The 72089-nt window shown below is 37.5% G+C and overlaps 1 protein-coding gene across 1 annotated transcript; it reads left to right on the top strand.

Annotated features, from left to right (window-relative positions):
* Positions 1 to 3203: 3203 nt before the first annotated feature.
* klf5l (Kruppel like factor 5 like) lies at positions 3204 to 53936 on the top strand. The gene is made up of 4 exons (XM_030155064.1): positions 3204 to 3427; positions 28873 to 29821; positions 32257 to 32316; positions 53084 to 53936. The coding sequence occupies exons 1-4, from the start codon at positions 3314 to 3316 to the stop codon at positions 53260 to 53262; spliced, it is 1302 nt and encodes a 433-aa protein (XP_030010924.1). The 5' UTR covers positions 3204 to 3313; the 3' UTR covers positions 53263 to 53936.
* Positions 53937 to 72089: the final 18153 nt, after the last annotated feature.

Below are 72089 nucleotides of genomic sequence, written 5' to 3' on the forward strand. Positions count from 1 at the left end.
TGGATGGCATATACAGGATTTACTTAAATAATTCCAGTTCTCACAGATACTTTCAAATAGAAAGTTAAAATTGTGACAGTTAACCTAGTAAATATTACTACATCACAAAATCATTTTTTTCAGTGTACAATTTCACAAAAAATCTGAATAATCTGAACAAATATGAACAACCTGAAATGTCTTAAGTGCAATTTTAATAATATTCCACCTGTTACTAAATGTTTTGTGTATTTGTAGATCCACTGTGATCTGTAAGTTATAATGTACATGTGGAAATGATAAACTAAAGCACAAGAGTGTCAAAATTACAATTTTTTTTTCAGTTTGTTCATGTTATCCATATTGATTGAAAGGATAGTTTGTAGATGTTAACATTTTCATAACGTAATTTTACTTTTTTCACTGTAAAACAGAGAAAAGTTTGGAGTTGACAATATTTATATATTATTATTTTCCTGGTCCAGCCCACTGCAGATCAAATTTAGCTGAATGTTGCCCATGAATTAAAATGAGTTTGACAGCCCTGCTTTAGATATTCCTTAATCCATTTAATTTTAAATGTGTTGTTTAAATCAATAAAATCCAAGAACTCAAATCCTCCCTCTTTTCTAGATCTTGAAAGTATGTCTTTTTTGTAGAGATGCTTTTTTTTTTTCATGCAAAATTGATAAATAACTTATTTATTTCTTTAAGGGTTGAATCTTGAACAAATAGTGACAACGCAGGATAAACGAGCCTTGAGATACTTTCAGCTTTGGTTCAAAGTACTCTACCCAGAATAGAAAGATCTGGTTGAAGCCACATATTCATAATGCTTTGAGCTTTTTGGATTCTGGGGGTCAAGTTAAATTGTTGTCTAACTGACAAGTCTTTTGTTATATCAATGCCTAAATATTTGATTGTGTTTTTTACAGGAATGGAGTCTATGCTTTTATCTTCTGTATTATATAATGTTAAAATTTCACATTTATCTATCTGTCTGTATACCTGTGGTGATTTTATTCCTGTTACAGCAGGTGAGATCCGCCTTCCTCCTCGCACCTGATTGGACGGATAGACCCACCGTGGGCTGTGATTGGCTGTTCGCTGCGCAGGCCGTGTCCGTCAGGTAGCAGGTCCATACATGAGCTCAGGTGAAAGCTACCTGTAAGTCAGAACACAGGGAGGACTGAGGGGTGAACATACAGGCGAAGAGTCCACCAACAACAGGTGGAACCTCTTATTCATAAATGTTAGTATTGTGGATCTAAAACAATCCCAGCTGACACAAAAACACTAAATGTGTCAGTGGACGGATGTGACATGGTTGTTCCATCATACTGATGCTCTGCAGCCATGTCAGCGTTTACACTAATGATCCCTGTGCAAAAACTAGGAGCACTATTATTTATTAGATAGTTTATCATCAGACTAAAGAGGAAAGAACAATATAGAATTGTTATTTCTTTATAAAAATTCTTATTTTTAGAAAACTGTTGATTTAAACAGTGCTGTGTGCAACATAAGTAGGATGGATCAGCACCATACTCCAGATTGAACCTGTACAAATAAAACATGTGATATGGAGGAGAGAATCTGGGAAGAAAAACTGGGGAATCGAAAAGAATAGAATATTTGTTTTTCAGGTAAATTCAGTTCAAATAGAACTTGGCCATTTGTGACATGAAAATATAACATTAATTGTGCTGAAATTGGACATTTTTGAGCTGAAAACATAGTTCATATGAGCATCAACATGTTGAACGGAACTGAAATCCTGTACATTTGCAGAACTTGCATTTACCAACACAAAGATTCAAAAAACTCTTAAAACTGGATTTCATAGAACACCCAAGCACTACTTTCACCTGATCTGTTTTCCTTGATTCAATTACCATTTTTCTTCGTCAGATAACTTATTAGTTTCATTCTGAATTTCGTTTCATAGTTTTGTCAATTCTTATTTATTTCTATGTGCATTGCTTACGATGTATTTAGTTTCTTTGTTATACTTGTTTTTGACTTATTTCCTTCATTTAGTTTTTTTTTTTTTTTTTTACTTATGATTGTATATTATTATCATACACTGCAAATACTTTTTTTATTTCAAGTCTTTGGGGAGGCCCATGATAAACCACTTTGGTTTTTGGCTTCCCCAGCATGTCTTTAACTGTTATTATTATTATTATTATGTGTTATTGTCTTGTATACATGCGAATGAACAATAAACAATAAAAAGTTCCTTTGGGGATTCACTTATATTGATTTCTTATGCACAAAGACACAAATAAGACCTCTAAGCAAATTTTAGCCGAATTACATTTTGGGATGTTATAGTTATCTTTTCATTACTTTTAGATATATTTTTCAATTTTGGACCAGAAATTAGAAGAGTGTTCACATAAACGTCTGTATTTTTTTTTTTTTTTTTTTTTTTTTGGTTTTTTGCTCATACTTTATTTACATAATACCATATACATAGACCAGAACATAGCATGGAGAAAAACATACTGCTCGAGGTGAGGCAGGAAGAAATTAAATACAATTACATAAATAGGTAAGTAAATCAAATTAAAAAAGTAAAGGAATAAACAAGAAGAGAAAATAAATAAATAAATAAAAATAAATATATAAATTACAACTTAAATTCATCACATAAGGCTTTAGTCTTCACAGCTTTAGGGTTAGTGCAAAAGTAAAGTGTGTCTACGTAGGATTTTAAATACGATTTAAAGACCACAAAGCTGGGTTTCTGATTGGCAAATTTGCTTGTATGTATATGAAATTTGGCGAATAAGGAAATGAGATTAAGAATAATTTCCGAACAGGCAAATCATTAATAAAGAAACCAAATAAAATATGTTCAATTTTGAAGTTAAAAGAAATATCTAGCTTTCTATTTAAAAAAGATTGATATCACACCAAAAAATTTGACAAAGGGCACATTCCCAAAACAAATGAGTTAATGTTTCGTCCGAATTATGACAAAATGAGCAAAAAGGGTCGACATTGATCTTATACTTAATCCAAAACAGTCTGTCTGCCTGTGGGGATTTTATTCCTGCTGCGACAGGTGAGGTCCGCCTTCCTCCTCGCACCTGATTGGACGGATAGACCCACCGTGGGCTGTGATTGGCTGTTCGCTGCGCAGGCCGTGTCCGTCAGGTAGCAGGTCCATACATGAGCTCAGGTGAAAGCTACCTGTGAGTCAGAACACAGGGAGGACTGAGGGGTGAACACACAGGAGAGTCCACCAACACAAAGCCAGTGTATGATAGTGTGAGTCTACTTCCAGCAGGTTCTTTAGTTTAGCCCCTCTGCAGCAGTTGTTTCCATGGCAGCAGGAGTTGGACTGGCCATGACCACCACAGAGGAAAGGGCGGTGTTCACCCAGCTGAGGCCGGTGAGGATGGCGGAGGAGGCCGTGTTCGAGGACGTCAAACCCGCGGTGAGAATCTGTGCCGGTTCACTGACACCCGGAGGACTAGCATGGAGTCCGGAACTAGCTTCTGTAGCTGCAGTTGAGTGTGTGAGCTGTTAGCAGGTGGTTTGGGTGGGTTTAGGGTCAACAAAGCCCACATTAGACAGAAGGGAGGGAGGGAGGGAGGGCTCACCTGGTCCGGTCCGGGCTAAAGTCCTCCACACACACCTGGACAAGGTTCACATCCCAGATAAAGTTCCCCTGGCAGCCGGCTTTGGAGCACTGAAAAGTCACCCGAACAAGTGTTAGCTAGCTAGCTTACAATTATGCAAATGTAGCTTATGTTTTCATTTATGGCAGGGGCGTCAAACATGCGGCCCGGGGGCCCACATCCAGCCCACCAAAGGGTCCAGTCCGGCCCGTGGGAGGAATTTTTCTTTCTTTCTTTCTTTCTTTCTTTCTTTCTTTCTTTCTTTCTTTCTTTCTTTCTTTCACAGAGACAGTGCAGTCAAACATAGTTACAAGTTTGTAGCTGATGTGATGCATATAGCGTTTATAGCTAGTGCTAATTAGGATGTAAGAAAATTTCAGTTTCGCAGTTATTTGTGATATTTAATTTCATGATACTGTATCGATATTAAAAGTATTGTATCAATGTTTTTAGGTATTTATTCAAATGCAGATATTATGGAGGTTCATTTTTGTTTTTTAGTTTTTCTGTTTTGTTCATATTTTATTTATTATTTTTTAATATTTATTATTTTTATTATTATTTAATATTATTATTATTTTAGATTATTCATTATATTATATTTATTTTATTTTAATATTTAGCACGCTTTTATTAAATAATATTAGTTCCTTTGTTCGGATTGAACTAAAATACTGTTCTGATGTTAGTTCTGAACCAATAGAATCTGAACATTTGAACAGGATCTGAAACTGTTATGTCTGTAAAACAGAATTTCAGTTTGAACACAGGAACATTTTGTGATATCGCATCAGATCCTGTTGTGATCAAATAAAAATGTGTTTAGTACTTGTGCAGATTTCTGGTGTAATTCAATTCTTCAAGGAAATAGTAATTTTACAGAAAGAAATAAACAAAATTGCCTTTTTAACAGTATCATGATATATTGTGATGTATTGTATCATGATCCTAGTATTGTGATTTGTATTGTATCACCAGATTCTTGCCAATACACAGCCCTGGTGTTAATTCTCAACTCCAGTCCCCAGTCGGGCTCTTCCACAACATTGCAGTACAAGTATAAAATATACATAATTTAAGACGGTCATACCATACAATTCAATAATCCAGTGTTGCATTTATATATGAGGCTTTCATTCACTCACTCTCCCACACAATATACACAATATTTCCAGATGAGAACAGTTGTGTTTTGTCTTTAACCAGGTTGTGGTTCTGGTGGTGAACATCTGAAACTCTGAGATGGATTTTATTTCTGATGGCACTAAAGATATTGACAATCAGTGGTGTCAAAATCAGTCAAATTCCGTTTCCACATACACACATATACAGACACATACAGCAAAACATTATAATAACCTATAATTAATGACAACTCCAAATTCTCCTCTGTGTTTTGGTGTAAAAAAGTTAAATTACATGAAAATGTGTATATTATCAAACTCTCCTTTTACAAAAAGTGTGAATAACCTGAACAAATATGAATAACCTGAGAAGTAAATGCAATTTTACCAATATTCTGTCTGTTCCTAAATGTTTTGTGTATCTGTAATTGCAATCTGAGTTGTAATGTACATGTGTAAATGATAAACTGAGGCAGACTATTGTTAAAATTTAACTTGTTTTTCTTAAGAGATTTCCAGTTGTTCATGTTGTTCAGATTTTTTAGGAAACTTTGTAGATGTAAACATCATGATCATTTTATATAATTTTTTTTCACGTGGCCCCTGAACTAAAATGAGTTGGACCCCCTGATTTGTGGTCACAGAAAAACAGTACATCTATGGGAAAGCAATAACTAGCCTATTACTGGACGTTGTTAATTGCCGTAGCCTGTTTGACAACATACATACTTTTTTTTTTTTTTTTTTTACATGAAAGCGTGGTTTAGCTCCAGTTTTGCGATTTTTGATCATCATGCACGTACAAGTATGGAACACACAGTTTCCTGCCTGTTTCCTCACATCATGATGACTGTGTTTACTTGAAGCTGCTAGCTCATGGGACTGGATCATTGATCGCATGTTGGAAAAAGCATATTGAAATTGAATTAATTTGGCAAATTGGCAACTCAATGAAAAATATATGTGGTGCTAGACATGCATCCTTTCTTCAGGAAGTGACTGTAGCAGGGTTCATCGGTTCATTCTAGGGAACACGTGAAACATTTGCTTCAGCATCATTTTGTAGTCGCCTTTGTTAAACACAAACAACAGCAGACACATGACAGCTGCATTAAAGTTAAATGGCTGTGAATTGTACGTTGGCCTTTGCGTGATCACAGCAGAAACCAGATGCCTTCAGATGCGTGCTGGGTTTTGGAGTCCTGCCAGGTGTTTGGTTAACAACCAGAGTAAAACCCCAAGATCTGCTGGGTTCCTTAAAACATCCAGGGTTCCCTTAGGTATAAAAGAAAGAAAAAACCTGGAGAAGTCCTGGAAGATTTATGTTCGAACCATGATGTGGATGTCGTTTGGATGCAACTTCATGCTGGTTAATTTTCCTCTAGCTGTGTTTGTACTTGTCTTAACATTAATTCTAGGTGAAGAACCTTTTTGAGTTGATGAAATCTGAATTGTGTATTAGTCTGAGTTTTCCCTGATGTTTGTAATGACAGTTGTATTGAGCATTTGAAGTGATGAAAGAAGCGTTAATTACAAGCTGAAAATGTTGCTTGCTTTTTTTCATAACACAATATGGACATACAAGGAATAGGGCTGTGTATTGGCAAGAATCTGGCGATACAATACAAATCACAATACGAGGATCACAATACAATATATTGTGATATATCACGATGCTGTTGACGAGGTGATTTTATTTTTTTTGTCTTTTTTTTTTGGTCTTTTTTTAAAAGATTATTTCCTGGAAAAACTTATGGTGCAGCATTTGGATAAATAAAGTTTTAAAATGCGGCTTTACCAGTACAAAAAACCAATAAATAAATAATGTTTTGCAGACATTACAGTTTAATATCCTGCTGAAATGTTTGTATTCTGTTGCGAAAAGAATACACAGTGTTCAGTCCCTGAATCATCCAACATCAGAACATTATTTTTGTGCATTCCCAATAAACATTTGTCTCTTTTAGACAGTAAAAAGTGCTTTTAGGATGCTTGAATTATCCAATATTTAACAAAACAATGTTATCAATTTCAAAAAATTACATTTATGACCTGCAATATCACAGTAGTACTATTGTAGTATGCAAACAACGGAACAAAATACCCATGTGAATATAGAAATAAAAGAGCTTGAAAAACAAAAAAACTAAAATAAACCTCAGCCATGTCTGCATTTGAATAAATACCTAAAAATATTGATACAGTACTTTTTAATATTGATACAGTATTGTGAAGTGAAATATTGCGATATAGTGCAATACCAATACTTTCTTACACCCCTGACAAGGAAGAGGTTGATAATTTTCTGTATGTAAATGCATGAAACTTTGAAAATCACACACATTCCTCAGCTTTTCCCTAGTTTTGTCAGTGCGTGTCGTTAAATGGATGTGATGTACCCGTCGTGTTCTCTCTTTTCTAATCATGTGGTGCAGTAACGTCCACACAAAGCACTGAGCTGTAGAGCCAGTGGGCCGGCCTTGTAATGGAGATGTTTTATGCAAACATGGAATGAAAGCAGTCACATGTTGGCTGTGTTTTGAAAAGACTTTATTGGCCTTTTAACCTGAAGAAGTGCAATCTATCAATGTGAAAAACATTTCAGCAGCAGTTAAAATAGTGCTTCGTAGGGCTTTACTTGCTATGTGATATAGTGTTTTGTCAAAAAAAAAAAGAAAAAAAACAAAGATGTAAAAATGACGTGATATTTTCTTTCTTTAGTTTTACATTCATATCCTGTTAATGACTAGATTTTAAATTTTGGTTGAACATACAGTACAGAAGGGGTCTCTCAAAACAATCCATAAAAGATGTTGCGTTCACCGTCGTACATTCACATTTTGTAATTACATTTTTTGATATATCCTCAAGTCCTGTTACTGGGAGTCAAACGATATGACACATGAACAAATGAAATGGGTTGATATGTTGAAGAATACTTAAAGAGTTTTCATTGTTGTGACCATTGTTGGAAACATTTAGTATAATGCAAGACTAGGGATGTAACGATATGAAAATTTCATATCACAGTTATTGTGACCAAAATTATCACGGTTATCATTATTATCACGGTATTGTAGACGTGTGCTCAAAATGTTCAAAAAGTACTAATACACAACCTGAAAGAATTTAACCAAGTTATATTTTGGGGGAAAAAAAAAAAAACACGAAATAAAATAATAGGCACAATGTACTTTCTGTTGGCAGAAACATTCAAATATCAACATGTAAACATCAAAAATACAAATGTGCATTAAAGATGGCACCTAATGGCCATTGTCCATTTTCCAGATCAAGTTTGTGTTGAAAGTGCAGTAATCAAACACGGTTATCATGATAATTAGAATTTTTAATAATAATTATAATAATAACAATTCGAAAACAGTAATATTAACCGTCAGGAGTTTTACTGCAGTTTATCGACATACCAGTAATCGTTACATCCCTATCCAAGACCAAAAGTCAACATTTATAATAGCCATTGGGATTTAAATGGAAATGTTTCCTATTCCAGTGATAACTAGGTTAAAATGGGTATTATGATGAAGAGCTGGAGGCTGAAATCACAGCCTGTTCTCATCCTTTGTCCTGTTTAAAAGTGGATGTATTTACTAACAGGCTTTTTCTAAAATATTTAATCTTTTGATACGTTATCTTGCATCTTGTGTGTCTTGAAATGAACACACTGTCCTATCTGTGTCTATCTCACTGCAGTAAAATGTAGGACACAATGACGGCCATAAAGTGTAATCCTCAGAAAAGGTCTTTTATAGCCTGAATGGATTGGTTTGTGTTCTTGTGGGATTTGGTGAATTATAATATAATATATCTGAAATATGGGGGGAAAAAAACAGCTCAACAACAGCACTGGTTTCACTGGTAATCATTTACTGGCAAATATAGACTCAAACTTATATGAGAAACATGTTACTGCGAATAAAATGACCATGATTCAGCTGCTTTTTCCTCTCTTTGTGCTCCTAACATGCCGTGCTTCGGTGTTTCGCAAACCGCAGCTTTGTCGAGAACAAAAGAAATGTCTGGTTAAGTAAAATAGTTACCCCCCAAAGGCAAGCACATACCAGCCACAAGTTGAGAGAGTTTACCTGAGGTGTTCTCGGTTCAAGGGGGATGATCAAACAGATTTTTCTTTTACTATCGCCGTCCTCTCCTGATCACTGCTTTTTTTTTTTCACTAGTAATTTGGTTTCAAACGTGGTGGGACGGACCCACAGTGGGTTCTGAAAAAAATCTGCCCTCTTTTCTTCCTCCCACATGTCTTTGTGTCATTGTGTTGGTGTTTAAAGAGCGATTAAAGCCAACTGGTGTCGTGACACCAGTATGTTGCCCGACCTGTCTGAGCAGAGCCCGCATCTGTACAGACCGCCTCGGGGCGAAAAGGCAGGACGATAAAAGCCGACTTCATGAGAAACACACGGCTCCAGCGAAAGGCTGACGAGGCCGATCACACCGAAGCCGCATGCCAGCCTTTGTTTGACTGCCGCGTGGTGCAGTTGAATGGTCCTAGATCAGGGGTTTTAACTCATTTTAGTTCAGGGGCCACACTCGACCTAAAATGATCTCAACTGGGCCAAACCCATAAAATAATAACAGTGGAAAAAAAGTAAAGTAACATTATAAAGATGTTCATCGGCTAAAATGTACTTAGGGGTTCAAATGAGTGTCCATTTGTGTCAAAAAAAAGTTGTCATAAATGCATAGAAGTGTGTGTAAATAATGCTAATCCATTTGTGCACAGACTACTGATATTCTTTGTCAGTGGAAGCTCTATTTTCATAAATATTGGCTTTGGAATAGAACGTGTATGTGAAAACTTTTGCTGGTGGACGTACGTGACATTACCCATGATGCTCTGGTCAGTCCCAGTACTTTATTAGGAATAAACTTCTAGACTTCCTATTGCTAATTGTGCTCTTCTTCATAAATGTTGGTATTGTGGCTCTAAAACAATCCCAGCTGACACAAAAACACTAAATGTGTCAGTGGACGGATGTGACATGGTTGTTGTGGATCCCATCATACTGATGCTCTGCAGCCATGTCAGCGTTTACACTAATGATCCCTGTGCAAAAACTAGGAGCACTATTATTTATTGGATAGTTTAGCATCAGACTAAAGAGGAAAGAACAATATGGAATTGTTATTTCTTTATAAAAATGCATATTATTACAAAACTGTTGATGTAAACAGTGCTGTGTGCCATTCTTCATGTATGTATTGGTGGAACAGAAGCAGGATGGATCAGCACCATACTCCAGATTGAACCTGTACAAATAAAACATGTGATATGTAGGAGAGAATCTGGGAAGAAAAACTGGGGAATCTAAAAGAATAGAAGATTTGTTTTTCAGGTAAATTCAGTTCAAATAGAACTTGGCCATTTGTGACATAAAAATATAGCATTAATTGTGATGAAATTGGACATTTTTGAGCTGAAAACATAGTTCATATGAGCATCAACATGTTGAACGGAACTGAAATTCTGTACATGTGCAGAACTTGCATTTACCAACACAAAGTTCCTTTGGGGATTCACTGAGATTGATTTCTTATGCACAACGACAGAAATAAGACCTCTAAGTGAATTTTAGCCGTTATGTCTACAAAGTTTCCTTAAAAATGGGAATAACATGAACAAGCTGACATTTTTGAACAAAAACAAGGGCAATATTAACATGGAGCTTGGAGGATTTCCATAAGATTTCCATAAGTGAAAAGTGGCCTCTTGAAGCACACACACTGTAGATCTGTAAATCCCATTTATCTGGGTCATGGAAAGAATTCAACACACTATAGAGCCTTTCAAATGACAAGATAGTTTTATGGCCAATCCCTGCAGTTCCTTCCAGCCACCTCTCCAGGTATTTGGGTATTTTACAGTAGCACAGGTAGAAAATGTCTGTCCACAGGCTATAGACAGCTGAAGCCCTGCTGTCAATTTCCAAGTTTGTTTAATTTAACCTCTGACTGATGTTTTTTGTTTTTTTTTTTTCTCAACAGTCTTTCTGCAAAAATGAAAAGTGATCCAGGACTTCACTGTCCATATTCCATCAGAAAACCACATTGCTTGTTAATAGAAGGCAAACACTTAAGACACAGCGTATTTTGCAATGTTATCTGTAATCTGTGTTGTCTAAAAAAACACTACAGTTAGTCTTGTCTGATTAAGGGCAAACCCACACATGCATTCTCCCACCACCACTCCACCGCCTTCAGTCTGTCGGGCTGATGGTGCGTAAAAAATGACTTTGCTTAGTGGATAATCCTTTATTTATATTTCTGAATGCAATTATCCAAGACTTAAAAGAAGACTGCAATGACACTTATGACATAGTATTGCGAAACATAATGCTACAAGGTAGTGTGGTATGACCAGAAATTTGTAGAAGTGGTTTTTTCCCATGACTTTGAGTTTATTGATGGGCTTTGGGACTTAATCTACTGTAATGTGATGTGATGGGAAGCCATTTTAATTCCATCACATATAATGGCATCTTTAATACAGGTTGGTTTTTTTTTTTTGCTCCACAAAATGATTTAGTATATTAATGATGTTTAACCACAACTTTAACATTTTTCCTTTTCAAATCCAAATCCAGACTGCCCGTTGCATTGGAATGTTGATTCTTTACTAAGTGTTAGGGGTGTAAGAAAATATTGGTTCTGCAATATATTGCGATATTTAATTTCATAACACTGTATTGATATTTTTAGGTATTTATTCAAATGCAGGTATTGTGGAGATTCATTTTTGTTTTTTTGTTTTTTTTTTTTATATTTTATTTATTATTATTTAACACTCTTTAATTAAATAATGTTTGTTCCTTTGTTGGAATTGGACAAAAATAATGTTCTGATGTTAGTTCTGAGCTAATAGAATATGAACATTTGAACAGGATCTTAAACCGTAATGTCTGTAAAACAGAATTTCAGTTTGAAAACAGGAACATTTTGTGATATAACATTAGATCCTGTTCTGATCGAATAAAAATGTGTTTAGTATTTGTGCAGATTTCTGGTGTAATTCAATTCTACCAGGAAATAGTCATTTAAAAAAAGAAACAAACAAAACATTGCCTCGTTAACAGTGTCATGATATATCGTGATATATTGTATCATGGACCTAGAATTATGATTTATATCATATCGCCAGATTCTTGCCAATACACAGCCCTAGTTAACAGTGTCATGATATATCGTGATCCTAGTATTGTGATTTGTATCATATCGCCAGATTCTTGCTGATAAACAGCTCTACTAAGGGTATAGAAGTGTTATTCAGGAGATGTAAATTGGTTTGTCCATCCTGTTAACTAATTTGCTGAAAGTAATATGACAATCGTGAGACAATGAAAGGGGATTTCCGGTTTCTGGTACAGACCTGATTAAATCCAGTTCAGACTAGGGCTGGGTATCATGGCCAATTTCCTTAATCGATTTGATTTTGATTCATAAGGTTCTGAATCTATTAATTGCAGTTCAATTCAGTATTAATTGATTGATTCAGATTCATTTAATGATACCAAAGTACAATTTTGAGTTGTAACTTGATTATTTGACTACTGCAGCCATGCAACACAGAATCAATATTGATATTAGAAAGGAAATAAATATGACATTTCAGCAGTAAACAGATGAATCTGCTCTCAAATAATGAACACAAACATGTCCATGTTTCTCCACTGGACCAGAACAGACTTCTGTCTCATCTTTATTCTGTTTTATACCTGCTGCTTCCAGCCTTAAAGCACATTACTGTCACCCTGGGGCACTGACACCAGTTTGCCCCCCCCCCGAAACAGAATCACGTTGGGCCCTTGGTACAAGAAACTCACTGGAGGGGGAGGGTGAGTGGGTGGAGCTTTGTGATTTCCACTTAATTATTCCTCTAACTCCACCCTCAGCCACAGGTGATCCAAGTTAATATTTCTAGAATGACGGGCTTCTGCGACCCGCCTCTGCTGGCCAGTTCCTCCGCACTGCGGGTTCCAGTTTGAGGCCGGAAGGACCTCCTGCAGAGAGGTTTTCCCCACCCTTCCTCCATGTCCCTCCTGCGCCAGAACCGTCACAAGCACGACCAAGGGGCTCAGGAGCCAGAGCCGACGGTGCTTCCACGTCGGTGGTTTCCGGGTCATTTACTCGCGATCCTGCTCTGAAAAATCAGTCTCATCCACCATTAATTGATTACGTAAAATTAAAAAGAAATCAATCCAAAATCGATCAAATGATTTTTTTTTTACCCAGTCCTAGTTCAGACCAAACCATTATTAACGTTTACAGGGAGAAGACCCAGTTTTTACAGTATTTCTGGGCTGTAGCTCATCTGTCACCATGAAGTGAAGCTGTTATCGGCCGTTGTCCTGGAGTGGCATCAACTCTTCAAAATAATAGAACCGCTCTGTCTTAGTCACTTCTGTTATTACTAGAAATGCAGCTTTCCTCATTCATATTTTAAGCACCAGATTATATCCAGCCTCAAAAATAGCTGTCTGTTAGAATGGAAGTCAACCTACGGTCTAGTCCAGTTGGATTGGTGTAAATTGTCAGGTTTTCAGAATGTCACAGACATGTGCTTTGCAAGTAGCCACATGTTTTCAGCTCATCTCGTCTGTCATCGGGTCTTCGGTCTGAGCTGGGCTTACACGTGAACGCTCAGTTGATCTGGAAAGTGGTTTTGTAATTGTTTTGATCATGTAAAGAGCAGTGGAGGGAATTCCCAAACCTGTATTTAAATAGCAGTGGGATTATTGTTATTATTAAGAGGAGGATCCCCTTAGCTGTTATCATTATCTCCTGCTTCGGTGCATGCTACTTTTCCTTGGGTTTGATGTTGCTGCATATGAGCAAACTGTTCTTTTACACATTCAAATCATCTGAGTCACACTGAAATGAGTGAGGCTTCACCTCTTGCAATGTCATATAAATTATTCCTCTGAACCAAGGTTATTATCATTAACGAAAACTAACGAAATGATGAAAACTAGAATTGAAAAAATAAATAAAAAATTATAATTAAAAGAAAAAACGATAACTAACTGAAACTGTATTGTGTGTTTACAAAACTAAAACGGATAAAAAAATTATGGATAAAATTCCCTTCGTTTTTGTCTGTCAATGTCGGATTGATACAAAAGCGATTTATTTCACTCTAGCAATTTTAGCTAGCGGCACCGTACGACACTTCACGATCCGTCACTTGTGGTCGCTTGTGATTTCCAGTCGTCTTCTGGTCCCCACTCTACCTGGAAACATGGAGACTAAAGTTGGAAGGAAGCAGCAGAGTCCTGTCTGGGATTTATTTGAATACGACGATAGAGAAGAAGAGAAAAGATAGGACAAAACCAAAATGAATACTAAAACTAAACTAAAACTAAGCATTTAGAAAAATGAGAACTAGTAAAAACTATCAAACCTGCTCTAAAAACGAATTAAAACTAACTGAATTAGAGAATAAAAGGTCAAAACTAAATAAAACTAAACTATAATGAAAAATCCAAAACTATTAGAACCTTGCTCTGAACCATGAGAAAAATCTTCTTTTTTTCAGCAGTATTTCAGCATGAACCTGAGCAGTAATGGCAGAATAAGTAACTGATATGAAACTTATTTTCAGATTCTTTTGCTATTACATCATTAAAAGGTTTTCCTGTAAAGACTGAGCGGAGTCGGCAGCAGAAGTTACAGAGTAACTCGGTGGCGTACAGATCAAGAGTGTGTAGCCAGTCATGCCTAATGATTCCTAAAGATCAATACTCAGATATGGTTTAAAGTGACCTGGAGGATCTTCACAATGCTTTTACACAATGGGACCATAACAGTGGCTTCTATTTTTTTTTTTTCCTCTAACATTGTGGTTTTGATCAGATCTTGTAAAGTAAGTGAATCATCGTAAACTCCTCCGTCTTTGACCTTCTTGCTGCTGCCAGACATTTTTCATGCAGCTAGAGGCTGTAATGGTTTTAGTTTGACTAATAATTTGACTTTCCTGGACAAACACATGCAGCCTGATTTGCATCTGAGCAAGTGTCTCCTCTCAAGTCTCAGCTCGCCACAGTCTCCCATAATAATTCAGACAAGACCACAGTCACATTTTGTGTTTTTTGTTCTGAAAAATGACAAAATATTGGGAGGTCAGAGGAAGGTTATTATCGTTAACGAAAACAAACAAAAGGACGAAAACTAGAATTGAAAAAAACATTTTCGTTAACTGAAATAAAAACTAGAATTAAAAGAAAAAACAATAACTAACTGAAACTACATTGTGTGCCTATAAAGCTAACTAAAACAGATAAAAATTATGGATAAAATTCTCTTTGTTTTCGTCTTTGTCAATGTCGGACTGATACGAAATCGATTTATTTCACTTGAGCAATTTTAGCTGCTGGCACCATACAACACTTCACAGTCCGACACTTCTCGTCACATGTCATTTAGAGTAGTCTTCTGGTCCCCACTCTACCTGGAAACATGGAGACTAAAGTTGGGAGAAAGCAGCAGAGTCCTGTCTGGGATTTATTTGAATACGACGACAGAGAAGAAGAGAAAAGACAATGAAGAAACTAAAACTAAACTAAAACCAGAAAAGGTGCGCAGACCTCCACCAGGACAGATCTGTCCCCCTCGATCACCACCAAAATGTAAACCTTTTTTACTTGTGCCAGTATCAACATTTCCTGAAAAAATCTGATGAAAATCCTTCCATAACTTTTTAAGTTATCTTGCTAACAAACACGCAAACACACAAAGCAAAGTGATCACAATACCTCCTGGTGAAGGTAACTAAACTAAAACTATGCATTTAGAAGAAAACAAAAACTAGTAAAACTAGCAAACCTACTCTAAAAACTAGTTAAAACTAACTGAATTAGAGGAAAAAAAAAAGTCAAAACTAAATAAAACAAAACTGTAATGAAAAATCCAAAACTAGTCGAACCTTGGGTCAGAGCTAGGGCTGTGTATTGGCAAGAATCTAGCGATATGGTACAAATCAATACTAGGATCACGATATGATATATCACAACATATCATGATACTGTTAAAAAGGCAATATTTTTGTTTCTTTTTAAAAAATGATTATTTCCTGGAAGAAGCGAATTACACCAGAAATCTGCACAAATACTAAACACATTTTTATTTGATCCCAACAGGATCTAATGATCTATCACAAAATGCCCCTGTGTTCAAACTGAAATTCTGTTTTACAGACAGTACAGTTTAAGATCCTGTTTAAATGTTCAGATTCTATTAGTTCACAACTAACATGCGAATATTATTTTTGTGCAGTCCCAACAAAGGAACTAACATCTGCCTCTCAGACAGTAAAAAGTGCTTTGAGGATGATTCAAATAACCATTATTTAATAAAACAGTGTTAAATAATAATAAATAAGATATAAAAGAAAAAAGAAAAACAAAAATGAACCTCAGCCATATCTGCATTTGAATAAATACCTAAAAAATATAGATCCAGAACTTTTTAATACCGATACAGTATTGTGAAATTAAATATCGCGATATATTGCAGAACTGATCTTTTCTAACACCCTTAGTCGGAGCTAAATAAGAGTTTGTATTTTGCTGAATTGAACCTTTTAACTCTGGCGGTCCTAACTTTACTTGATTATTTCAATGCAAGAGGCTTTTTTGGACATGAAGTAAATGTGGGTCTTTCCATCTGCTGTGAACATGCATCGTATCAACCTGCAGATTCAGAAGCCCAGCAGTGATTTATGAGTTGTCTCATGTTGACATAGTATTGTCTGCTGATGTCATCACCGTGCACTCCTCATGCCCAGCTGGGACTCTTCACTCGACAGTATCTGCCATCCACAGACAGTCATGTTGCACTGGTTCCTAATGACTGTGGTCTGCAAAGTCATCTCTTCAAGCTTCAGATTCTGTTAAATGACGCTTTAATGCCACTGTTTACCTTCCATTCGTCTGGCAAAACAGTGAAAATTGCTCTCATGAACCAAAACAAAAGCTGATGTCATTTTGTGGTGGAGACGGAAAACAATAGCAGGACTGGAAAAGCCCCCACCCCCAGTAAGCACCTGCACCCACCAACCGCAAAGCCCAGTTTGACAAGAACCTGCTTTTTGTTTTGTGTCTCACAGCACAACAAAGACAGATGAGAAAAAAGATATAGACATACACGAGACAGGGGTTTCCCTACCATTAAAGTCAAACCAACAGTGGAGAACATCATACGGAACTGACTTCTTCCTGGTTAAATTGTTGTTATTGGTCTCGCTTTAGCAGGTTTGGCTTTAAGCTCTGTAGATATCATTTGTTTTCAGCTCTTGCCTTTCCAGATTTTTGACATGATAGTGGTCTCAAAGTGAGGTGATGTTATATTTTTATTGAGAAACATGAAATTTTCTTGAGGGACCATCCCCAAAGCCTCCACCTGTGTGCCCAATGTTGTACAAACTTAAAGAAAATGCAAAAATAATAATCTAACATTATGTGAAAACAAGCATGTCTTTACCTTAATGCAATGTAGGCTGATAGTCTTTCAACAAATGGTGTCTTTTTTGGGGGATTTCAGTGTGTTATGTGTAATACCACGTTTCCACTACATGGAATCGGCTCGACTCTGGTACCAGGTCCTATTTCAGGAGACCGTTTGCATTACAGGATACTACCAACTTTACAGTACCTGGACGTCATAGGGATGCGGCGCGTTACTTCCGTGTCGTCTGCTCAGAGAATTGCTGATAAACTCACTCGTTGCGTGTTGTCTCGTCAAGCTCATACTGAACTTTTACGTCTGAGCCTCCTGGACAAACCATGGTGTAGTTTTTTGGGCTGTCATCTTGTTGATTAACCTACTCCAAGCTCAGGATAGAGTTTTTCTTCAGTTTTAGTGTCGGTTTTATTTTTTTACAGGCACCATGAGGAAAAGTTATTTGTAGAACTGGAAAAATTATGAAAGACTGTATGAAATCAAATGTTGACATTCTGTTTTGTTTCAGTTCCAGGTGCATTTTTTGTGATGGTTGAGTTTTGCGTCTCTGAAAATGCTTCTAGTTTTGGTCCTAGTTTTGTTTTTTTCAACCGTTACACAGGTAAACAGTGGTTTTAGTTTGTCTCCTTTGTGGGCATATGCAGTAGCTGATGTTGTATCTGTTAATTATTTACACACGGTACTGCTGATATGTCACAAACGTTAATTAGGTTTGCAGCATAGTGTCTGCATTCTGTGCTCTACACCCACTGTTAGGTTAGGGATGTAACAATATGAAAATTTCATATCACGGTTATTGTGACCAAAATGATCATGGTTATCATTATTATCGCAGTATTATTGAAATTGTGCTCAAAATGTTCAAAAAGTACTAATACACACACTGAAATAATTTAACCAAGTTCTATTAAAAAATTAAAAAAAAAAAAAACAAATAAAATAATAGGTACAATGCACCTTCTGTTGCAGAAACATTCAAATATTAACCCTTTGTGGTCTGAGCCTATTTTGTCCGTTTTCAGTCCTTTTGATTTTGCCTTTATATACTATATACACAAATGTTTATTATACCCATGTTTGGGACCTTTTTTCAGCACAACTTCATCTATATCATCTGTCTATTATTTTGTTTCACTTTAACCTACTATCAACATAAAAGGCCAGAAAACACAAAAAAATATAAAATCTGATTTGAAAAATTTATATTTATATACTTTATTGTATAAATAACACAAAGATGTTAACAAACCTTTTCAAAGACTTTAAAAGTGAATATTAGTTCCAAATATTAGGTATATAAAGATAAACTAATAATAAACTAAAACTATTATCAAATATTTGACATAAAAGCACATCTTTACATAGGGTTTTTTTCCCCTGAAAGTGCAGTAATCAAACACGGTTATCATGATAAGTAGAATTTTAACAGTAATACTAACCGTTGGGAATTTTACCGCGGTTTATCGTTATACCGGTAATCGTTACATCCCTATGTTTGTCTAAACCATTGTCTTTATTTTTGTGTCATAAAATGGAGCATTCCATTCAAACATTCAGCCCCTAATGAGGCACCAATTACTTAGAGTGCAAATGTAATTATATTATTATTATTATGTAAATGGGTATGTCTTTACTCTGAGCACAACACAGTTGTTCCAAAGTGTTACACATATCTTTCTGGTCTTTCAAACATTAATACAGGCGTTCATTTTGGACTCCTGGCTTAAGCTCTAGTCTTGTGAAGTCATAACAAGCGTCCATATCTCTAACTCTATCAGTGGCCATAAAACACCATCACAGTTTCAAAGGTTTTGTTTTGTTCTGTTGACCATGATTTCTGGTCTTTTGGTTCATGGTGAGTAGACCAGTGGGCCTCAACACTATCAGTCCTGTGGGTTTTATGGCGATCCAAAGGCGAAAAGGCTCCGGTCTCTGCGCATTCCACAGAGCCATAAAGGGCAAAATGGAGCGAAGACTGGACCGTTTGATTGGACTTGTTTTTCTGTCACGGTTAGAGGGGGGAGAAGTGGATGAGGATAGAAGAGATAGTTGTGGTTGATTCACTAAAGGCACAAATAAACAGTCAGATGTTGTGTTCTAACTGACGAGGGTTTACTTTGTAAGATGATAGATAAAGAAAAATCTGCAGGTTCTTTAAGGATGGATGTTATAGCCCGGAAGTGTGGAAACTCCCACTCCAGCCCATAAACCTTTACATGGCTGATAAGACACTGTTTATTATCAGCTCAAATGATTCATACCACAGCAGTTATACATATCCTCAAATTATTAACTGACTCTGTCTTGGCCTCAAGATTTTAACAACAAGACAAACATGCACTTCTTAACCAGACTGCACTCATGAAACGGTGTTGTACGTCACGGCAGTTCTTATGGCATTTGTCTCGTAGGGATGTTACCATATGAAAATGTCATATCACAGTTATTGTGACCAAAATAATCACGGTTATCATTATTATCACGGTATTGTTGAAACTGTGCTCAAAATGTTCAAAAAGTACTGATACACACACTGAAATAATGTAACAAAGTTGTATTTAAAAAAAAAAAAAAAAAAAAAAAAAAACCCAGATGAAATAACATGCACAATCTACTTTCTGTTGGCAGAAACGTTCAAATATTAACATGTAAACGTCAAAGATACAAATGTGCATTAAAGATTTTGATTCCTGAGTGTTTTTTTTAGTGTGGAAAAAAAGTAGTTGGACAGGTCATAGAGGAGTTTGTTTGAGCATTTTCCATGCCAAATCATTCACAGTGCCACTAGAGCTCCAACTAATTAATCGATTACGTGCTTGAAGTCAATGCAAAAAGTCATGATTCCATTAATTGACTCTTGACTTGACTGAAGGGAGATATTCTATTGCAGTTTTCCTGAATTGAAGCGTCTTTGTGCATCACAATAAGCGTCTGTGTGAAACACAACAGTGGAACCAATGTTTAAAAGCTGAGAAATGAAGGAAACAAAGCTTTGATTCAGGAGAATTGTGGTTGAATGATTTTTTTGGATCACTTTGAGTCGATTAATCAGTTGCAGCTCTAAATGTCACACATATCCACTATTGTACACACACAAACAGAAAGTGAAACACAATCATATTTTCCTGAACAAATGTAAAATATGCTGAAAGAATGAGGATTTTAAAACATGTTAGGCTGATCTGCTTCTCCAGGAAATGAGCAGTATCACTGCGATTTTCAAAGTGTGGTAATCAAACACGGTTATCATGATAATTAGAATTTAAAGGGTGATACTAACCTTCGGAAATTTTACCGCGGTTTATCGTTATACTGGTATTCGTTACATCCCTACAGGGGACAATGTCTACAAAAGTCTACTCAGTTTTGACAAATTTATATTTTTGAAATATAAATTTTCCTTTCCTTATAATGTTCGATAATTTGATGGCTCATAACATGGAAATGGCTAGAGATATCAGTATAGTTCCTATTGATCACTGATAGGAAGTCTCATATGGACTTTGATTGACTGAGTTGAGTTCTCCTCCAGTGAAAGTACCGCCCACTTCTATTGGGAGATTGATCTCCTGCATCTCAACATAGCAACAGAACCTGACAACCTCGCATATTCAAGTTGTTACTGATTCTTGATCAGGGCTGTGTATTGGCAAGAATCTGGCAATACAATACAGATCACAATACGATATATCGACATATATCATGATACTATTAACAAGGCGATTTTTGTTGTTTTGTTTCTTTTTTAAAAAGATTACTTTCTGGAAAAACTTAATAGTGTAGCATTTGGATAAATAAAGTTTTAACATGCAGCTTTACCAGTACAAAAAAAACACACAAGTAAATAAATTAAGAAAATTTTACAGACATTACAGTTTAAGATTCTGCTTAAATGTTTATATTCTATTGCAAAAAGAATCCATAGTTTTCAGTCCCTGAACATCAGAACATTATTTTTGTGCATTCCTAATAAAAACAAACAAACATTTGCCAGTTTCAAACAGTAAAAAGTGCTTTTAGGATGCTTGAATTATCCATTATTTAACAAAACGGCGTTATCAATTTAAAAAACATTTATGACCTGCAATATCACAATAGTACTTTTGTAGTACAAACAACAGACCAAAATACCCATGTGAATATAGACATTAAAGAGTTTGAAAAACAAAAGGGAACCTCCGCCATGTCTACATTTAAATAAATACTTTTTTAAGATACAGCACTTTTTAATATCAACACAGTATCGTGAAGTGAAATATTGCAATACCGATATTTTCTTACACCTCGGTTCTTGATAGAAGATGCTGATGTGATACAAAGCCATTGGTCCTTTTTTTTTTTTTTTTTTTTTTTTTTTCTTTTTGCTGTATTTGGCCAAAAGTATGCACTGTAATTCTATTCAAGCCTCATCAATACATTAAATCAGCTTTGTCTATGGATGTGTTAATTATCTTCCTTACGAGGAGGCACCAGTGGTCAGCATACTGCGTGGGTTTGTCTTATTTTGCATGTTTGGATATGCATGTGTGTCTGTGTGTATACGTGGAAGCTGTCTCAGTGTGTCCCTACGGGCTCGAAAATGTCCGTCCATCATGTGTTTGCTGTTGAACTCGTACACACTTTGTCATCAGTGAAATCTGAGCACTTGATGAAATTAAAGTCTTTGCTATTTCCAGAGGGGCTAACAGAAAATCAAACCAGCAGCTCTGTTTGGTTCCGTGTGAGGGCCCTTGTGTGCCTTTCATGAGCGGACACAAACAGGCCCTGTGCTGGTGCAGGTGGAGCCCACCCATGCCCTTGGCTTCATCCCCTGCTGGCATTTTACTGCTCCCACTCAGAGAACTTAGAACCTCCACAAATCTGTCCTCACCACTGACGATTTACACTTTTACTGAAAACATCACACTGTGGTTGAAGGTCTGCATCATATTTGATGGACGAGCCTGTAGTTTCCCTAAAGGTGTCATTAGAAACCTCCACTGTTGTCAAAATGAACATTTACATTTCTACGGGCTAGTTCGGATTAAATATAGCACAGGTGTCAAACATGTGGCCCGGGGCCAAATCCGGCCCGCCAAAAGGTCCAATCCAGCCCCTGGGATGAATTTGTGAAATGCAAAAATGACACTGAAGATATTAACAATCAGTGGTGTCAAAATCATTTTAATTCAGGTTCCACATACAGACACATACAGTCCAATTAGATTTCAAGTGGGTCAGAACCAGTAAAATATTATCAGAATAACCTATAAATAATGACAACCCCAAATTCTTTTTTTGCAGTAAAAAAAGTAAAAGTATATGAAAATGTTTACATTACCAAACTATACTTTTACAAAAAAAACGTGAATAACCTGAGCAAATATGAACAAACGGAAATGTCTTAAGAAAAGTAATTGCAATTTTACCAATATTCTGCCTGTTACTAAATGTTTTGTGCGATTGTAATGCACGTGTCAATGATAAACTAATAAACCGAGGCAGAATATTGTTAAAGTTGTAATTATTTTTCTTAAGACAATTCAAGTTGTTCATGTTTTTCAGATTTTTAAGGAAACTTTGTAGATGTAAACCTGATCATAATATAATTTTACTTTTTTCACTGTTATTATTTTACTGGTTCGGAGATCAAACTGGGCTGAATGTGGAACTGAACTAAAGTGAGTTTGACAGCCCTGATCTACAGTTTAGCTGGGTGTAGCGCTGTGACAGTATTAAAAATTTAGCCTGTGATTAATTGTCCTACAAACAATTATTAATAATTTATTTACAATGTATTTACTGTCTATAGTGTCATTTTTGTACTAGGGGTGTCAAACCACAGACCAGTTTGATCTCCAGTGGCAGGACCAGTAAAATAATATCATAATTACCTATAAATAATGACAACTTTTCCTCTTTGTTTTCTTCCTTATTGTGAAAATACTTCCATTTACAAACTTTCACAAAAAAAGTGAATCACAGCTTATTTTTAACACAACTTCCAGATCACAGTGGATCTATAATTGCACCAAACATTTAAGAACAGGCAGAATATTGGTACAATTACACATAATTTTCTTCAGACATTTCAGGTTGTTCACATTTTATTGTTATAGGATAGTTTGTAATTGTAAATATATTTATATAGTTTTTTTATTTTTCCACATTAAATCAAGAAGAAAATTTGTAGTTGTCAATTATTTATAGATTATGCTATTATTTTATTAGATCACATTGGAACCTGAACTAAAACAAGTTTGACACCATGGACTGTTAATACTTTTAGTGGAATTTTTGCACTTCACAAATTCATTCCACGGATTGGAACCTTTGGCGTGCCGGTTTTGGCCCGCGGGTCACATGTTGACACCCCTGCTCGGGTGGCAGTTGGAGAGTTTGGATTTGGTTTTGTGGTTGGAATTAGGTTAGGGTCAGGGAATGCATGGTTCCATTGAGTGTCCTCTCAAAGCTATTTGGTCCAATCTTGTGTGTGAGTGTTGACAGTTCTGGCAATTGAAGCAGCTTTGCAGAATGTGGGTGTTGAAACGCACACCCTCAGCTCCTTTGTGTTTACTGTTCAGCCCCTGGACACGACCTCCAACACATCAGCACCTCGTTAGGTCATTTGTCCCAAATGTTGTGTTCAGGAGGAGGGGCAGCAGGGGTTCACGCAGTTCACGAAGACCAGCTCCAATTCTACAAGTCCAGCTATTGTGCTTTAGTTTTCATCAGCTCATACTAATGAAATGACAGCGGACTGCTGAAACAAAATAGATTCTCATTTAGATTTTGACTCAGAATTTTACTAGGGCTGAAATATTTCTTCTTTTAAAAAAGTCATATCCCAATTAGAGCTGAAACGATTAATCGATTAGGTGCTTGAAGCGAATGCAAAAATTCACAATTCGATTAATCGACTTGAATTGATCGAAAGGAAGTATTCTATTGCAGTTTTCCTGAATTGAAGCTTCTTTGTCACAATAAGCGTCCGTGTGAAACACAACAGTGGAACCAATGTTTAACAGCAGAGAAATGAAGGAAACAAAGCTTTGATTCAGGAGAACTGTGGTTGAATGATTTTTTTTGGGATCACTTTGAGTCAATTAATCGTTTCAGCTCTAATCCCCATCATTTTGACATAATTTAAGCAGGAATGGTCATTTTTTGAATCTAATTTTCACTGAAAGAAACTGTATTTGAATTACTTGTTCTGCCCAGCAATTTATTAAAATGAGCTACTTTGGTTAAAAATACCAAATACTTTTTGTTTCAGCTTCACACATTGATAGATTTGCTCTCTTATTCTTCTTCTTTTTTTTTTTTTAAATCGGTTTATAGTAACTGTCTCTACTCATCTCAACAGTTCAGGTGTAATGACTTCCTGATGTCATGATTCCAGAGTTTTAACATGCATTGAACTGTCTGAACACATTTTGGATCCAGTAAAAGGTTCTGCTTTTATGTTAAGATGTCGTACAGATCAGATTATATTTTGACTTTCTGATGCTTTCTGATCATTTGTCGCTTTGAATCAAAGTTAAAATAGTTTGGGATTTTTCATTATAGTTTAGTTTTATTTAGTTTCGACTTTTTTTTTCTCTAATTTAGTTAGTTTTAATTCGTTTTTAGAGCAGGTTTTCAAATTTTTTTTAGTTTTCATGTTTTTCTAAATGCTTAGTTTTAGTTTAGTTTTTTTTTTTTTTCATATCTTTTTCTTCTTCTCCGTTGTATTCAAATAAATCCCAGACAGGACTCTGCTGCTTTCTCCCAACTTTAGTCCATGTTTCCAGGTAGAGTGGGGACCAGAAGACGACTGGAAACCACAAGTGAACACAAGTGACAGACCGTCAAGTGTCGTATGGTGCCACTAGCTACAATTGCTCGAGCAAAATAAATCACTTTTGTATCAGTCCAACATTGACAAAAGACGAAAACGAAGAGAATTTTATCCATAATTTATTTACGTTTTAGTTAGATTTGTAAACACACAATACAGTTTCAGTTAGTTATCGTTTTTTTCTTTTAATTATAATTTTTAATTGTTTCAGTTAACAAAAATGTTTTTTTCAATTCTAGTTTTCGTCATTTTGTTAGTTTTCGTTAATGATAATAACCTTGCTTTGAATCTAGTTTTATTTCAGCACCAAATTATCTGTCACACACACTGCAGTTTCCATTCAAAAATCAGGTCACAAGAACATACAATATGTATCATAACAAAGCATTCCATCTTTCTCTCTCTGTCAAAAATAAAAGCTCATATTTTCTGGTCGTCTTTTATATCTCCCTGTTTTGGTCTTTTTCTTTTCTTCCTCTTTTGTCCTGGTGCTGCCCTCCCTCCTTCCTCCTCCTCCGTCCATCTGCCCTTTCTCCTGCTCCATCCGTCTGTTGTCATGTCTGTTCAGAGTTGTCTGACAGGTCTATTTTTACCTGACAGTGTTTAGGTTTCACCGTCTTTCTCATGCCTTCAGTCCTTGTTTTGGTTTAACAGTGTTGTTGTTTTTTCTGTCTTATTGAAGCTTCTAAAACCGCTGCCCTACCCATGAAGGGAACTCTCCACCTTCTAATGAATGTTTGTAGACACTGTGCATGATTTAGTTCTGCAGGACTAAAGGTTTCTGCGTGGTCTGCATTTTTTGGAAGCATTTATAGACCGTGAATTTGTCTTTCTTGCATGTACCTGCGCGTACTTTGGTTTGTTTGGCAGTGTGTGGTCTGCAGAGTTCATGGCATGTGCATGTCTAAAGGAGAGACTGTCTGCTTCATAGACTCTGAATGAAAGCAAACACACACAAGTTGATCAGGAATCAGATCAGATAATTCCTCCAGTTTGAACAGAGGACAAAAACACTCATCTCCGTCCATTCTTGTTTCTCGATAACTGCTGTCTGAAATTCAACAAAGGGACAATTTTCAAACCGTTGACATTTGTCACACAAGTCCAGCTGAAGAATAAAACAGACGATATGCCTGGTCTTTAGTTGTGGGTGCGGTTTAGTCAGATATGATTAACAGCAGCATTTTAATGTCAGAATAACAAAGTGGGAACAACTGTCACAGGATTTAGATTTTAATTCCTCCATTGTTGGAAAAACCTGCTGCTCATTTTCCACATGATGTTCACACACAAACATGACATTCATGTTTGTATAAGATACAAGTTTTTCAGTGGAATTTAATTGCACAATTTTTGGGCTTTACACAAATGCATTCTGTGCATCCGTACAGGGAATTAAACGTAAAAAATACAATAAAATATATGCATCACAAAGAAATTTTTTAATATACATAATTTGCTTTTTATTCATTTATTCCATGCATAAATCATGAAAAAATAATGGTGCTGAAATTTAAACCCATTTAACATAAGGTGTTTAAATGTTACTGATAATACAAGTGTTTGGCCCAATCCCATTTCACCCCTTGGCCCCTCCCCCTCCATTTTGTGTGTTCACGTGAAGGGGTAGGGGTGTCCCAATTCTTAATGAGTCGGAGGGGAGGGGCTAAGGGGGAGGGGGCTGTTTGACCCTCCAAACGGAGATTTTTCAGGATCACACTATAAATGAAGGGGCATGAGAAATCTCCCATAATTCTGTTCGAATCATTGGTCAGATGGAGGTAAACACAGCAAAAAAGAGCAGCAGTGATGAAAGAAACACACAAATGTACGGATTGTCTTCGTAAACAACTTAACCATTTGATCGTCCATTAAACCTCCTGAAACCCAGGAAATGTCAGCAAAGTACAAGGTTTTTTTGTTTTTTATTAAATAAGTTCCCTATATTGGAAACATCATGATGCAACAGATTTTTCAGATGCAGTTTTTAAAATTTTTATGGAATGTCCTTTGTGGTGGACAGGTTTCTTTTTTTTGTATAAAGTTTTGAAACTCTTGTCCACAAATGTGGACAGAAAACCAATAGCTGGGTCTGAGGAGGTTAATGCCGTTTCAATTTGTTATAGATCGCATTTCTGCGGTTTGTGGTTGATAGACACTAAAACATGCCCAAAGCCCATGGAACAGAGATGGTTCCAGCTGCTGATGGCACAAACAAAGTTGTTGCATCTGTTTATAGCGGCATTGATGGCTGATGATGACGTAGCAGGTCTGGAAGGGTTGGACCATTTCATAAGGGAATGTTTCAACCACTAACCCTTAGAACTCTCTTTCAAGGGGTAGTGCCAAGTGCACGGGCCAAGGGGTAATAATATTAATAGTGATGATAATAATAATAATAATAATAATGCATTTTATTTATAGGTGGCTTTCTTGGCACTCAAGGACACCGTACAGTAAACAGGAGAGTATAAAAAAAAGCAATAAAAGGGAGTAAAAAGCAGAAGGCAGGTTAAAAATTGGACAATGCAAATTTGGTCATATAGAGAAAACTGGTGCTGGTGAGGGAGAACTGGGTGTCATCTGCGTAGCAGTGAAAGTTATTATTATATTTCCGAAATATGTTGCCGAGGGGAAGGAGGTAGATGATTAAAAAGGACGGGCCCCAGTACTGAGCCCTGAGGCACACCTGAAGTAACGAGGAAATGGTGGGATGTGAAAGCTTTGATCTGAATAAACTGAGTAGTTTATTCCCCTACCCCTGGGTAGGGGTAAGGGGGAGGGCCAAGGGGTAAGGGGGAGGGGCTAAGGGGTAAGGGTAAGGGGGAGAGGCTAAGAGTAGCTGTATTAATGTTTCAGCACTGTCACCTGCAGCTGATGAGTTTATGTCACAGCAAATGTGCTCCAGTTGGATTGAATCAACACTATAGTAAACATGCAGCAGGAGCTCACCAGGGACACGTGAGTTCAGGGAAACTCCTCTGTGTTCGTCCTTTCCCTGGCTGGTGTACAGGGCATCATCTCTGCTGAGAAACAGGAACGTTAGTTTGGAGAGGAGGATAATAGAGGTCTGGTACCAGTATCACTAAAACTTTAATCCTCACTGAATTGTTTCTCGTCTCTAATTTATTTCTCTCAATTCCGTGTGTTTATTTGTTTTCTATTAACTGTGTATTGGCAGGTGCCAGTCCATGTCACATCCACCTTATCTCCATCTGCAGCCATTAATCTCACGATAATAATTACAGCTGATAAACACTGTCTTTGTTAAACCAATACTACACCTACGAGTTGCTGCTGCAGGATACTACCGACTTTACAGTACCTGGACGTCATAGCGATGCGGCATGTTACTTCCGTGTCGTCTGCTCAGAGAGTTGCTGATAAACTCATTCGTTGCGTGTTGTCTCGTCAAGCTCACACTGAAATTTTCTGTCTGAACCTCCTCAACAAACCGTGATGTAGTTTTTTGGGCCGTCACCATGTGGATTAACCTACCGCTATATTTACTGTAAACTTCTGCATCTGTTTTTTGTAAAACAGTGGGTCACTGAGATGACTCTGACCAATCAGTGGTCTGCAGCATTTATACGTCACCTTTTAGTATCTGGTCCCCAGTCCTGGAACCGTGGCGGAGGTGATACCAAAAAACTAGTACTGGGTACTAGGTTCCAGGCCCTTTTTCGGAATGGAAACGCAAAAAGGCGGTGTTGAGTTGAGCCGATACCGTGTAGTGGAAACACGGCATAAGGCACTGTGTTACAAATAGAAATGTATCCCAAAGTGATAACTGCTCATTTATCCTCCCATCTCTTGTGTTTCCTTTCAGACTCGACTTGAGATGGACAAATACCTCCCTCAGGTCAGCAGCCCACTACTGGCTCCCACTCCTGATGCCAATGATAAGAAGTACCGACGGGAGAGTGCGTCTGTGGTCGACGAGTACTTCTCAGAGGACAAACCTGTTGCCCCGTATAGCCTCAACATCAACGTCATCCTTCCCAGCACCACACACCTCCGTACAGGCCTCTACCGGCACAACGCCAAAACTCTCACACCACAGCAGATCAAGACGGAGCCCGGCCTGGATGTGCCGTGCTCCATCCCCAACCCCGCCTCCACCCAGGCCCTGCCGGAGTTCACCTCGGTCTTCAGCGTGCCGCCTGTAGTCAACAACGTCTTCATCAAACCAGAAATGAGTCCTGCAGGAGTAGCTGGCGTGACCACGGGGTCCCAGCAGCAGCAGCAAAATTTGGAAACAGAGCTTCACATTGGCCCCCCACCCCCCCAGCCACAGGTCTACCACATGCCTATCACTAGCGGTGCTGACCTCACCATGACCCTTTCCCACAACAGTCCATCAGCACCGGGCGCCACCAGCGGTAGGACCATGCTAAACCTGGGGAACATCGCATTACCGACATCCAGTGGCAACTACATGATCGCAGAGCAGCTGCAGCAGCATCACAGTTACTACCAGCCTTCTCCGACTCACAACACTCAGCACACAGCCCCCCACAGCCTGCCGCCTTCGCCCCCCAACTCCCAGCCAGGGAGCCCAGACGGCCAGGCAGAGCTGCTCACCTTAGGGCCCCAGCCAGCCCTACCGCAGCCGCCACCTCCATACCAGCAGCGCATGGGTGGGGGAAAAGTGTCAGGGTTGTCCCATCATGCCTTGCTGATGACGCACGGCCAAGGCGTCCTCACGGGTCCCAAATACAACCGACGGAACAACCCGGAGCTGGAGAAGAGGAGGATCCACTTCTGTGACTACGCTGGTCTGTAGCTGATTTTCCAAACTTCTTGGTTTTCAGCCTTGAACTGTGTCACACAATTGAATATCTGTCCATTCAGAGTAAATACTGTGACTAATGCTGTGTTCCAGTCCACCCGTAGCTCGTGTTTTTCCATCCTTCTACCGGTGTCAAGGTATTGGAATGTCAGTCAAACTTGTGACTTCCCACCCGTGAACTCGTACTAGATCGATATACTCCCAGTTCTGAGTTCTGATGTCACATAGCAATGGCACCCCCCCATGGATGTGGTGTTTATGCAAATTGTTTATTAAAACAAGGTATTACTCTGATATTATTTATCTGCAAATGTTCTGTATAATCAGCAGTGACTCTAGCGTTAGCTAGTTTTCAGTCCAATGAGTGCATGAATAAATTAATACCAAATATGAATCCAAATATACAAATAACAGAAAAGGTAGAACAGCTTCTCTTGCCTTATGCACTGTATTTCCTCCTCTGTTTCCCTCAGATAAGCAAAGACCAAACACCTTTAGTAATAGAAATGATTGTAAATGAGTATAAAGTACGGTCCACCATGCTAGTTTGTTTACATCTAGCTACTACAATTTCTTGCACTCAGGAAGTTTGGTGTGACTTGCCTGGAATGCTACAAAGTTGTGAGTCGTGATTTGAAGTCGTGACTTACGGGCTCAAAAAATGGCCTGGAACGCAGCATTACATTACACCTCTCAGGCTGCAAGACAAGATCATAATCATCAACCTTGTCAGACTGTTGGGAGGTTCGGTTTATATTTGAACAGTGTATGAACTACTGTTGCCACTAGCTACACACACCAAGTAAAATATTCATCCTTTTCACAAGTAATCAAGTGTGACATGTGTTTTGTTTAGATCACTTTCTGTTTTATTTTAGATCTGCAGACCTCTCTGCAGGTCCGTATGGTGCTCTGGAGGATCTGTCTGAACAGTCTTTGAATCTGCTCTCAGTATTTGTCAGTGTCAGAGATGTAACAGAGATTTTGGTGCTACGATTATTGTCAGAGAAATAATCGCAGTTTCATGATCACTGTTTATTTTGCACAAATTCATTTCACAACATTACTTATTAGAGCTGTCACTTTTTATTCAAACTTCAAACATTTGTTCGAGTATGAGGTGAAATGTTTCGAATTCGAACTGTAATTTCCAGTTGGAATGTGGGCTGTAGTCTCTACAGACTATTTAATGCAGTTTACCTTGTGATCAAACAGCGTTTTTACTGCATCAGTTCACAGGTTCACTCTCCAATAGCTTGTCTGGCAGTCTGAGCTGCAGAAGAACAGTCTTACTCTACCAAAGCTATGCAGACAGACTGGTGTGAATGGGTTGGACAGTGGTAGCCTGAAGCTGCATAGATGACGTAGCAGACGCAAACTCTATGGAAATGAAAGTGAGCTCGCATCGAAAATATATTTTCAGTCAAGACAATTCAGAAATATGTCTGCCCCCCATAGCAAACCTTCGCAGGGTAAAATTCGCTGTGCACTTCGTTGTGTCTGAACATAACATTACTCTTCAGCGTCAACATGCGTGCGGACTCATTTGCTAGCTTACCACCCACCTGAGGCAGAAGATCCAACGCGTTCTCTTAAACATTCTGAAAACATATACAAGCCAAATGCAAAATCAGTCTACAGACACATGAAAGCAAAATCAAATATCGTACACAGTTTCTCGTGGAATGTTGAACGCAGCGCTTGTGTAACGTTTCTTTTGTTCCATGCAGGAAGCGTGTATTGGCGTGTCTTTGTTCCGCTCTTAACCTACTGTACTTTATGGGACAGTTTTTGGCAGCTTTGACGATTAATTAACTGTGACGTTTAAAAGCGTGATTAATCGTACACCATTCACACCATGACATCATAACAACCCTACTGTCCGTATTAAATTTGCTGCATTATGTGTTTTCTTTAATAGAATAAACTGTCCACTTAAGGCTATTGTTGATTGTGTTTGACTCACTGATGGGCATCAGTGAGTTTTTTTTTTTACCAACTGTCTCATCGTCCCCGATTATTTTTCCTATGATTGCTTGTAAGTCTGTCTGGTTCCATCAAGCAGCATTTTGGTCTGAGGAAAATGGAGGAAAATTGAAAATTAATTACAATTCCTCTTGCAAAAATAAACCCCGTTCCCACATTTATCATCAGTACATTAACTCATTCTCACATTAAGGTTTAGGAAATATACATTACATCAAAGATCAATCACGTGGACTGGAGCGCCGTTTTTGACATTGTGATTTGGCGTCTGTTTGGCCCTTTTATATTGTTCAGTCGTTTATTCACAGGTGTGTTTTTATTACTGAGCTTGAGTTTGGAAAAAAAAAAAAAAGCCATGAAACAACGTGACATTTGTTGCTTTATGGTTGTCAGGTGAACACATTCCCACTGTCTCATCATCTGATTTCTTTGCAGGTTGCACCAAAGTTTACACAAAGAGCTCTCATCTGAAGGCACATCAGCGGACACACACAGGTAAGACGAGTCAAACAGTGTTGACTTAAAACAACTGCTTTAAGCTAAACTAACGAGCTGTTGGCCCCACTTAGATTTTGGCCTACAACATAAAGTGGAATTAGCAAGAAGTTAACCCAAGGTGTTAAATGATTCCTTAAATCTCCCACCTCATTTACTCGCACCATATTTAATTTAATTAATTTATTTATTTGCACATCATAAAACATAAAAAAAACAACATTCAAACAAGTAACATCATTGTGCAGGAGAGGTCAGAAGCCAAAAAAAAGCTTATTTATATGAATACCTCCCCAGAAATGAACAATACACAAGAAAAAAAGAAAGAATTAAAAATACAATATAACTGAATTAATAAACTAAAGTAAAAACAATAAAAATTCAAATCACATTACAAATCATCAAATACAAATCAAATGATATACAGCCTTACATTTTTTCATGAATTACAGTCCTTTTCAGATACTTTTTAAACAGTGACAAAGAAGATATCGATTGAAGTTCAGGTCGTAAATTATTCCACAGGTTTGGTCCACCATATTTCAGAGAATACTGACAGAAGTTCAGCATTACAGAAGTTAAAATTACCTTGAATATTGTGTAGGATAATTGTGAATAACAGAGGACAGCAAAAAGAAATTCTGAAAAACTTTGGGAAGAACATGAGTTAAGTTACCATATTTGGACATGAAGACACAGGTCTGGTAAATGTTCACATCAAAAACTAAAAGAAGTTTGAATTTTTTGAAAAGAGGAGCAGATGAGTGGAGTCTGTTAGAAAAGCTGATCATTCTTAAAAATGTATTTTGAATTAGGAGAATCTTATTGAGATATGTGGGACAGGTTGCCGCCCAAACAGTATTGCAATTAATAATGTAAGGATAAATTAAGCAATAATAAAAGTCAAGAAAAAGGAACGATTTAACAAAGAGCGGACTCTGTTCAAAATGTCAATTGACGTCATGACTTTTTTTTTACAGACAAGATCAATATGGGATTTCCAACTCAATTTTTCATCTACAATTATACCTAAAAATTTAATGTAAGAAACCTGAGTTATTTCAAAGTTATCTAAGAATATTTTGTTGGTTCCATTGTTATACTTCTTATTTTTGTTACAAAATATGATAAAATTAGATTTTTGGGTATTGAGAGAGAGTTTATTCATGTGAAACCAGCTAGAAACAGACGACAGTTCTTCATTTGCTTCTCTAATCAGTGTATTAAAATTTTCATGTGATGTACCCAAACATGAAACATTTAATTGTATATTAACTATTTTTGTTACACAGCATTATTAACACACCTACTAAATATATAATTGTCACACTGACAAGAGCATAACAACAACATTAACAGCAACATCAGTTTGCTTAAGATTTTTTTTTTTTCTCAGCCTAGTTTATACATGCTCGTACCTGTCCTCTGAGCTTCCCCAGAGAGAAGGAACAAAGCGGGAGGGGGGAGGATGACGGAAAGGGAAAATAAAGAGGGAAAACGCTCTGTTAAAACCAGAGCCAAACCAGTTACTCCAGCTTTTCAGCCCTTCTTTTAGAGGATGGGGGGGGGGGGGGGGTTTGCACAATGGGTGAGGGCTGGTTTCGATGCGTTTCCCTTCTGTAAGATGAAACCTGTAGATTCCCAGGAGCCTCAGACCTAAATTTTGGAGATTTCCTCACCCACTTACAGCCACAGAGCTCCTCCAGCATGAAAAGTGGCAGAACACAAACACGTGAATGAATGTGTCAATAGAAACTAATCTACGCAGTCATAAATAGATGAGATGTTAACTTTATGGTTCCCAGTGGGGAAGTTGGCTCATTACTAGAGTAGGATACACCAGCGTCAAGACAAACATAAAACTAAATGTGCACTTAAATGAAAAATATAAATCAGTAAGATGAGAAATAGGTGACATTGCATATACTTGAATAGTACTGGTAAGTAACTGGTAAACACATAGGAACCATTTGTGCATCAGACATAAAACCACCTTTGTATTACTAAGTATCAGCAGTATCTCTAAACATAACTACTTTAAAGACGTGCAGTGACAAAATATTTGCAAACAGCACTGTTTACATGTTCTTTTTACTTAACCACGTGTTTCACCACCAGGATGTTCTTAGAAAAGCAGACTTGCTTAATCTTGTTTCATATTCAGTTGAATATGATGACTCATAGGTGTAGTATGTGAAATCACTGTACTGACTGTTGTACACTGAAGGAAATGTTGAAAGGAAGTGCAGTAAATTAAATGAACAAATCTGTGACAGGAAGTGGGGCAAAGCTTAATTCACGTAATGCTTATGTTTATTGTCATTTTCTTGAGTAAACATACTTCAATATATGATCACGAGACATCCAATTTATTTCTCTCAAATTGTTAAGTCATTCCAGAGTTTCTGAACATGGAAGTACCTCAAGGGTTTGTCCTAGGTCCCTTTTTATTTTGCTTCTGTATGAGTTTTCTGTGTAAAAACATTTTAAGGGGTTTCACTTTTTAACATACCATAAGTGTGAGGGCTCCATTATAGCTGCTTGTAACTTTAATTATACAGGTGGGGGTTTAATAAGACTGTTCAGCCAATGCTCTTTAATTTCAACACATGTTCTTTACCACTAGGTGAGGTACAGTGCACAGTTTGATGGCTGAATTCCAATTTTATTTATTTATTTATTTGCAAATTTTTGAATATTGCAACTTGGATAATTTGTCCATCTGATTTCTCAGACATTATTCACCTCATTCTTTTCAAATTTCACACATACAGGGTGGGGAAGCAAAATTTACAACATTTTGAGGCAGGGATTGAAAGACAGTGTATGACCAATTAGTTTATTGAAAGTCATGAGAATTTATTTGCCACAAGAAAATGTACATAATAGAAAATGTTTTTATTCTATGTGTCCTCCTTCTTTCTCAATAACTGCCTTCACACGCTTCCTGAAACTTGCACAAGTGTTCCTCAAATGTTCGGGTGACACCTTCTCCCATTCTTCTTTAATAGTATCTTCCAGACTTTCTGGTAATAGTTTTGCTCATAGTCATTCTCTTCTTTCCATTATAAACAGTCTTTATGGACACTCCAACTATTTTGAAATCTCCTTTGGTGTGACGAGTGCATTCAGCAAATCACACACTCTTTGACGTTTGCTTTCCTGATTACTCATATGGGCAAAAGTTTCTGAAAAGGTATGGATAATAGTGTTAGGTATGATTATGACATCAGTATATGTTTGGGTTCAAAACAACTGACGTAGTGTCTGCTGAGAAAAAACAACTAAATGTTCATTGTACATTTTGCTTCCCCACCCTGTATATATTCTTAACATGTGCCTTCCTCTCATTTTTTGGGTTTTCTGTAACATTTATAAAAGCCTTTGAAAAGATAGACAGTTAGGACTCCAAATGAATCCCTGGGTCGGTAGGGTATCAGTGACCAGGAGGGGCAAAGTGTTGGGCAACTGGGCGGGGGTATTTGTAAGCCCCACCTACTTTTTCACTTGTTATAATTTTGATCACAATTGAAGCGTCTTGTTCTGGATACATCTTTGCATCCCACAGTCATTTAGTTTTTGGTGTATATTTGTGATAATTCCTCAACCTTGTTTTATTTTTGTGAGCCACTTTTTACCGTAATGGCTGTCTAAAGGCATCATCACATTTATCGGATTAAACCTAAAACTAGTTTTGCAGTAATTTCCCAATGAATCTTTGTGTACGTTAACCTTTACTAAGTTATCTATCACCATTTATTATAATATTACCCTGTGTGTTTTGCAGTTTTTGGTGAAAATCAGGTATTTTCCTATATTTCATGCACTGATCATATGGATGGATGGATAGATGGATAGATAGATAATATTAAAATATTAAAAAGTGTAATAGCAGCTGGCAGGAAGAACCTCCTACTCTGTTCAGCCCTGCACCAAGGGAGAATCAGTCTGTGGCTGAAGGTGCTTTCCCTGAACACCTCAAGGTGTTTATTAAAACTAAGACTAAATCCAAACATTATTATATAAAAACTGAAAATTTAAGAATAAGTGACTTTTTTTTTTAAACAAAAAAGATAAACTGAACATAAAAACAGGCATCTACAACCACTGGCTTTTGTCGAGCTGCATTTGTTTTACCTGTGAATCAATGTTGTAGAAGATGACTGTTTCCACATTCATTATGGAGCCTCTGAACTTCCACATGGGTCATATCTGAAACCAACAAAAAGCAAAATGATTTACATGTATTGATAGGATTAAATATTTTGGATCAGTAGATGATTTTGGTCACCACTGACTGTTAAGTGGTTTGAGGTTTAAACATATAGACATGAGTTTTGTGTATAACAGTCATGTCATCGGTCCATTCAGTAAGTTGCATCAAAACGTTCGTTTTTTCTGTGTCTAAGCGCTCACTCAGTCACTCTGGATGTTAGATCTGTTCTGTGTTGCTTGAGACAATAGCAGGACGTTGTGTGCATGTGTCTGTTGTTTTTGAAATGCTTCTAACAAGGTTCTAATAGTTTTGAATTTTTCATTATAGTTTAGTTTTATTTAGTTTTGACTTTTTTTTCACTAATTCAGTTAGTTTTAATTAGTTTTTAGAGCAGGTTTGCTATTTTTTATTAGTTTTTGTTATTTTCTAAATGCTTAGTTTTAGTTTAGTTTTAGTTTTTTTTAATCTATTTTCTCTTCTTCTCTGTCGTCGTATTCAAATAAATCCCAGACAGGACTCTGCTGCTTTCTCCCAACTTTAGTCTCCATGTTTCCAGGTAGAGTGGGGACCAGAAGACGACTGGAAACCACAAGTGACGGACCCTTAAATATCATATGGGGACAGCGGCTAAAATATCTTGAGGGAAATAAATCGATTTTGTATTAAACTGACATTGACAAAGATGAAAACAAAGGGAATTTTATCCATAATTTTTCTACATTCTAGTTCGTTTTGTAAACACACAATACAGTTTCAGTTAGTTATCGTTTTTTTCTTTTAATTATAGTTTTTATTTATTTCAGTTAACAAAAATGTTTTTATTTTACGTCACTTCGTGAGTTTTCTTGAACAATAATAACCTTGGTTTCTAACTGCAGATCTAATGTAGTGGCTGATCATTCAGAATCCTTATTGAATCACCCTCTGTAGTTGTAACCTTAGCTTAGTCAGATGTAAATATATTCAAATCTTTAAGTCCGTAGTCTGGCCAACCATAGCCTAGATCTGAACGAGTTAAAGGTTTTAACCCTTTAACCCCTGAGACATTATTCCAATGCAACGAACTGCACAAAACAGGTGGAATCACAGAAAAAGACAAAGGTTTGGACTAAGTAAGGCACTAGAATGGACATCAGTAACAGATTTAGGATGTTGAACATCAGCTGTGAACTAGAACACACTGAACAACAACAAGGATTTGAACTTAGACCCAGGAGTTTGAGTTTTGGGCTCTCTTTCTTTTACCTCTGCCAAGGAGTTTATGTTTTCATTGGCGTTTGTTTTCCTTTTTGTTTGTTTGACTGTTGCCAAGATAACTGAAAAAGTTATGGACAGATTTGGATGAAGTTTTCAGGAAATGCTGATACTGGCACAAGGAACAAATTATTCAGTTTTGGTGGTGATGGGGGGTGGGGTGGGGGGTGGTCTGCCTTGGCGGAGGTCTGCGCTCTCCGAGTGCTTTTCTAGTTTTCTAAATCAGTTCATCTGCTTTTTGACATCTGGTTGAACTCTGTAAAGCAGTTCCACAGACAAAAATCAGTAAAAACTCAGTAAATAAATAAAGTAAAATCACCACAACACTGGAAACAACAGGGAAAACAAAAAAATACACAAGGAAAACAGTGTAAAAAAAAAAATAAAAGCCCAAACCGTCTGTTTTTATAGTGAGTCGGTCTCACTCACTGCTCTGTGTTTTAACCCCCCCCCCCAATTCCACAGACTGTGTGTGTGTGTGTGGGGGGGGGGGGGGGGGGTGAACTGAGCATGCTCAGATGTCTAGGAAAGAACAAAATCTATTCTGTCAACATGATTAGACTTTTTTTCCTGTTGAGGAAACTGTTGATTTTTTTTTTTTTTTTATGAATACTTCAGATAAATCCTACATTCAGAACGCTCACCAAAGACACGTCAGGGGTTAAAGGGTTAAATGAAAACACAAGGTAAAACAGCCAAACAGCCTCCAGATTGAGCCTCTGATAAAAGCCAATGCATGACTATCTGCGGTTATTCGCAGTTGGACCACTCCCACCGGCCATGACCGTGGCTTCAACGGTGTTTGAGCTCAGCACGCTGACATTTGTAATAGTGTTTGGATGTGTGTGTAAAGAGTGGAGCACTATCAGGCTGATTAGGGAACCCTCCAGCCCTCTTCACAAACACTAACGGAGCTGATAAAGCTGAGAGGGCCTACACAACAGTTTATGGGCGTCCTGAAGTGCCTGAAAGTGTTTGCTCTTTGACTCAATAAAACCAGGCACAGGGTTATAAAATGTTATTATTAAACTCCTCGTATATTCAACTGGACTCTGTGTGTTGTCATTTATGGAGCGACTGACTGAAATGTTGAAAAAAAACCAAGACAGAATGTGGTGGAAAATCTGTTTTTTGTATTAATGGAAAATTATTGTCATTTCATACGATAATTCCACTGCTTTTGTGTTATTTCTAGAACTATACTTTAGTACATTTCGAAGAAGACAGATTGGTTTTAGGTCACTGTATAAACAGCATAAACTAAAATGACAAATTACATGTTTTTTAAACCACAGAGTTTTTTATTTGAGCTCTGCTTTTGTTTTTATGTCAGATTTAGACATTTTAAAGCCAGCTTCTTCTTCTACAGGATGGTTCAATAAGTCAGGAACTCAAAGCCTCCTATAGTGCAAATATATAAGTTCCCCATAAAGTCCCCATTAGTCTGCAACAAAAGCCCTTTTGTCAGATTGACTGATGCAGTGGAGCTGTCGCAATGCCTGGCCAATTGTGAGTGTGTGTATTTTGTTGTGTTTGCATAAGTGAGACAGTGTAAAGTGGTGTGTGTGTGTGTGTGCGTGCGTGCGTGCGTGCGTGCGTGCGTGTGTGGTTGTGCCATGTTTACGCATGTCTTTTTTTGACGTGTGTGTTTAATAGAGATAATAGTTTGGCTGTTTCTAATCAGCCACCTGATCAAATACTCGCTGTCTGTTGTGTTTGGATGGCGGTAAAGTTTTAAGTGGTGGTAATCATAGATGTAAACCTGACTGAATTAAACAGTCGACACAGTTGAGCATTAGCACAACTTCAAGAAAAAAAACAAAACAACAAAACATGTCGTCATTAGTATTGACTAAGAGAAGAGAAACAGATGAAAAGTAGAAAAGCACTTGGAGAGCACAGATCAGTGCCTGCCCCCCGGATCAGCACCAAAATTTTATCATTTGTTCCTTGTGCCAATATCAACATTTCCTGAAATTTTCATCCAAATCTGTCCATAACTTTTTGGGTTATCTTGCACACGGACAGACACAGACAGACCAACCAATGCCGGCAAAAACATAACCTCCTTGGCAGAGGTAACAATAATTAATACTAGACAAAGCGCAGAAATTAACAAAAGTAACAGCATTGTGAAAAGTTATTGTACAGTGGTTTCAAGCATCAATTCTAAGTAGCATTGTTTTTCTCCAAAGATAGTAATGTAATGGAAAAAATGGGCAGTGCTGCCCCACAGAAGTAAAAAAAAAAAAAAAAAAAAAAAAACCTAAATCAAGTACCCTTCAAGGGTAGGGGATAGGGATGTAACGATATGAAAATTTCATATTGCGGTTATTGTGACCAAAATTATCATGTTTATCATTATTATCGCGGTATTATTGAAATGTGCTCAGAATGTTCAAAAAGTGCTAATAAACACACTGAACTAATTTAACCAAGTTGTATTTAAAAAAAAAAAAACAACTACAAAAAAAACAAATAAAATAACTGGCACAATGTACCTTCTGTTGCAGAAACATTCAAATATTAACCCTTAGTCGTCTGAGCCTTTTTTGGCCATTTTTCAGTCCTTTTGATTTTGCATTTATATACAAATGTTTACTATAACCATGTCTGGGACCTTTTTTTTTTTTCAGCACAACTTCATCTATCTCATCTGTCAATTATTTTTTCACTTTAACCTACTATAAAAACATAAAAGGACAGAAAACACAAAAAAATATATAAAATCTGATTTGAAAAGTGTATATAATTTGTTATGTAAATAATACAAAGATGCTTAACAAACCTTTTCAAAGACTTTAAAAGTGAATATTGGTTCCAAATATTAGGTATATCAAATTAAAATTGTAATAAATTAAAACTATACTCAAATATTTGACATAAAAGCAGATCTTTACATCGGCATTTTCTCCAGAAAAGTGTGATAATCAAACACAGTTATCATGATAATTAGAATTTAAACGGTAATACTAACCGTCTGCAATTTTACCACGGTTTATTGTTATACAGGTAATCATTACATCCCTAGTAGGGGATGGATAAAAGTGAAAAAAGAAAACAAAACATTGATGTCACTGACCGGACTTGTCCATAGTATTTGGTTGGCAGCCTGACAAAGAATCCTAGGCACGCCCATGAAAATAATAAAAATCCATGCATCAATAAATCTGAGGTTGACCTGATTAGGAACAGTCAGGGCATTTGTAGACCGGTTCAAGAGGACATTATTAGTGTTTAATAACCGCGTCTCTGAGTGGAATAAATCTTATCTACATGAATAGCACTGGTCATCATGAGTTTGAAGGACAGAAACATGGAGGTAAATAACAAAATGAACCGACCTACGCCTGAAGGGGTTTTGGGTGGACTCGGTTCTCATAGAGCACAGGTGTCAAACATGTGGCCTGGGGACCAAATCTGGCCCACCAAAGGGTCTAATCTGGCCCATAGGGTGAATTTGTGAAATACAAAAATGACACTGAAGATATGAGCAATCAATGGTGTCAAAATCATTTTAATTCAGGTTCCACATACAAACTAATAAGATGTCAGTTGGGTCAGACCAGTAAAATATTACCACAATAACCTATAAATAATGACAACTGCAGATTTTAGCTTTGTTTTAGTGTAAAAAAAAAAAAAAAAGTAAAATTACATGAAAATGTTTATATTAACAAACTATCCTTTTACAAAAAATGTGAAAAACCTGAATATGACCATCCTGAAATGTCTTAAATGAAGTAAATGCAATTTTACCAATATTCTGCCTGTTATTAAATGTTTTGTGTATTTGTAATTGTCATGTACGTTGTAATGCACATGTGTAAATTTTAAATTAATAAACTGAGGCAGACTGTTGTTCAAATTGCGCTTGTTTTTCTTAAGACATTTCAAGTTGTTCATGTTATTCAGATTTTTAAGGAAATGTTGCAGATGTAAACATTATCATTATGTAATTTTACTTTTTTCATTGTTATTCTTTTACTGGTGTGGCCCAGTGCAGATCATATTGGAGTGAATGTGGAACTGAACTAAAATGAGTTTGACAGCCCTGTCATAGAGGGTGGATCATTTCATTTAGCATCCATTTAAAAAAAAAAAAAAAAAAAAAAAAAAATCGGGAGTCTTTATTATTGTCCATGTCACTGCAGTAAGTGTTTTTGGACAAATCAGTTTTAGGTTGTACAAGATAATACTATTAATTAGGAATATACCGATACCAGTATTTGTTATCGGGTCTGATACTCAGTGTGTGTACTTGTACTCGTACTCGTAAAAGTACTCCGATACAACCGCATTGATACCACTTACATCAATGTGGCATTCACAGTTAAGTGCAGCCGGTACGAGGAGGAGGGGTAATAATAATAATAAATAATAAACTTTATTGCAGACACAAGTCCATATACCACAAGCACACAACATACAGAATAAATAAAGTAAAAAGGAGATACAGAAATTATGCACATTATAAGATATACAAACTATTGCACCAATGCCGTCTCAGTTTAGAAGTGAATTGATAGCAGCTTTTCAGGGGCTGACTAGAACTTCTATATGTGGTTCTCTGATGTATCCAGGCGCCACCTAAAACTAAACATCAACTGTCTTAATAGTACCTCACACGTTGGCACTCCTGTGGTCACAAACAGTTGACTGGCACTATGCCAGCGAGGGACACAAAGCAGCAACCTCATTGCATCATATTAGGCTACCTTGAACCTCTGCAAACTCATTTTCTTATAGTTTGAACACAGTTGAGTAGTATCTAATGGTGTGATGTAGGTTCTGAACAGAGAACACTTCACTGAATCAGAGCACATAGGAAACTTCCTTATCAGCATGTTAGCTTGAGAATAAATCTGACAGCGCTGTCGGTGGATGTCTTTGTCGTCCATTGGATATGACATGACCGAGGTATTTAATTTCCTCACATACATTAAGAGGACTGTCAAACAAATAAAAGATCAGAGAAGTTGATTTCCTGTCCCCTGCGCTTCTAACTATCATTATTTGGCGTTTCTTAGGGTTATACTTTATGTCGTAGTCTATGCCATACTGAGAGCACACCTTCACCATCTGCTGCAGCCCAGCACTGTACGGACTGAGCAGGACCACATCGTCTGCAGACATCAGATGATTGACAGTTGTGTTTCCCACAAGACATCCAGTGTTTGCCCTGTTTAACTGATTTGACATTTCATCCATGTACACATTAAATAAAATAGGAGATAAGATTCCTCCTTGCTGAACTCCATTACTAACAGGAAATGGAGCAGATACGACATTGTCCCATTTAACCTGGAACGTTTGATGTGCATACCAGAACACTAAAATTCTCACTAAGAATGTAGGAACACCTCTAGCTAGCAATTTTACAAATAATTTTTCATGGTTGATTCTATCAAATGCCTTAGACCACAGGTGTCAAACATGTGGCCCGGGGGCCAAATCTGGCCCGCCGAAGGGTCCAGTCTGGTCCGCAGGGTGAATTTGTGAAATGCAAAAATTACAGTAAGATATTAACAACCCTTTTAGTTCAGGTTCCAAATCCAGACTAATTCCATCTCAAGTGAGCAGGACCAGTCAAATACTATCATAATAACATATAAATAATGACAATTCCATTTTTTTTTCCTTTGTGAAGGTAAATATTTTCATGTATTTACACTAAAACAAAGTATAATTTCACAAAAATGTGAATAACCTGAACAAATATGAACAACCTGAAATGTCTTAAGTACAGTTTTAACAAGATCCTGCCCGTTATCAAATGTTTTGTGTGTTTGTAGATCCACTGTGATCTGTAAGTTATAATGCACATGTGTAAATGATAAACTGAGGCAGAATATTGTTAAAATTACACTTATTTTTTCAGTTTGTTCATGTTATTCATATCTGAAAGGATAGTTTGTAGATGTAAACCTTTTCATAATATAAATTTGCTTTTTTTGCTCTAAAACAGAGAAAAGTTTGGAGATGAAATTTTGTATATATTATTCTGTTATTATTTTACTGGTCCAGCCCACTGCAGATCAAATTTAGCTGAATGTGGAACTGAACTAAAATGAGTTTGACAGCCCTGCCTTAGACGCATCGATAAAGCATAGAAATACTGATGAATTAAGGCTTGTGTACCTAGATCCAGTCTCTTTAAGAGCGTTTATACACAGGTCAGTACCATGTTTTCTTTTGAAGCCAAACTGATTGTCAGTAGTCAGACATTTCTAGCTTTGCTAGCAAAATTTTCTCCAGTACGTTGGTGTTGGTGTCGGTATTCCTGTGGACTGATAAGTGAAGGGCTTTGTTTGGGTTAATAGATGGACAGATGGGGGTGTAAGGTCTGCACCTGACCGTTCGCCAGCTTGTTTAGGAATATACACCAGTCAAGTGTGTTTGTTCTGGGTACGAGTGTGTCGTGTTTCAGTGGATAATAGCCTGAGAGAGAGGGAGAGAGCTGTGCTTTTGACCCCAACAGCCCAGCTATAGAGCAAAACCAAACACACCTGCGAGTCGACAGCCTCTGTTTTTATATGGAGACATTTACACACCTTCAGAGCCGTTGACTCTAAGAACAGGATATGGTCCAGATAGGAGGCTGGAGAGGTGGACTGGGTCCGTGTTGGATTAACCTTTTAACACCCACCTGGTCATTCAAACACAGTTGGAGTTTCATCTGAGCTACAGTCGCGGAAAAAATTATTAGACCATCAGAAGTCATCCAAAACAAGGGTTATGCAATCCAGTCCTAACTCCTGTGTGTGTCATGTGACTAAAATAGACACAAAAGAAAACATGGAACGTCTAAAGCAGGGCTCTCAAACTCATGTTCTTTCAGGTTCCACATTCAGTCTGATTTGATCTGTAGTGGGTCAGACCAGTAAAATAATAATATAATAACCTAGAAATAATGACAACTCCAAATTTATGTCTGTGTTTTAGTGCAAAAACCCCCCATTAAATAATAAAAATACTTTTATAAACTATCCAAACAAAAAAGATGTGAATAACTTGAAAAAACTGAAATTCCTCAAGAAAAATAAGTGCAATTTTAACAATATTCTGCCTCAACTAATCATTTCTACATGTGCATTATGGATCAGATCTACAAAGACAGAAAATGGTTAAATAGTTAAAATTGTGCTTAATTTTCTTCAGACATTTCAAGTTGTTCATATTTGTTCAGATTATTCACATTTTATTGTTACAGGATTGTTTGTAAATGTAAATATTTTCATAATTTAATGTTATTTTTTGCACTTTGAAGTTGTCATTATTTATAGGCATAATGTAATATTTTTTTCACATCAAACCGAGAAGAAAAAATGGAGTCAGTATTTTTTGTAGATTATTATACTGTTATTTGACTGTAGATCATATTGGTCTGTATGTGGAACCTGAACTAAAATGAGTTCCACAGCCTTGGCTGGAATTTTTGCATTTTGCAAATTCATCCCAGGGGCCGGATTGGAACCTTTGGTGGGATGCATTTGGCCCCTGGGACGCATGTTTGACACCCCTGGACTAGAAGAGCTGTTTTTGTCAGTACAATGACATAGACATTGATGGAAGAACTGAACTGATTTTGGTTATTATTAAAAAACAAAAAAAAAAAAAACAACATGTTAAATGGATAGACATCAGCTCTGAAATTAAACTACTATGAGCTATTTTTGCTTTTATCATTATATTTGTCCAAACTAATGTACCTTTAGTTGTACCAGGCATTAAAATGAACAAGAAATTGAAGAAAACAAGGGGTGGGCTAAGAATTTTTTCCAAGACTGTGTGTGTGAACTGACGTGGTTTAGGATGTGTATTAGTCACATGTTTGACACAGAAACTAGGTGTTCCCTTTCAAATGAACTCCAATACATTTTTTATCCTCTTATCGTAACTGTCTAACTCATACACAAATGGACAAAAGTATGTGGACACTTTGAATTCAGGTGTTTCTTTTCTAACAGGGGTCTGGGATACAAAACAATAATGACTAATGTCAGAATATAGTTTTATATTATCAGATAACTATCATTGCATTGGTTAGTTTGGGTTAAATTCTTGTCTTTGTTTCCAAAAGCCTCAGATATGGTTTGGATGTAATTTCTCTCAACATTGATTTGTTTGTTTGTATCCATGACTCTGATTTTAAATGTTCTTCCCTATTTTTCCTGCTCTGACTGTAAATAATAATTTTCTTCCTCATCTAACCATCTACTGTCATTACATCTGACTGAAGAAGAAAAATCTACCATTAAACTTTAAGGAAATATTGATGTTTCTGAACTATATGGACATAAATATGTGGACACATCATGTCTCCAGCTGTCAGATGTCCTGTTCATGAGGATCTGACACAGAAACATCAAATATATTTATCCCATAATATAAAACTATATTCTGACATTAGTCCTTATTGTTTTGTATCCCAGACCCCTGTTAGAAAAGAAACACCTAGATTCAACGTGTCCACATACTTTGTCCATTTGTGTATGAGTTACGTAATTATGATATGAGGATAACGATATGGAATCTGGTCTTGTTCTGCGATAACATTAACCCTGGGCAAAAGTTCCAGAAAGTTTAAAAAAAAAAAAAAAAAGTTTCTGAAGTTTGTGTTGGTAGGATTTGGAAGATGAAACATGTCTGCTCAAAAACAGTCACTTATTTTAAAGTCTTATTCCAACTCTAAAAACCCCAAAGTGCTCTGTCTGTCTGTCCTGAAGTTCCCCTTTTGTCATCACTTGCTCCTCATGTGCTCTTTGGACCTCTGTGCTTTGCTAATGGCTGTCAGTCAGTGATTGATGGTCAGTAGCAGAGGTTATCTAATCAGCACTAATGAGGCCCACGCTGCTAATGAGCACTTGATGACCTGAACGACCAAAAACAGTCCCACACCCTCCACACAAGCTGGTCAAAAGTCTCCACAAAGACTGTCGAGGTCAATGTTAAAAGTCAGTATTTTGTGTCACATGGCACAGTATTTCTGTTGCTTTTGTCATGTGCGATCTCAGGTTCTAATAGTTTTGGATTTTTCATTATAGTTTAGTTTTAGGTAGTTTTGACTTTTTTTTTCTCTAATTCAGTTCATTTTAATTAGTTTTTAGAACAGGTTTGCTAGTTTTTATTAGTTTTCTTTTTTTTTCTAAAGGCTTAGTTTTAGTTTAGTTTTAGTTTGTTTATCTCTTTTCTCTTCTTCTCTGTCGTCATTTTCAAATAAATCCCAGACAGGACTCTGCTGCTTTCTCCCAACTTTAGTCTCCATGTTTCCAGGTAGAGTGGGGACCAGAAGATGACTGGAAACCACAAGTGAACACAAGTGACGGACCATCAAGTGTCGTATGGTGTCGCTAGCTAAAATAGCTAGAGCGAAATAAATCCCTTTCGTATCAATCTGACATTGACAAAGACGCAAACGAAGACAATTTTATTAATAATTTTTATCTGTTTTAGTTAGTTTTGTAAACACACAACACAGTGTCAGTTATCGTTTTTTCTTTTAATTATAGTTTTTATTTATTTCAGTTAACGAAAATGTTTTTACAATTCTAGTTTTCGTCATTTTGTTAGTTTTCTTTAATGATAATAACCGTGGTGCAAACTCAATAACAGTTTAATCAGAAAGAAAAATTTTTTATTTTTTACACCTCAAAGTTAATTAGATAGAACTTAAGTATTCTAAAACTTCCTTGTACTTAGCATTGGACTGTCTGTCATTGGGGTTTTGCGTGGCTACCTTTCACAAAACCAGAATCAAACATCATAATTGGCCTCGAAACAAAAAACATTTTTAAGTAACCTCTGATTATTACAAGCAATGCAAACACAGTTATTAAAGAAAAGCGTAATATTGTGTAGCTGTTTTACTGTGCTAGTATATTTTGCAAAGCATTTTTTATGTCCTTACTGGTTCATTTTACCTAAGTTTTATTTCAACTGACAAATATCTTGTGTAATTACAGGAGGTTTCACAACAAAAATGTTGAATAAATGTATTTTTGTGAATGTATAACATGTATAAGCACTGATAAACTGTCCAAATACAGTTTTTATCAGTGAATTGAACAACTTAGTCTCATTGAAAATGATTTATATATATATATATATATAGGTAATTTGATTGTTTTAATACATCTAAATATTCTTTATTAAATATTAAAAAGTTTTTAAAAATGTGCAAAATCTCATGTAAAGTTAGGGCAAAAAACTGTATTTTAATTATGGAAAATTACCATATTTTTATGAGATGGTTATTTTCCATTATTTTCCAGAATTTTTTCGGCACGCCTACTGCCAGAATATTACCGTTTTTTTTTTTTTGTTTGTTTTTTACAGTGTACGGTAAACTCCTCAGTTGATTAGAAGACGTTAATTCTCAGCCTTTTTGCCTCTTCTCTTGTTCTTGTGAGTCTCTTCAGGTTTTTTTCCTTGTTTGTAGATGATTAGCTCAGTGTTTGGCAATAGCCCATTGTGTTAAAGCGCAGATATGTCAGTGTGAGGGCGGGGCCGCTTAAGTGTTGGCTTAGATTTACTCTGCTCGTTATTCTTCAGAGCTTTGAATGTTCTTTTTACTGTGTTTCTCTTTGTGTACTTTCTTATCTGGAACCTTTGACCTTTTTATATGAAAAGTTTTAGTCACAAAAAAACAATCCTCGACTTCCACTTTGTTTGTTTTTTTGGGTTTTTTTGTGCGACCTTCTGGTAAATATGTGCTTTTAAGGAAGGTCAGCCTCAGATGAATGCACGTCAAACATCAGAACACTTCTCCAGTTTTAATGGAATCAAATCCACTCATTTCACAGACCACTAAGCCTAAGCTCTGGTTTAGGACGGAGGTAGAACAGAAGAAGTGCTGGTTTTCATTGTGTGGCTGAAACCAACCAAACTACATCCATCTGAACGTGGCTCAAATGTGATTCTGTTTTTAAAGAAGTGCCAGACCTCGACACTAACTTTCTGCACTGGTTGCTAGGGCTGTAAGAAAATATCGGTTCTGCAATATATCACGATATTTCATTTCACAATACTGTATTAATATTAAAAAGTACTGTATCGATATTTTTAGGTATTTATTTAAATGCAGATATTATGGAGGTATCATATTTGGTTTTTGTTTTTCTTTTTTGTTTATATCAGGGCTCTCAAACTCATTTTCTTTCAGGTTCCACATTCAGCCCGATTTGATCTGCAGTGGGCCGGACCAGTAAAATAATAATATAATAACCTAAAAATGACAACTCCACATTTTTGTCTTTGTTTTAGTGCAAAAAATCCCATTAAATTATGAAAATACTTACTTTTATAAACTATTCAAACAAAAAAGATGTGAATGACCTGAAAAAACTGAAATTTCTTAAGAAAAATACGTGCAATTTTAACAATATTATGCCTCAATTTATCATTTCTACATGTGCATCAGACCAAAAAACACACTAAACACTTAGTAACAGGCAGAATTTATTCAAATTGTGCTGAATTTTCTTTAGACATTTCAAGTTGTTCATATTTGACCAAGTTATTCACAGTTTATTGTTACAGGATAGTTTGTAAATGTAAATATTTTCATAATTTATTTTTTGCACTAAAACAAAGACAAAAATGTGAAGTTGTTATTATTTATAGGCATAATGTAATATTATTTTTTTCACATCAAACCGAGAAGAAAATCTGCAGTCATTCTTTTTTGTCGGTTATTCTGTTATTATTTGACTGTAGATCATATTGGTCTGTATGTGGAACCGCAACTAAAATGAGTTCCACAGCCTTGACTGTGGAATTTTTGCACTTTGTAAATTCATCCCATGGGCCAGATTGGAACCTTTGGCGGGACGCATGTTTGACACCCCTGATTTATATTTTATGTATTATTATTTAACACTCTTATTAAATAATTTTACTTCCTTTGTTGGGATTGAACTAAAATAATGTTCTGATATGCACTGGTGCACCTAAGAAAAAAAGTTAGGTGCACCAGTGCAACCAGTAGGGCTGTGTATCGGCATGAATCTAGTGATACGATACAAATCACAATACTAGGATCACGATACGATATATCACGATATATCATGATGTTGTTAAAAAGGCAGTTTTTTGTTTGTTTCTTTTTTTTAATGATTATTTCCTTGAAGAATTTAATTACACCAGAAATGTGCACAAATACTAAACACATTTTTGTTTGATCACAACAGGATCTAATGTTATATCACAAAATTTTGCTGTATTAAAACTTAAATTCTGTTTTACAGACATTACAGTTTAAGATCCTGTTCAAATGTTCATATTCTATTAGCTCAGAACTAACATCAGAACAGTATTTTTGTGCAATTCCAACAAAGGAACCACCATCTGCCTCTGTCAGAATGTAAAAAAGTGCTTTTAGGATGCTTCAAATAACCATTAGTTAATAGAAGTGTTAAATAATAATAAATAAAATACTAACAAAAAAGAAAACCAAAAAACAAAAATGAACCTCCATCATATCTGAATTTGAATAAATACCTAAAAATATTGATACAGTACATTTTATTATTGATACAGTATTGTGAAACGAAATATCATGATATATTGCAGAACCGATATTTTCTAACAGCCCTAATTTTCGGACGGCTCGGGCCTTAACTTAACATTCTTAATGAGAAACTTGTCCCTGGTTCTGTACATCTTCTCTCATCCTCCACTCTGTTAATCTGACGGGCCTACACTCACCTCTGTCTGTCTGACCACAGCGCCCACATGTTCAAACGCACACATGTACAGGACTATCTGGACCACTGCCAATCAGAAGGGGGTCCCGCCCTTCACTATCTCTGATTGGTTTAGACCATGATATGGGCCTGATGAAGTGTTTTTCAATCTTGGGGTCGGGACCCCACATGGGGTTGCCTGGAATTCAAATGGGGTTGCCTGAAATTTCTAGTAATTGATATAAAAAAACAAAAATTACTAATGAAAAATATGTTGTAGTGATTCAATATACACTATATATCCAACAGTATTCCCTCTCCTGCCTTGACTCCCATATGAATGTCAGGTCCATCCCATTCCTAGTCTATGGGTTCAGTCTGACGTGGCTCCACCCTTTGCAGCTATAACAGCTTCAACTCTTCTGGGAAGGCTGTCCACAAGGTTTAGGAGTGTGTTCATGGGAATTTTGGACCATTCTTCCAGAAGCGCATTTGTGAGGTCCCACACTGATGTTGGACAGAAGGCCTGGCTCTCAGTCTGCGCTCTAATTCATCCAAAGGTGTTCTATGGGGTTGAGGTCAGGACTGTGTGCAGGCCAGTCCAGTTCATCCACACCAGACTCTGTCCTCCATGTCCAAATGGACCTTGCTTTGTGCACTGGTGCACAGTCATGTTGGAAGAGGAAGGGGCCGGCTCCAAACTGTTCCCACAAAGTTGGGAGCATGGAATTGTCCAAAATGTCTTGCTTCAGCATACCAACAGATTTTGGACAATTCCATGCTCCCAGCTCATTTATGCCTATTTTACAAGAAGGAAAGTTGCAGAAACAAAACAAGATGGCACAGTTTTAAACAATAATATAATAAAACAAATTATATAATCTAAGCGTAATCTTACATTCATACTAAAAGGGTTAACATCACAAATTTCTGGCGACCCCAGACATTCAAAACGGAGACTTTTTTTTGCAAAAATTAACATGTTTTTGATCCTGTAATAGTTTGTTATACTACGTTGCAAATAAACATTAATTTTAGAGGACATTTAGACTATATAATGTATATGATGCAACTTTAAAAAAAAATGTTTATAAGGAAAAGTGTGCATTGTTTTAAAATGGGGTCACGAGCCAAAAAAGGTTGGAACCACTGGCCTCGTGTGTCTGTTGTTCAACCACAAGGAGACTCTCAGAGACATAGAGACTTTGTTTTTTTAACCCTCAAACAGTTGGTTGCACCGGTGCGACCTCAGATTTATTTTTTTTTAGTCACACCATTGAGAATTTTGGTGACATGTGCGACCAAACTGGTGTCACTCTAGAGCCCAGAGTGGCCTGGTGGATGTTAATGCTTAAAAAGAAACTTCAGCTCATTAAAACCCACCATCAAATCCTCACAGGTTGGGTTTGTCAGGAATGTAATAAAAGCACCAATCTGCAGCTGCAGTGGTGCTTTTCCCTAATTGTGCGTGGGTTTGTCAGTGAAGCAACCTCATTCTGCTGGTTCATGTAAAGACACGCAAACACCTGGAATAAAACTCAGATAGTTTCCTCTGACACTTCTTTTCTACCAACCACTTAAATGTAGACATCCAGGACATATTACTGCACAAACACAGCATGTTGTGACAGGGTAAACCTCTGCTGTGTTGAACTCTCTGTTCGGTGTCATTTTTATCCTGTCATATCAGTGCATGGAAATGAGTTTGTTCGAGCGGTCGCTCTCTGTCCTTCTGACAGATTTTACTGTGGAAGGGCTTTTCTGTACAGTCAGCTTTCATTAAGAAGAACTTTCACTGTCACAGTTAAGATGGAGGGATTTCATCATCTTAACACAGAGGGAAAGGTGGCACAGCACAAAGGCCCACAAGCATCAGCATCTTGTATTAGTGATCTGAGAAAAACATGCAAAGGTACAAGAAAAATACTCAAATCAAGTTCACACTGCAAAAATCTAAATCTGACCAAGTGTATTTGTCTCATTTCTAGTCCAAATATCTCATCGCACTTAAAATAAGACAGAATCACCTAAAGAGGAACTTTTCAGTGAGATATAAGAACTAATTTTTAGACAATAGATCTAGAAAATGTTATATAATTTTCACTTGTTCCATTTGCAGATATTTTTTTATGTAAAGATCGATATATAAAAAAAATAAAACTAAACTAAAACTAAGCATTTAGTAAAAACAAATGAAAACTAATAAAAACTAGTAAACGTGCTCTAAAAACAAATTAAAACTAACTGAATTAGAGAAAAAAAAGTCAAAACTAAATAAAACTAAACTATAATGAAAAATCCAAAACTATTAGAATCTTGGTTGGACATGGGCATTAAATGTGTTTAAAAGGGCATTAAAAAGGGCATTAAAAAGCATTAAATTAGATTTACTGAGACCTGCAGAAACCCTGGAATAAAAGCTTTTCTGATTTTCCTCATACACACCAACTACTGAATCTATTAATTCATCGGTAATGAAAAGGAGCAGCGGTACCTTTACTGTTACACTTCATCAAAACTGCCTCTGACTGAAATGAAATAATAAAAACATAACTGTATTTGTATTTGTGTTCCTGTGGCTCATGTCCTGATGTCCTCATGTCCGCTGCAGGTGAGAAGCCGTACCGCTGTACGTGGGAAAACTGCGACTGGCGTTTCGCCCGCTCAGACGAGCTGACCCGACACTACAGGAAACACACGGGGGCCAAACCCTTCAAGTGCATCGCCTGCAGCCGCTGCTTCTCCCGCTCCGACCACCTGGCCCTGCACATGAAACGCCACCAGAATTAAACCTGAGGACACGCGTACAAACACTGACTCAGTCATAAAGGACAGACCGCCCGGTTACCACGGCAACAGCATCAGACAGCACCAATCATCTCTGTGCTCCTGCTCCAGAGTCTCTGTGCTCCACACCTCACCTCCTCACCCTCCAGTGTAATGTCCCTGTTCTCCCTTAACCTCCTAAGACCCACTGTCCACATTTATGGACAAGAGTTTCACAACTTTACACAGAAAAAAAAGAAAAGAAAACGGTCCACCACAGAGGACGTTCCATAAAAATTTAAAAAACTGCATCTGAAAAAACTGTTGCATCAAAATGTTTCCAATATAGGCACAGATTTAATTAAAAACAAAAAAGCTTGTACTTTACTGACATGTCCTGGGTCTGAGGAGGTTCAGGAGGTGGATGCTGTTATGTAGTGTGTATGTATTAGACAGCAGTGCATCATGGGCCGTTAACAGCTTTAATATCGCAAAGCTATCGAGGCATTTTAATCCAAATTGTGGCGATTAACGTCCACATTAATCTGTAGGTGTTTCCTTAACTTGTGTAGCTGTCACAGTACACTGCAAAAATCTAAATGTGACCAAGTGTATTTTTCTCATTTCTAGTCCAAATATCTCATCACACTTAAAATCAGACAGAATCACCTACAGAGGAACTTTACAGTGAAATATAAGAACTGATTTATAGACAATAGATCTGGAAAATCTGATTTCAAGAAATCTGAACAAGATCATTTTCACTTCTTCCATTGGCAGATTTGTTTGCTTAATTCAAGATTTTTTTGCTTAATTCAAGCTAAAAAAATCTGTGAATGGAACAAGTGAAAATTATCTTGGTAAAATTTCTTGAAATAAGATTTTCCGGATGTATTGTTTTTTCTTTTTTTTTTAATTCCAGATCTATTGTTTTTATTCTAATCAGTTCTTTCTACACTTTCACTGTACACCCCCCCCCACTCCCCTCCAAACTGGCCGTCATCTGTTATTATTATTTGTACATACTGTATGTTATATTTTCTGTGCAGATGGAAATACAAACACACCTGTTTGTACTCTTTTATTCGCTCACCCAATGAGAATCGATAAGGAATCGGATCGATAAGCAAAATTGATAATGGAATCAGAATTGTTAAATTCTTATCGATTCCCATCCCTATCCATCATGTTTCATATGGTGCCTGTTTGGGTTTCTCCCCCTCTCCTTTCTGAGGCGGTATCAGTCACCTGTTGTCAGTGTTTGCTGCAGTCTGAACAGCAGAGCTAATGCTGGACCAGGACACAGAGATGATTCAGTGTCTGATCATCATTGAATATGACGCAAAATGTCTTAGTACACATTTCTTTATACTGCTACTCCAATAAGACTTTTGGGATTACATCTTGGGAATACGGTCTGGTTCTGCAAACAACTACATGGACTATTTACTGCCACATTCTTCATCATCGTCATCATCATCATCGTCATCACCTGGAGGTATGAACTGAAAGCAGAGGTGGGGTCTCTTCCCCTCTGGCCTGTCCTGCCTGTGTAAATATTTGTCAATATTTCTGTGTGTGTGTGTGTGTGTGTGTATGAGAATTCAATGAATGTATTGAGATTCATACTTGACTTTTTTTTTATCTAATATTAATAATATTCCATGTTCAGACTTCCTTGAAAAATCCATTTAAGGGCCAAAAAAAAAAACAAACGGGACCTAAACAAATGATCAACAGAAACGACCGACACCAGAACTCTCCATGGAAAAGTTAATCATCTCCTCGTAATGCCTGCTCCACTACAGGTATTACCTGTCGAGCCCAGAGAGTGTTTGCCAATGTTTGTATCCGGGACATTACCCGTTGCCATGGTGACGGGCTCCTTTGAGGGCAGCTTTTTTTTTCCCCTCTCTCTCCTTTGATTCTTCCGTATTTGTCGAGCACTTGAGGGTGAAGAAAGGCAGATGGGTGGGTCTGCTGTTGTGTAACGGCTTGGGTCGTTTCATGTACAGTTTTTCGGCTGCTAAATTAGAGCGTGCGTTCAACAGTCGTTCACTCAAGTGCTACGTGTTAATTGTCACTTAGGCTGTTTGCGTACTTGTGGGATTGCTCGTTATCTTGGGAGGCGTTTTTGTGAAGAGTTATAGTTTTTTTTGTAACTGCCAGTAACAGAAAAAAGATGGAACTGAGACCATGTAGTTTGGTCGCACTAGGGATGTAACCATATGAAAATTTCATTTCACGGTTATTGTGATCAAAATTATCACGGTTATTATCATTATCGCGGTATTGTTAAAATAGGCACAATGTACTCACAGGTGATTGACTCAGACTGTCTACACTAATGACAACAGGTCACAGTCTTGGAGACCGCCCTATATTTAAATGAGGATTGTGGGTGCGCTACTGGTTGTCGTCAAGGAGACATGGGGTAAACATGGCAAATTCATGGGGCCTTGCATTTGTGGGGGTCCATAGAGCAGTAGGGGGGGTCCAGTGGATACAGGTTAGAAGGTGTGATAATGTCATGTAAGATCTGCTGTATGAGAGAGGAACAGAAGCCAGGAGTCAGACATGGAAAGAATGTTAAGTTTCACCCCCCCCCCCCCCCAACTCTGACAAATCGATAAGATACTGAATTTTACAAAGGGCCCACATCCTTTAGCTTTCATGGGACCCACAACTGCTAGCAGCGCCCCAGATCCAGATGCACAGAAGTGTACCGTAGGAGGAGTTTAGTCCTAGAAGGTACTGATGACTGGGACTGGGACTGGACCCACATCAGCCCAAAGTTCAACTAGAACAGGGGTCTCAAACTCCTTTTAGTTCAGGGGCCACATTCAGCCTAATGTGAAATAAAGTGGGCCGAACCAGTAAAGTAATATAAATACTAGGATAAGGACTTAGAAATAATATCAACTCCAAAGTTTTCTCTGTTTTTGAGTGAAAAAAGTAAAATTCTGTAGTTAAAATGTTTACATCTACGAACCATACTTGAACGTAACATGAACAAATATGAACAACCTGAAAATTCTTACAAAAAATAAGTGCAATGTTAACAGTCCTACGTCTTAATTTATCATTTATACATGTGGATCACAACTTACAGATCACTGTGGATCTTCAAATACACAAAACATTTAATAACAGGCAGAACATTATTAAAATTCCACATTTCAGACAGTTTTTGTAAAAGGTCAGTCTGTAAATGTAACCATTTTTGTGTAATTTTACTTTTTTTTTTTTACACTAAACAAAGAGGAATATTTGCGGTTTTCATTATTCATAGGTTATTTATGATAGTATTTTACTGGTCTGATCCACTTTAGATTGAATTGACCTAAAATGATTTTAACACCATGGATTGTTAATATCTTCTCTGTAAATTTTGTATTTTACAAATTCATCCCGTGGGCCGGATTGGACCCTTTGTCAGGCCGGTTTTGGCCCCAGGCCGCATGTTTGACACCTGTGATCTAGAAGTTCTCCAATGGCATTGTGGGTAGGACATAGTTTTTCTTCGGTCATTCCATAAACGTTGATGTGAACAGAACAGATTGGTTCTGGGCGTTGCCTTTGGTTGGGCCTAAGCCCCGCCTCCTCAGACAGTTGCTGGTGAACCTGTTCCAATTCAAACCTGTCTTTAAGACCAGACCAGTACAGACGCAGAATCAACCACTGGAACCAGTTTCAGGTTTGGTAAAACACATTCCGCACACTAAATAAATATTTGCATCTACTCCCAATAATTTGGCGTGTTCTGGCACAAACGCCCGTACACACTAAATGAGTTGGACGAGTTATTGTACCCATTTTACAGACTCATCCTGCAGTGCGTCCTGTTAGTACTTCAGCTTCAACGGGTTTTTGCGTGTGCACGTTCTTACCTCTAGTGAACCTTTAGGAAACCTTTAGTGAACCTTTAGTAAACCTTTAGTGAACCTTTAGTAAACCTTTAGTGAACCTTTAGTGAACCTTTAGGAAACCTTTAGTGAACCTTTAGTAAACCTTTAGTGAACCTTTAGGAAACCTTTAGTGAACCTTTAGTGAACCTTTAGTAAACCTTTAGTGAACCTTTAGTAAACCTTTAGTAAACCTTTAGTGAACCTTTAGTGAACCTTTAGTGAACCTTTAGTGAACCTTTTGTAGATCAGGCCCTAATGTCAGCAGCAGCAGGTGGAGGAGGTCTGTAGTTCGAACACCACCACGCTGCTGGAAAAACCCATCCTGTTATTTCAACTCTGATTGTTATTTTCTCTTTCCATGGAAGTATGTTCTCCTGCCCGTCGCTGAGGGAGTCCTCAGCCCCCCCACCTCCCCACACCCCCGTGTATAGAAAACAGAACTATAGTTTCACAGAAGACTTTGTACATATTTGTTTGGTTTTATTTCCTCATTAGAATATTGTTTCTTTTTTAATAATGGGATTTTCGATTGATTGTATGTGAATGCTTGTTTAAATTTGTGTGGTTTTGATACTTTGTGTGTATGAGAACGTGTAGGTTTGTGTAAAAATTAATAAGAACAATAATGGTTTATATTTTTGTCTTTTTCTGTTTGAGGAGAATATTGAAATGAAATAAAAGATCCTTAAACACTGGATTATTGCCTTGTTTGGTTGTGTTTTTTTAAATTGGGAAAATAAATAGAAACCTGCATTTTGTGTGTATTAGGGATGGAACCATATGAAAATTTCATATCACGGTTATTGTGACCAAAATTATCACGGTTGTCATTATTATTGCAGTATTATTGAAATTGTGTTCAAAATGTTGAAAAAGTACTAGTACACACTGAAATAATTTAAGCAAGTTGTAATTAAAAAAATTTTAAAAAAAAGCCAAATGAAATAATTGGTACAATGCACCTTCTGTGTCAGAAACATTCAAATATTAACCCTTAGTGGTCTGAGCCTATTCTGTCCGTTTTTCAGTCCTTTTGATTTGGCCTTTATATACAAATGTTTACTATACCCATGTCTGGGATCTGTTTTTTCAGCACAACTTCATCTATATCATCTCTCTATTATTTTTTCACTTTAACCTACTATAAAAACATAAAAGGACAGAAAACACACAAAAATATAAAATCAGATTTGAAAAATGTATATAATTTATTGCATAAATAACACACTGATGTTTAACGAACCTTTTCAAAGACTTTAAAAGTGAATATTGGTTCCAAATATTAGGTATAGAAAATTAAAACTGTAATAAATTAAAACTATACTCAAATATTTGACATAAAAGCAGATCTTTACATAGGGGTTTTCTCTGGAAAAGTGCGGTAATCAAACACAGTTATCATGATAATTAGAATTTAAACTAATACTAACCATCTGCAATTTCACCGCAGTTTATCGTTATACCGGTAATCGTTACATCCCTAGTGTGTATTAAATCATGGTTATGAAAACTGACATGTTTTAATGGTCTTGGTCTCGACTCAGTCTCGACTCCTAAAAGACTCGGTCTCGACCTTGAAAAGTCAAACAAATGTTAATTAATATCTTTAAATATGCCGTTGGACCACAGCAGCCTTGGTCCTATTGTTAAAATGAGTACTTCATGTACTGAAACAATACATACAATACATACTTACTTAAAAATCAATTCTTTATCGTTCAGTTAAATTATGTTAAAAATGTGTGTATCACATTTGATACTGCAGGTAAATAAGGTACTTTATAAAAACACCCAATGGATCAAATATAATACAAAAATATATCATAAACTAAATGATACGGCAAAACTGTTTTGCTTGGATTTTGTTCAAAGGTCTGGAAAACATCTCAGTTCCAGTTTTGTGGTTAGTTTTTGATGGGTCAGCTCCGACAGGGTTAAGTTACTTGGACTTCATTGTAAAATGTCAAACATTTTTTCCAAGAAACACGTTTGTTTTTATATCAATCAATATCAAACTTTATTTATCCAGCGTCACATCATAACAGAAGTTATTCCATGACACTTTACATTTAGAGCTGGTCAAACACTGTTTTTGGTTTTCTTTAAATGTCCACTTGTACTGAGATCATAGAATGGGTGAAATATTCAAAAAGACTTTATTGATCAATGCAGTTAATAATTCCCCGGCATCGACAGCAGTGTGGGGAATAACAGCGTTAAAAATAACTGGACTGGACTGAAGACATTTACCGCTGGAGCAGGGAGGAGCGACTGAAAGAAGTGCAGATGTGGATTAACTGGAGGAGCATCTGCTTCTATAAATGCACATATGCACTTATGTGGCGGACCCCAGCCGGGCCCTGGCGGACCCCAGCCTCACCAAAGTCATGGTATAGAAGCTCTGTTTCGTGGGAACATGGGTTCCATCTGAATGAGTATTTTCTCTTCAACAGGACTAATATTATCAGAGAAGTCGCCTCAAGATGCAGACATTCGATCACTTGTCTTCCTTAACTCAAATTTGCCAAAGGATAAGAAAGAAAGGCAGTAGAACCCACAAAGGATGACACTGCCTTATTATTTCAGGGACGTCTTTAATGTTGTTCACACTCCAGTAAATATGCAGTTCACTGCAGTACCTGTCTGCGGTTCTACTCTGTGTAACTGACCTGTGAAACACACTCAAAAATCAGTTTTCTTTTACATATTTGAAGGTTTTTCAAAAAAGTAACACAATAATTACTTTCCCTGGTAACTAATTACATTTCTGCAGGAGTAATTCCGTTACTAATTCAATTACTTTTTGGGGTAAGTAACCAGTATAACTAATTACTTTTTTAAAGTAATTTGCCCAACACTGATCGACAGTTCTGCCGGTGGGAGGTGGTGGCGTAGGCGGTAGGTGAAAGGTCCGCTGGCGGTCGGGCTGATCCGCTGAGGATACGTGACACAATAGAACCTGCAGCTCCGACCAACGAAGAAACACAACAATTAAAGAGGAAGAAGAAAAGGGACAAAGGCCCAAAGGGTGGAGTCACCAGAGCATTAGGCTGCAGGGAAAGTCATCATTATGTTAAAGCCAAGATGTTCTGAGCAGAGGAGCTCCGACTGAGCTCACGTGGACAACGCCCTGTGTGTTCACAGCTCTGCTGTTACCCAGACATGAGGACTGACGAGTGTGTGGAGCACAGGAGTCCTGCACTGCAAAAAAAAAAAACAAAAACAACTATATCTGCTGTTATCCAGACATGAGGACTGACGAGTGTGTGGAGCACAGGAGTCCTGCACTGCAAAAAAAAAAAACAAAAACAACTATATCTGCTGTTATCCAGACATGAGGACTGACGAGTGTGTGGAGCACAGGAGTCCTGCACTGCAAAAAAAAACAAAAAAAAAACAACTATATCTGCTGTTATCCAGACATGAGGACTGACGAGTGTGTGGAGCACAGGAGTCCTGCACTGCAAAAAAAAAAACAAAAACAACTATATCTGCTGTTATCCAGACATGAGGACTGACGAGTGTGTGGAGCACAGGAGTCCTGCACTGCAAAAAAAAAACAAAAAAAAAAACAACTATATCTGCTGTTATCCAGACATGAGGACTGACGAGTGTGTGGAGCACAGGAGTCCTGCACTGCAAAAAAAAAAAACAAAAACAACTATATCTGCTGTTATCCAGACATGAGGACTGACGAGTGTGTGGAGCACAGGAGTCCTGCACTGTAAAAAAAAAAAAAAACTATATCTGACTGAAATAAACTGACCTGAATGTGGAATATTTACCTGAAGGATCCTTTTTTACATTTATTGACTTATTGAGACTTAATGTTGTTGACATTATTTGACTTGTTCTAAGTGTTTTCCTCTTGTTCCACCGCACTGAGATATTACAACTAATATTAAGCAACATTTAAAACCAAAGCAGCTGCAAAGTTAGAGGATGAGTATGAAGGACACAGGAAGTGTTTACCTTCAACACATTTGGACTGGATTAGACAGGTTTACTCATACATACACAGATATATATATATATATATATATATATATATATATATATATATATATATATATATATATATATATATATATATATACTGAGTCATTACATCTTCATATGATCATATATGGTTTATACGCCATAAATTTAAAAAAAATCTTACTATGAAGACTTGATATTTCAAGTCCTTATTGATTCTCTTATCTATTCTCATTGGCTGAAGAAATAGAAGAGTACAAACAGAATAGGAGAAGGAGGGTCTAAGGACGGGGGATGCCCTGGACACTACTCATTTTCTTGCTGTTTATTTGACTGTTGTTTACTCCAACTGCCTCTGTAAAGCCCTTTGAGATAACCTTGTTGTGATATTGGGCTATACAAATAAAGTTGAATTGAATTGAAACAGCTGTTTGCATTAACTGTCTTTTATATTTCCATCTGCACAGAAAATAGAACATATGCAGTCTGTACAAAAAATAAGAACAGCTGACGGCAGGTCCGGTTCTGGGGGGGGGGGGGGGGGGGGGGGGGGCACACTGTACAGTGAAAGTAAAACTTCGGATGCTTTACTAATTCCTCTGTCTCTCGTTGTTGTGCACCTCATTTCCTTTCCCCTACCTTCAGATACTTTTATTTCAGGGAGCAGGATGTTTTTTGCCCGCACCGGAACCAGAACCAGAACCAGAACCGGGCTCAGATGACGTCCTGGTGTTCACTCTGACACTAGACTCACCAGCATCACCAAGTATCGTATCAAACATGTGACATTCCTGTAAACCACAGGTGTCAAACAGGTGGTCCAGGGGCCAAATCCAGACCACTAAAGGGTCCAGTCCGGTCCTTGGGATGAATTTGTGAAATGCAAAAATTACACTGAAGATATGAACAATCCTTTAAGTTCAGGTTCCACATTCAGACCAGTTCATTCTCCAGTGGGCAGGACCAGTCAAATACTATCATAAGAACAGAGAAATAATGACAACTCCAAATGTTTCTCTTTGTAAATGTAAATATTTTCATGTATTTACACTAAAACAAAGTATAATTTTGCAAAAAATGTGAATAACCTGAACAAATATGAACAACCTGAAATGTCTTAAGAGAAGTAAGTGCAATTTTACCAATATTCTGTTATTAAATGTTTTGTGTTTGTAGATCCACTGTGATCTGTCAGTTATAATGAACATGTGAATGATAAACTGAGGCAGAATATTGTTAAAATTACACTTATTTTTTCAGTTTGTTCATGTTATTCACATCTTTGAAAAGATAGTTTGTAGATGGAAACCTTTTCATAATGTAAATTTACTTGTTTTACTCTAAAACATAGAGAAAAGTTTGGAGTCGACATTATTTGTATATCATTCTGTTATTTTTTTCACTGGTCCGGCCCACTGCAGATCAAATTTAGCTGAAAGTGGAACTGAACTAACATGAGTCGGACAGCCCTGCTGTAAATGAATCACATGTGGACAAATGTTTTCACATATTGGAGGGATTCCACCCTTTAGAAGAAATGGAAGCTTTGCCAGTGTTCCAGTGGACCTGGTGTGGTCTTTTTAGATCGTTTCTGCCTCGACGCCATGTTGGCTACGTTCTGACCAAAACAATGCAGCGTACGAGTGACGTCATCACGCATGCGCAACAAAGGCGCAGTCGATAAGCAGAATCCTTAAGCAGGCAAACAATTCCAAGGAATCGAGCTTCTGAGAACCTGTTCTAAAAAAAAAACGGTTCTCAGTTCCCATCCCTACTCATACACTCATTTTTCATCTTTTTTACTACAAAAAAATTCAAGGTTTTGATTTTTCTCATGGTTTAAAGGTTCACTTTGACAAATACAGTGTTCTGCAGGAGTGAAGCTGCAGGTAGAAGTCTGTTCAGATTCATGAAAACAGAAGTATGAATAATAACTGTCATGTCAGCTGTTAGAACTAGAAGAGCATTTGGAGAGCACAGACCTCCACCAAGGCAGATCAGTCCCCACCCCCCCCACCCCCCCACCCCCCCCACCCACCCCTGATCACCACCAAAATTTTGTCATTTGTTCCTTGTGCCAGTATCAACATTTCCTGAAATTTTCATCCAAATCTGTCCATAACTTTTTGAGTTCTCTTGCACACAGACAGACAGACAAACAAACCAACGCCGGCAAAAATAGAACCTCCTTGGCGGAGGTAACTAGAGCCCGACCGATATGGGATTTTTGGGGCCAATACCGACATTGGGGGCAAAAAAAAGCCGATATTGGTTATGTTAGCCGATATCTGATATTGGCCGATAACCGATATATTGGCCGATATACGAAATAAAAACATTGATCTGCACAGGATATAAATAATTGTGAACAAGTGGATTAACAGTTGCATAAATCTTTGTTTATCTCACAAATATAATTGACACAGGAGGGACAGAAAATCTGCAGCAAAAAAGTTATAAATCGGTTACATATTGGCCGATGTTGATTAATCAGTGATAAGGTATAATCGGCCCAATTAATCTACCGGCTGATTACTCGGTCAAGCTCTAGTTAGAACCTCCTAAATCACAGGTGTCAAACATGTGGCCCGGGGGCCAAATCCAGCCCGCCAAAGGGTCCAGTCCGGCCCGTGGGATGAATTAGTGAAATGCAAAAATTACACTGAAGAAATTAACAATCAATGGTGTAAAAATCATTTTAATTCAGGTTCCACATACAGATCTCAGTTGGGTCAGATCAGTAAAACAGTATCATAATAAAGTATAAATAATGACAACTGCAGATTTTATCTTTGTTTTAGTGAAAAAAGTAAAATTACATGAAAATTTTTAACAAATTATCCTTTTACAAAACATGTGAATAACCTGAACACATATGAACAACCTGAAATGTCTTAAGACAAATAAATGCAATTTTACCAGTATCATACCTGGTACTATATGTTTGGTGTATTTGTCATAGTAATGTAAGTTGTACTGCACATGTGTAAATGATAAACCGAGGCAGAATATTGTTCAAATTGCACTTGTTTTTCTTAAGACATTTCAAGTTGTTGATATTATTCAGATTTGTAATGAAACGTTGTAGATGTAAACATTATCATAATATAATTTTACTTTTTTCACTGTTATTCTTTTACTGGTTCGGCCCACTGCAGATCATACTGGGGTGAAAGTGGAACTGAACTAACATGAGTTTGACAGCCCCGTCCTAAATGTTACGCAGTTCAACCTTTAATCTCTTTTGGTGTTGAATTGAAAACATAACATTCCTTTTTTTATTTTTTTTGTCGTTGTCTTGTGTGTTGTTGCTGTGGCGTTGCCAGCTGACGTCCTCAGTGCTACAGGTCCTGCACGAACCCACATGAACCCACATGAACCCACATGAACCCACATGAACCCACATGACCCCTGTGTTTGTGTCTGATCAGCTGCCGTTCCATTGGCTGTCGGAGTACGTATGTTCTTTGGCCTGGGTCCTGAACGTTCACCTGCAGGACCTGGTACCGTTCACCTGCAGGACCTGGTACCGTTCACCTGCAGGACCTGGTACCGTTCACCTGCAGGACCTGGTACCGTTTACCTGCAGGACCTGGTAACGTTTACCTGCAGGGTCCTGAACGTTCACCTGCAGGACCTGGTACCGTTTACCTGCAGGGTCCTGAACGTTCACCTGCAGGACCTGGTACCGTTCACCTGCAGGGTCCTGAACGTTCACCTGCAGGACCTGGTACCGTTCACCTGCAGGACCTGGTACCGTTCACCTGCAGGACCTGGTACCGTTCACCTGCAGGGCCTGGTACCGTTCACCTGCAGGGTCCTGAACGTTCACCTGCAGGGTCCTGAACGTTCACCTGCAGGACCTGGTACCGTTCACCTGCAGGACCTGGTACCGTTCACCTGCAGGACCTGGTACCGTTCACCTGCAGGGTCCTGAACGTTCACCTGCAGGACCTGGTACCGTTCACCTGCAGGGTCCTGAACGTTCACCTGCAGGGCCTGGTACCGTTCACCTGCAGGACCTGGTACCGTTCATCTGCAGGGTCCTGAACGTTCACCTGCAGGACCTGGTACCTTTCACCTGCAGGGTCCTGAACGTTCACCTGCAGGGTCCTGAACGTTCACCTGCAGGACCTGGTACTGTTCACCTGCAGGACCTGGTACCGTTCACCTGCAGGGTCCTGAACGTTCACCTGCAGGACCTGGTACCGTTCACCTGCAGGGCCTGGTACCGTTCACCTGCAGGGTCCTGAACGTTCACCTGCAGGACCTGGTACCGTTCACCTGCAGGACCTGGTACCGTTCACCTGCAGGACCTGGTACCGTTCACCTGCAGGGTCCTGAACGTTCACCTGCAGGACCTGGTACCGTTCACCTGCAGGGTCCTGAACGTTCACCTGCAGGACCTGGTACCGTTCACCTGCAGGGCCTGGAACCTTTCACCTGCAGGGTCCTGAACGTTCACCTGCAGGGTCCTGAACGTTCACCTGCAGGACCTGGTACCGTTCACCTGCAGGGTCCTGAACGTTCACCTGCAGGACCTGGTACCGTTCACCTGCAGGACCTGGTACCGTTCACCTGCAGGACCTGGTACCGTTCACCTGCAGGACCTGGTACCGTTCACCTGCAGGGTCCTGAACGTTCACCTGCAGGACCTGGTACCGTTCACCTGCAGGACCTGGTACCGTTCACCTGCAGGGTCCTGAACGTTCACCTGCAGGGTTCTGGACCTGGTGAAGCCGGCTCCTAGGCTCACAGCTCATTCCACCGACGCGGCGCTGAAACTCCTGTTCGAACTTGTCAAAGTGATTCTGTGGTTCTGCCCGTCATCAAACCAAATGTGTGGAGTTAAATGGAAACGACACTGAGGAAAACAGAGGCCTTCGCACCGTTAAACCTCAGAGCAGAACTGTCTAATGACTGCACAAGTGGACAAAAGTATGTGGACGCACTGTTTCTGTTCTAACAGGGGTCTGGAATACAAAACAATACTGACTAATGACAGAATATAGTTTAATATTATGGGATAGATATCACTGTATTGGTTAGTTTGGTTTAAATTATTATCTTTGTTTCTTAAATGCATCAGTACAACGGCATATTAGGGCCACGTAAGTAAATAAAAACATTTGTCACAATGAAAATAAAGTCATGAAATATTGAGATAAAACCCATAATTTTATGAGAATAAAGTCATGGTTTTAAAAAAAAAACTCAAATTAATGAAAATGATGCTGTACTTTTATGAGATTAAAGTCATCATATGTTGAGAATACAGTCATAATATTATGATAATAACATCATAATTTAAAAACAGGTGGAAAAAATATCATAATTTACAGAAATACAGTCATACGTAGTCTAATGTAGAAGTTGGAACATCTGGGGGATGATTGACAGAGGGTATTCTGCGAACTATGTCCAACTTATTTCTCCATGGCACATGGAGGCGAGTACGACCTGAAACCACAGACTGTATGTGTGTGATGTTTGGTCAGATTTGATCCAGATTCCCTTTAATTATTTGTAAGTTTGGAGTTTGAACTGAGAGACCGGAAGTGACAAAATATGCTTTTGTTAAGTATATGAATATTAGTTTTTTGGCCAAATTCCACAGGATATTTACTTTGTCTTATTCTCTTTTTATTACTGTGTTAGAATGTTAAATGTTTGACTGTTCTGTGTTTGGATGCACAAAGGTTTTAGGTCAGTGTTTTTCAACCTTGGGTTCAGGACCCTACGTGGGGTCACCTGGAATTCAAATGGGGTCACCTGAAATTTCTAGTAATTGATAAAAAAATTTTTAAAAATCAAAACTTACTGATAAAAATTTACATTATATAACCTAAATGTCATGTAAAATTAATGTTTATTTGCAACATATTATAGCAAACTATTACATGATCAAAATAAATTAATTTTAGCAAAAACAAGGTCTCTATTTTGAATGTCTGGGGTCACCAGAAATTTGTGATGTTAAAATGGAGTCACGAACCAAAAAAGGTTGGAAACCGCTGTTTTACATCCAAGTAATTTTAGGTTGGCTGGAAGTGGAAACAGCTGTTCTAATGTTGTCAGTTACGCCTTTTTGTTTTATTGCACATAGATTAGTTTACCTTTGAGGGCTGAGAACATATACTCAAAAAAAAAAGTTGATTTAAGTATTCAATAACAATATTTGAAACTTGAGGTTTCTTTTTTGAGTTTTTACAAGTAGATTTTTTGTTTTGTTTTTACAAGCAAAAAAAGTTGTTGAAACCTGTGCAAAAAGAGTGAAAAATAAATGCCCAGTGCAAAAACATGCATACTGTGTGCAACTAAATCAGATTGTCGTTATTCATATTTATAAACTCGACAATAAGATGCACATTGTTTAAAAATCTAGACTTTGTTCCAGCATTACAGGTACGTGTCCCACATGTTCCACACAAACACACTCCTTGTCCCACATGTGGTTCATAAGCCCCTGGTCCCCCCAGGACTGGTGTGTGTGTGTGTGTGTGTGTGTGTGTGTGTGTGTGTGTGTGTGTGTATGTGTATGTGTGTGTTCTGCTCATATTACTGGAGTACAACACGACTCCTCAGCACAGGGGTCTCAAACATGCGTCCTGGGGGCCAAACGCGTCCCCCAGAGGTTCCAATCCGACCCCTGGGATGAATTTACAAAGTGTAAAAATTCCAGTCAAGGCTGTGGAACTCATTTTACAGACCAGTATGATCTACAGTCAAATAATAAGAGCAGAAGAACCGACAAAAAAGAATGACTCTATGTAGGGATGGAACCATATGAAAATGTCATATCACGGTTACTGTGACCAAAATTATCACAGTTATTATTATTATCGCGGTCTTTTATTGAGATTGTGCTCAAAATGTTCAAAAAGTACTAATACACACACTGAAATAATTTAACCAAGTTGTATTCAAAAAATAAACAAATAAAATAATAGGTACAATGTCCCTTCTGTGTCAGAAACATTCAAGTATTAACCCTTAGTGGTCTGAGCCTATTCTGTCTGTTTTTCAGTCCTTTTGATTTTGCCTTTATATACTATAGAAACAAATGTTTACTGTACCCATGTTTGGGATCTGTTTTTTCAGCACAACTTCATCTATATCATCTGTCTATTATTTTTTTCACTTTAACCTACTATAAAAACATAAAAGGACAGAAAACACATAAAATATATAAAATCCTATTTGAAAAATGTATATAATTTATTGCATAAATAACACACAGATGCTTAACGAACTTTTTCAAAGACTTTAAAAGTGAATATTGGTTCCAAATATTAGGTATAGAAAATTAAAATTGTAATAAATTAAAACTATACTCAAATATTTGACATAAAAGCAGATCTTTACATAGGGTTTTTCCCCTAAAAGTGCAGTAATCAAACACGGTTATCATGATAATTAGAATTTAAACGGTAATACTAACCATCTGCAATTTTACCGTGGTTTTTTGGTATACTGGTAATCATTACATCCCTAACTCCAGACTTTTTTCTTGGTTTGATGTGAAAAAAATATGACATTATGCCTATAAATAATGACAACTTCAAATTTTTGTCTTTGTTTTAGTGCAAAAAATATCATTAAATTATGAAAATATTTACATTTACAAACTATCCTGTACCAACAAAATGTGAATAACCTGAACAAATATGACCAACCTGAAATGTCTGTATTAAATTCAGTCCAGTTTGAACTCTTTTCTTCCTGTTCCTCAGTGTTTAGTGTCTTTGGAGATCTGATCCAGAATGCACATGGACTAATGAGAAGTGGAGGAAGAAGACTGAGAAAACTGTACTCATTTTTCTTTAGCAATTTCAGTTTTTTCAGGTTATTCACATCTTTTTTGTTTGGATAGTTTATAAAAGTAAGTATTTTCATAATTTAATGGGGGATTTTTTTTTTTGCACTAAAACAGACAAAAATTGTCATTTGTCATTATTTCTAGGTTATTATATTATTATTTTACTGGTTCGGTCCACTGCAGATCAAATCAGACTAAATGTGGAACCTGAAAGAACAGGAGTTTGAGAACCCTAGGTTAGCACATACCTGCACTTACTAGGTGGTGTTTAGCATTAAAATGTAGTCGGTGCTTAAATGAACTTAGCATTAGCATTAGCATGTCAGTTTCCTGCACTTCCATTGTTCCATTAAATATGTTCACTTTTGACTTCAGGGGGAAAAAAAGGTCAACACACAAAATGCTTTTATAATGTAGAAACATTTATCATCTTAATATTACACAGAATTCAGTGACTTTAAGTAATTCCAAACCAAAACCATAACATCGATAAGGAAAAGTGTCTGCTGGGTTAGTTAGAGCGTCAGACAGTTTGGGTTTGTGTGTTTTATCTTGAATTCCACTTCCTGTTTCAGCTGCTGTTCGGTCTTACACCTTTTACAGCGTTAAACATACGTCTGTATTTACACTGAAACAACACACACGTTAAGTTAAAGGGAACAGTGTTTGAAAACAGATCACAGACATGTTCTGGGAAACGTTCCAGCCGTGAGGGTTCTTGACTTTTTCGTGTTTTCGTTTACGGCGCAGGTGTGTGAAGAATTTTAAAAGTCTGCTGTAAATGAAACTGGAAGGACCAGATCTCCCAGTGAGCCGAGCGAAAGGTGATGTGAGGTGAGGATCGTTTGGATTACACCAGGTCACATGAGTGAGCCTCTTTCCTTTTGTCAACGTGGCTGAACCGGTATCGCCGCGTGCGGGCGTCGTTTCAACCGTCTGCGTTTACACGGCGGATGTGGACGGAATCGTACCGAGCCCGGGTGACATGTGAGAAGGGGAAGTGGGTCAATAACAGAACAACAGCTGTCAAAACAACCGGCAGTCGGTGATCTGGTAGACAGACAGGCAGGGATCAGCTGGTGTTCCATGAGCTCTGCAGCAGATCCACATGGTCCACCGAGTCTGCAGCAGATCCACAGGATCCACCGAGTCTGCAGCAGATCCACCGAATCTGCAGCAGATCCACAGGATCCACCGAGTCTGCAGCAGATCCACATGGTCCACCAAGTCTGCAGCAGATCCACAGGATCCACCGAGTCTGCAGCAGATCCACATGGTCCACCGAGTCTGCAGCAGATCCACCGAATCTGCAGCAGATCCACATGGTCCACCGAGTCTGCAGCAGATCCACATGGTCCACCGAGTCTGCAGCAGATCCACATGGTCCACCGAATCTGCAGCAGATCCACCGAGTCTGCAGCAGATCCACATGGTCCACCGAGTCTGCAGCAGATCCACCGAATCTGCAGCAGATCCACATGGTCCACCGAGTCTGCAGCAGATCCACATGGTCCACCGAGTCTGCAGCAGATCCACCGAATCTGCAGCAGATCCACATGGTCCACCGAGTCTGCAGCAGATCCACATGGTCCACCGAATCTGCAGCAGATCCACATGGTCCACCGAGTCTGCAGCAGATCCACATGGTCCACCGAGTCTGCAGCAGATCCACATGGTCCACCGAGTCTGCAGCAAAGGTGTCAAACTCATGTCAGTTCAGGTTCCACATCCTGCCTAATATGATCTAAAGTGGGCCAGTAAAATAATATAACCATGTTTGACCACCAGGGGGCGCTGATGACCCCCCCCCACCCCACCCCCCTCAAAAATGGGTTGAAACAGATTTACATAGTCTAGAAATCCTTCATTGATGCCTTTGGAACCATTTAGAACTTTTTGTTAAAGGTACTAAAAATTATGACCAGAATTTCAGTTTTTGGAGCACATACTATAACCTTATGTTCAACCACCAGGGGGCGCTAATGCCCCCCCCCCCCCCCCCCCCCAAAAAAAAAAAAAAAAGGGTTAAAACAGATTTTAATACCTGAGAAATAATCTATTGGTGCCTTTGGAACAAATTAGAACTGTTTTCAAAGGTATTAAAAAATATGACCAGAATTTCAGTTTTTGGAGCACATTATGTTCAACCACTGGGGGGCGCTGATGACCCCCCTCAAAAATGGGTTAAAACAGGTTTAAATACCTCAGAAATCATCTATTGATGCCTTTGGAACCATTTAGAACTGTTTTTAAAGGTTTTTAAAAATATGACAGGAACTTCATTTTTTGTCAACTCCAAAGTTTTCTCTATGTTTTTGAGTGAAAAAAGTAAAATTCCATTATGAAAATGTTTACACCTATGAACCGTACCTGAACATAACATGAACAAATATGATCAACCTGAAAATTCTTGAGAAAAAAAGTGCAACGTTAACAATATTACGCCTAAGCTGATCATTTGTACATGTGCATCGCAACTTACAGATTTCGAAACAGGCAGAATATTGTTAAAATTCCACATACTTCTCTTAAGACATTTCAGGTTGTTCATATTTGTTCAGGTTATTCATATTTTTTGTAAAAGAATAGTCTCTGAATGTAACTTTTTTATTCAAATTCTTCTTTTTTTATTCTAAAACAAAGAGGAAAATTTTCAGTTTTCATTATTTATAGGTTATTATGATACTATTTTACTGGTCTGATCCACTTCAGATTTAATTGACCTAAAATGATTTTAACATCCTTGATTATTAATATCTTCAGTGTAATTTTTGCATTTCACAAATTCATCCCTGGGGCTGTATTGGACCCTCTGGTGGGCTGTTTTGGCCCCAGGGCCACATGTTTGACAGCTGTGGTCTACAGTGTATGAAACAGCCCCAACAGGCAGTCTGTGGCAAATGGAAGCAACACAAGCATCTGTTCGACGCCTCTGGTTCAGGATACGTTCACATGTATTTGGGTATTTTGGAAAACAGATTTTTTCCCCCTTTCATTCCCAAAAAAACCTTGTGCACATGTGAGCGTTTTCAAAACCTCTTGGTTTACACCAGGGGTGTCAAACATGCGTCCCGGGGACCAAAGGTTCTAATCCGGCCCCTGGGATGAATTTACAAAGTGCAAAAGTTCCGGTTAGTTCAGGTTCC

Source organism: Sphaeramia orbicularis, chromosome 14, assembly GCF_902148855.1.
Source record: "Sphaeramia orbicularis chromosome 14, fSphaOr1.1, whole genome shotgun sequence".
Taxonomy (NCBI): domain Eukaryota; kingdom Metazoa; phylum Chordata; class Actinopteri; order Kurtiformes; family Apogonidae; genus Sphaeramia; species Sphaeramia orbicularis.

Bases quoted from the DNA above. Each gene is read 5' to 3' on its own strand.
- klf5l (XM_030155064.1), top strand. From the start codon at position 3,314: ATGGCAGCAGGAGTTGGACTGGCCATGACCACCACAGAGGAAAGGGCG. The intron at 29,822-32,256 runs GTCTGTAGCTGA...ATTTCTTTGCAG, and splicing joins CCACTTCTGTGACTACGCTG to GTTGCACCAAAGTTTACACA. The intron at 32,317-53,083 runs GTAAGACGAGTC...TGTCCGCTGCAG, and splicing joins ACATCAGCGGACACACACAG to GTGAGAAGCCGTACCGCTGT.